At 43.5% G+C, this 72089-nt stretch overlaps 1 pseudogene; it reads left to right on the top strand.

Annotated features, from left to right (window-relative positions):
* Positions 1-38085: 38085 nt before the first annotated feature.
* LOC117526574 lies at positions 38086-38801 on the top strand (annotated as a pseudogene).
* Positions 38802-72089: the final 33288 nt, after the last annotated feature.

Genomic DNA, 72089 nt, shown 5'->3' with positions numbered 1-72089 from the left:
CAGCACTACATTCATACAACGCAAACCTCAGCCAATACTAGTTTCCAATTCCACAAATTCTTACCTCGGAAAAAAAATTTCATGGTCAAAGTCCTGTTAGAAGTGGCTTTTCATAAGCTAAAATAAAATAAAAATATAGATCAAAAGCACTTTTCAATGTGAAAATCAAATACCCACTAAATCCGCAATATGGATCAGATGCGGATCAAAGTTATATTCATTTAGAGTGCCATTTGCACCTCAATGTCACAAATAAGAGTGATTGAGGCACTTATGATTGAGACAACATTTCAACATTAAGTGTAAATGTCCAAAAAATCCACACTCCAGATCAGATCTGGATCAGACTTTGACAGGCGATAGCAAGTGTCAGTCTGCACTTGCTGGTGACCTGCCATGAACTGCGTACGTGAGGGAAGGAGGGATGATTTTATTTCATCTCATTCATGTAATTTCATGAATTCCTTGTTTACTTCCATGTGTATGGTTCATGAACAAAAAGGAACGGAAGGATGTTAATTCTTGTATACTCTGCTCTTTATAACAGGAATGAAATATTTTAACAGATAAGAAGAATTCCATTTGTTTCCTCAGTTCCAACACAGATGCCATCCCAGCATCAAGTCAGTCAATTAAACTTTAATATCAGTAACATGATTGTTCATTGTTTTGTTCTTAAACATTCTCTTTGCTTTATGAACATTACATAATTTAATTGCTCCCACTGCTGTGACAGGGTGATGTGGTACCACACCTCCCATCATGGCTGCACTGTGTTCATGTACATGCACACGATTGTGCACAAAACTGCCCACATTCTCAGTGGTTGTACGGCATCCGTACACGGCTGTCCAACGATCTGTTCTTCCTGACTGCTGCTTCAATTTTTCGAGTGTCACCCATTCAGCCTGTTTTGGCCTGATTCATCCAACTTTATGTTATGTGTGAAGGGGCCCTAAAGGGTAAGGAGTTTTCCTGACTTTGCCCTTTGCTCTATGACCTTGAAAATTGAATCAGTTCTTGCCTATCAGAAATGAATCTTAAGTAAAAATGTCTTAAAGATATGTCAAACATTGTGGGCTCCAGGCTGTCCACAAAAACAGACAAACAAGGGTGAAAACAATCTCCTTCAACTTTGTTGTAGGAGGTACAGAGTGTCCCAATAAAAGTGCCACAAAAATAAAGCCATACAGAATCTATACACACAGAAATACAAGATACATATCTGCCATAAGTCATCTTGAAGCATATCTCAGGGATTTTTTTTTTATCTCTACTGCTCTTTTCTAATTTCACCTCAATTTCTAAGAGTTTTGGCACTCACAAGATGTGCTCAATATGCGCACTGCTCCCCTGGTTTGGCCAGATGCCCCATTATTAAGGGCCCCTTCACACATAGTATAAATGTGGCCAAATTGTGCACGAATCAGGAGCCGTATGCAATTCGTGTAAAATCAGAGCTGCCTCCAATGCCTAGTACAGCTGTCGCTCTAACTATTTGCGCACACCAACAGCTGAAAGACAGAGTGTGCCCTGTGAGAGCCCATTTGATCCCTCTCGCGGCAGGTGTCGGTCAAATTCCAGGTGACACACATGAACATCTAACACTGCTTGCTTGACACTTAGAAAATGTGTGACCATTCATGCTGTTAGCAAGAAAACAGCGAGCATACGATCACTTTCAAGCTGGCTGTGAAATTTGTGTAAGTGACCCCACGAGTGTGGTGTTGCAAAACAGCAACACACGTGGCATGCCAGAGTGTCGGCTCCCTCCGCAACACGTGCCGTGCATGTGAATCACGCGTGTTACGCTCCCCTACATCCACCTGCCACACATGTGGCATGCTGGGGGGGCGCACCTGCATGAACTGCTGATATGGATGTACAGATTGAGCGGCCAGCCATGTCAGAGCAGACACAGCACAGCGAGCTGCCTCCCAGCTGCTGACCAGAGACTCACTGACAGCTGCAAATGACGGGCTTAGTGCACATGACGCGTAACATTGAAAACACAGAGACCTGGCCCCAGGGGTTGGGCCTCGCCTCTTGTCTGGGGGCTGGGCCCCACCCTCGTGTGACTCGGTGGTCCCTACCTTGTGCTTTGGATTCAGTTGCGGTGGCTCCTTTGCTCCCCGTCTTTGCAGCCGCTCCCTCCCACCCTCGGGGGCCGTGGCCCGGGTGGTGTGGTTCTGGGGCTCCCCCTATTGGTGGGCCCATGCCAGCACCCTGTATGCTTCCCTTGGGTTTGGGGCAGCTCCCTGTGACCCGGTGGGGTGGGGGTTTTAGTCGGGGGTGCGTTCTGGCGCCGTCAGGCCGCTCCCCTGTTGGTTTGCTGTGCTGTCCGGTGGCTGCGGGGGCTGCCTTTCCTGGGCCCCGTGCCCTTCTGCTGCCCCTTTTCTCCTGGCTCCCCCTGGGGCTCTGCATCCTGGACCCACTTCCGTCGTCGCTCGGGGCCGACCACGTGGCTTCTGATGTGCCGGAGTGGTCCATGTCATATGGTAAGGTTCTGTACTCTTGTCTTGGCCCAACACACCAACCACAGCAGTGATCGGCTATTTAGCTGTGATCTGGGTTTCTGTGTGGATGGTTGCGCGTTTGTGGCCGTCACCACAATTCGGTTTTTGGGTGCTCTTAAGGGGATTAACACTATGGTGTTCTAGATTAGGGTATGGATGCTCACTAATTAGACAACAGACTGTTGCTGTCACTGTTTGTCATGGTATGTCATATGGTTGGGGCCCCATCTCCTCGGTGTCTCACACCACAGTTATTGTCTTCACCACTTGTCTCTCATTCTTGTCTGTCTTTGTGTTGTTTTGGTGGTCGGCCCTTCCTGATAGAAGCTGTCGGTTGGCTTTTGAGTAGGATGTTGTAGGCTGATTGGGAAGGGCGGATGGGGGTCACACACACACCACATTCACTCATGCACTACATACCTTTTGTCTTGCAAGAATAAGTTACATATATGCGTATTAATGTTCATAAATGGTTCTGCCAGTGTGCATTTACCATTACTATATATGCAGACAGGGAAAAAAAAGAAAAAGAAAACAGAGAGCACAGCCAGGACAGATATATTAATTAAGTATTAAGTACAACACTACCTACATACACAATTACATAAACAACTAAAAAGAAATGATCACATAGCACAGATACAGTGTGACACAGTGGCTGCACTGGATAGATGGGGTGTGGTCACCGACTGCAGCAGCTGTTGAGATCTCTCATTCTGGATGTCACAGCGAGGGAACACATACTGTGTTTGGACGGACATGACCATTCAACACGGTCATGCCACGTGTGTCTGCTTGATGTCCTCATGTGGACATACACGCGCATATTGACAGGCTGCCCCAGGTGAAAGGACCGTCAGACATAACATGCAAAGGGCAATCTGAATGTCACATCACCCATGTGAGCTCTGCTCCACGTAACGCGGTCTGCCCTACGGCACGCCGTCCACAGGACACGTGATTCGGCCCAGACACGCGTGGGGCCGGCTGTATGCGCCGGGATCAACAGATGTGGACATGAGGGGGGGCACTGGTTCATTCATGTCATATTTAATCCTATTTGAGTGTGCTTGTGTCTGTATTATGGAGTTCATTTTGCACCCACCATGACAATATGAAGATAAAATAATCATTCAAACATAAAACATGGTTCCTTACATAAGGTGTATGTAAATGTATGACCACAACCATACATGGAAACATAAAATTTGCTTTTTGTTTGAAATTAAATCCCATCAGAAAGGGACAGATGAATGGATGAGAACCCCATTTGTGAAATGTTGCAGTTTTTTTTTTTTTTTTTTACTAAATCAAAACAACAATTTAACACATCATATTTCTGCATTAAGTACTTATCCAACCCTGTCAGGAAATCAGGATATATGCTGTTGCAAATTCACTGCAATAAATCAAGTAAACTTCTGTCTTTAGAAAGTTTGTCTGGTGGTTGGCTCTCACTGCGGTATTGTATCACTTCCTGTTCCGGAGCACAGCGGTGTTTTTCTGTATGTTAGCTGTTTAATCTGTGCAGTTAGATTGATCTAGTTATCTAGATTACGATTTGTTTCCCAGTGTAATCTTTACGTGCGTTAACTAAAGCACTCCTTCTGCTGAATCACCTCTAAATTATTTACACATTATTCACTTTGCGTGTTTTTAGGAATCCGCTAGCTTAGCGTAGCTACTAGCTCTTAGCCGATTTAGCATGGCGGCTTCTCCTGTCTCTCCCGCACTTTTCTGCTCTGGGTGTGAAATGTTTAGTTATTCCTCGGCCTCCTTTAGCAGTAACGGTACTTGTAATAAGTGTAGCTTATTCGTAGCTTTGGAGGCCAGGCTGGGCAAATTGGAGACTCGGCTCCGCACCGTGGAAAATTCTACAGCTAGCCAGGCCCCTGTAGTCGGTGCGGACCAAGGTAGCTTAGCCGCCGTTAGTTACCCCCTGGCAGATCCCGAGCAGCCGGGAAAGCAGGCTGACTGGGTGACTGTGAGGAGGAAGCGTAGCCCTAAACAGAAGCCCCGTGTACACCGCCAACCCGTTCACATCTCTAACCGTTTTTCCCCACTCGACGACACACCCGCCGAGGATCAAACTCTGGTTATTGGCGACTCTGTTTTGCGAAATGTGAAGTTAGCGACACCAGCAACCATGGTCAATTGTCTTCCGGGGGCCAGAGCAGGCGACATTGAAGGAAATTTGAAACTGCTGGCTAAGGTTAAGCGTAAATTTGGTAAGATTGTAATTCACATCGGCAGTAATGACACCCGGTTACGCCAATCAGAGGTCACTAAAATTAACATTAAATCGGTGTGTAACTTTACAAAAACAATGTCGGACTCTGTAGTTTTCTCTGGGCCCCTCCCCAATCAGACCGGGAGTGACATGTTTAGCCGCATGTTCTCCTTGAATTGCTGGCTGTCTGAGTGGTGTCCAAAAAATGAGGTGGGCTTCATAGATAATTGGCAAAGCTTCTGGGGAAAACTTGGTCTTGTTAGGAGAGACGCCATCCATCCCACTTTGGATGGAGCAGCTCTCATTTCTAGAAATCTGGCCAATTTTCTTAAATCCTCCAAACCATGACTATCCAGGGTTGGGACCAGGAAGCAGAGTTGTAGTCTTACACACCTCTCTGCAGCTTCTCTCCCCCTGCCATCCCCTCATTACCCCATCCCCGTAGAGACAGTGCCTGCTCCCAGACTACCAATAACCAGCAAAAATCTATTTAAGCATAAAAATTCAAAAAGAAAAAATATAGCACCTTCAACTGCACCACAGACTAAAACAGTTAAATGTGGTCTATTAAACATTAGGTCTCTCTCTTTTAAGTCCCTGTTGGTAAATTATATAATTGATCAACATATTGATTTATTCTGCCTTAAAGAAACCTGGTTACAGCAGGATGAATATGTTAGTTTAAATGAGTCAACACCCCCGAGTCACACTAACTGTCAGAATGCTCGTAGCACGGGCCGGGGCGGAGGATTAGCAGCAATCTTCCATTCCAGCTTATTAATTAATCAAAAACCCAGACAGAGCTTTAATTCATTTGAAAGCTTGACTCTTAGTCTTGTCCATCCAAATTGGAAGTCCCAAAAAACAGTTTTATTTGTTATTATCTATCATCCACCTGGTCGTTACTGTGAGTTTCTCTGTGAATTTTCAGACCTTTTGTCCGACTTAGTGCTTAGCTCAGATAAGATAATTATAGTGGGCGATTTTAACATCCACACAGATGCTGAGAATGACAGCCTCAACACTGCATTTAATCTATTATTAGACTCTATTGGCTTTGCTCAAAAAGTAAATGAGTCCACCCACCACTTTAATCATATCTTAGATCTTGTTCTGACTTATGGTATGGAAATAGAAGACTTAACAGTATTCCCTGAAAACTCCCTTCTGTCTGATCATTTCTTAATAACATTTACATTTACTCTGATGGACTACCCAGCAGTGGGGAATAAGTTTCATTACACTAGAAGTCTTTCAGAAAGCGCTGTAACTAGGTTTAAGGATATGATTCCTTCTTTATGTTCTCTAATGCCATATACCAACACAGTGCAGAGTAGCTACCTAAACTCTAAGTGAGATAGAGTATCTCGTCAATAGTTTTACATCCTCATTGAAGACAACTTTGGATGCTGTAGCTCCTCTAAAAAAGAGAGCTTTAAATCAGAAGTGCCTGACTCCGTGGTATAACTCACAAACTCGTAGCTTAAAGCAGATAACCCGTAAGTTGGAGAGGAAATGGTGTCTCACTAATTTAGAAGATCTTCACTTAGCCTGGAAAAAGAGTCTGTTGCTCTATAAAAAAGCCCTCCGTAAAGCTAGGACATCTTTCTACTCATCACTAATTGAAGAAAATAAGAACAACCCCAGGTTTCTTTTCAGCACTGTAGCCAGGCTGACAAAGAGTCAGAGCTCTATTGAGCTGAGTATTCCATTAACTTTAACTAGTAATGACTTCATGACTTTCTTTGCTAACAAAATTTTAACTATTAGAGAAAAAATTACTCATAACCATCCCAAAGACGTATCGTTATCTTTGGCTGCTTTCAGTGATGCCGGTATTTGGTTAGACTCTTTTTCTCCGATTGTTCTGTCTGAGTTATTTTCATTAGTTACTTCATCCAAACCATCAACATGTTTATTAGACCCCATTCCTACCAGGCTGCTCAAGGAAGCCCTACCATTATTTAATGCTTCAATCTTAAATATGATCAATCTATCTTTGTTAGTTGGCTATGTACCAAAGGCTTTTAAGGTGGCAGTAATTAAACCATTACTTAAAAAGCCATCACTTGACCCAGCTATCTTAGCTAATTATAGGCCAATCTCCAACCTTCCTTTTCTCTCAAAAATTCTTGAAAGGGTAGTTGTAAAACAGCTAACTGATCATCTGCAGAGGAATGGTCTATTTGAAGAGTTTCAGTCAGGTTTTAGAATTCATCATAGTACAGAAACAGCATTAGTGAAGGTTACAAATGATCTTATGGCCTCGGACAGTGGAGTCATCTCTGTGCTTGTTCTGTTAGACCTCAGTGCTGCTTTTGATACTGTTGACCATAAAATTTTATTACAGAGATTAGAGCATGCCATAGGTATTAAAGGCACTGCGCTGCGGTGGTTTGAATCACATTTGTCTAATAGATTACAATTTGTTCATGTAAATGGGGAATCTTCTTCACAGACTAAAGTTAATTATGGAGTTCCACAAGGTTCTGTGCTAGGACCAATTTTATTCACTTTATACATGCTTCCCTTAGGCAGTATTATTAGACGGTATTGCTTACATTTTCATTGTTACGCAGATGATACCCAGCTTTATCTATCCATGAAGCCAGAGGACACACACCAATTAGCTAAACTGCAGGATTGTCTTACAGACATAAAGACATTGATGACCTCTAATTTCCTGCTTTTAAACTCAGATAAAACTAAAGTTATTGTACTTGGCCCCACAAATCTTAGAAACACGGTGTCTAACCAGATCCTTACTCTGGATGGCATTACCCTGACCTCTAGTAATACTGTGAGAAATCTTGTAGTTCCTAGGGTTTGTAAGAGTAGAATGGGAGGCAGAGCCTTCAGCTTTCAGGCTCCTCTCCTGTGGAACCAGCTCCCAATTCAGATCAGGGAGACAGACACCCTCTCTACTTTTAAGATTAGGCTTAAAACTTTCCTTTTTGCTAAAGCTTATAGTTAGGGCTGGATCAGGTGACCCTGAACCATCCCTTAGTTATGCTGCTATAGATGTAGACTGCTGGGGGGTTCCCATGATGCACTGTTTCTTTCTCTTTTTGCTCTGTATGCACCACTCTGCATTTAATCATTAGTGATCGATCTCTGCTCCCCTCCACAGCATGTCTTTTTCCTGGTTCTCTCCCTCAGCCCCAACCAGTCCCTGCAGAAAACTGCCCCTCCCTGAGCCTGGTTCTGCTGGAGGTTTCTTCCTGTTAAAAGGGAGTTTTTCCTTCCCACTGTAGCCAAGTGCTTGCTCACAGGGGGTCGTTTTGACCGTTGGGGTTTTACATAATTATTGTATGGCCTTGCCTTACAATATAAAGCGCCTTGGGGCAACTGTTTGTTGTGATTTGGCGCTATATAAAAAAATTGATTGATTGATTGATTGTGCAAGTAAAACACTAACATGACTTGAAGAAAGGAAAAAAAAAAAAAAAAAACTTCTCACTCTGAGTAGTGTGGAGTCCAGAGAGTCTATAACAAGCAGTCGACTAAAAGATTTTCACTCCTCTGACAGCACAGACTGTCAGAATGGAAGTGAAAAGATGTCGAATGTAAGCGCACAAAGAGAATGTATTATTAAAATAGTTATCTGTACAGTGGGGTCAAGGAAATACTTTCATGAAGGGAAGCGAGAACATTATGATTGTTCTTTTTTTCTTTAGCTTCATTTAATACATAAATATCCTCTCCCATGCAGATGTCAAAATCATAATTTCATAAAAGGATCCCAAAAACATACAATATGAAGAATTTACAAACATTTTCAACACAATTATATATATATATATATATATATATATATATATATATATATATATATATATATATATAATATATATATATATATATATATATATATATATGTGATATACTCGTATATAGGGTGTCTATATATATAGGGTGTCTCAAAAAAGTACCCCAAAGTACTCTGAAATATGAATACCAGGAAATGATTTTACTGGGAAATGAATTTGAATTTATTCAGTGATGCGCGCGCACACACACACACACACTTAACAACAAAGAAAAAAGACATCTCTCATTAAACAAAAAAAAAAAAGAAATCCAGATTTCCAGTTTTGTGCAGCCAAAGGTGTGTAGGCTGAAACAAAAACTTATAAACACCCACCCCTTTTACCATTTGCGATATACACATATATACAGTACATATATATCAATTGATTCCAAAATCAGTTGCTTTCAAAATACTGTCAAATTTGCGACTAATAATAGTAATACTAATAACTATAGTAATGATAATCAACCACAATAATATTGTATAATTTCTTTATATTGATATTTAAACTGATCAATATTTGGACATTGCTTGAGTTCCTCCGTCAGGTTATTCCATATTTTAGGGTCACAAATGTAGATACAGAAACCTTTCCTGGCCATCCGAACGCCATCAATTTTAAAATAATACAAGCCCGAGATTATATTTTCCCTCTCTCTTTGTGAAAAGTCTTTAATTCTAAATGGCAGTTGCTTGTTTTTCACTTTATACATTAACTGAACAGTCTTAAATGCAATCATATCATGGAGTTTTAATATTTTATATTTAATGAACAATCGAGTGGTGTGGTCTCAATAACCTGCATTATGAATTGTTCTTAATGCTCTTTTTTGAAGAATGAATAATGGTTGCTATGTAGTTTTATAATTGTTGCCCCAAACTTCAGCACAGTAAATTAAAGAAGGTGCAACCAATGAACAATGAAGAGTATGCAGTGTTTTGCAATCAAGAACATGCTTTGTTTTATTTAATACTGCAGTACTTTTTGATACTTTCTTTTGAATATGTTGAATATGGGCTTTCTAATTAATTCTTTCAACAATAATAACACCTAACAACTTATTCTATTTGACACGTTCTATGTTTACCCCTTAAATATTTAACTGAATTTGTATGTCTTTTTTATAATTTCCAAATAATATTATTTTAGTTTTAGACAAATTTAGTGATACTTTGTTAATATCAAACCATCTCTTAAACTTTATCATTTCAGTTCCTAAGTCCAGTAATAATTGTTGCAGATTTTCTCCTGAACAAAACAGGTTTGTGTCATCTGCAAAGAGCACTGCTTTAAACACATCCAAAACTTTACATAACTTTTTGATGTATAAAATAAATTATTTTGGTCCCAGCACAGAACCCTGGGGAAGCCCACAAATGATGTCCAGATATGAAGAACAGTAGTCTCCAAGTTTAGCAAACTGCATCCGGTTTTGTAAGTAACTTTTAATCCAGTTCAGAGCCACCCCTCTGAACCCATGCAGTTCCATCTGTTCTAATAATATGTTGTGATCAATTGTGTCCAAAGCCTTTCTTAGGTCAATAAATAAACCTATCACGATTTCCCTTTGGTCCACATGTTTATTGATCTCTTCTATTGAATCGAGCAATACCAGTACAGTGTATCTGTTCGCTCGAAAACCATATTAACTTTCATCAAGCAAGTTGTGTCTTTCTATAAATTTATCCAGTCTGCTATTGTTAATCTTTTCCAATATCTTTTAAAATTGTAACAGAGACACAGGCATGTAATTAGTAAAAATATGGCATCTCTTTTGCCACTTTCGTACCATTTGGAACAATTCCAGTTTGAAATGATTCATTAAAAATATATGATAATGGTTTTGCAAATTCAGTAATTATTTGCTTTACTAAGGACATATGTACATCGTTAGGTCAGTTGACTTTTTACTTTTACATGTACTAACTACATTAATAATTTCCCCTTCATCTACTGGGCCAAGAAACTGTGTGTGGATTTCTGTCAATTAAATGATGATTTTCCCATGGGCTGTGTGGAATTTCAGCTGCAAGATCTTGGCCAAAATTACCAAAACTACTCAATACTTGGTTCATGTTATATTCATCTTTGTTGTTATAAGTAAAGTATGTCTGGTAGTTATTTGATTTAAGTTTATTTGCTATAATACTATTCAGTTTTTTCATGTTTCCTTTATGTTTTATTATCATTTAGTATCTTTTCAAAGTATGATTATTTTTTTTTACAATTCTGCATAATAGTTATTTTATTTTATAGTCTTTATATTTAATCTCTGCCTGTATAGCATATTTTTCTTCTTACAAGCCTTTTGAAGACCTTTTGTTATCCATGTGTAAGCTTTATATTTATTATTTTTAATATACTTTAAAATTGGACAAATTTGTTGTATATATTGAGAAATATGTTTTCAAATTCCAAATATGCAAAATTAGCATCTTGCTTTTCGTAAATGGGACTCCAATCCTGTCAAAGCATGTTTCTCAATGTTCAATTGCAAGAAATTTAGGGATTCTGTCGTCTACAGTCCATAATATAATCAGAAGATTCAGAGAATTGGGAGAACTTTCTACATGTAAGCAGCAAGCCTGAAAACCAACACTGAATGCCCATGACCTTCGATCCCTCAGGCGGCACTGCATTAAAAACCGACATCATTGTGTAAAGGATCTTACCGCGTGGGCTCAAGAACAGTTCAGACAACCACTGTCAGTTAACACAGTTCGTCGCTACATCTACAAGTGCAAGTTAAAACTCTACCATGCAAAGCAAAAGCCAAACATCAACAACATCCAGAAGCGCCATCACCTTTTCTGAGCCTAAACTCATTTGAAATAGACAGACGCAAAGTGGAAAAGTATGCTGTGGTCTGATGAGTCCACATCCTCCGGAGAAAAGAGTAAAATGACCATACAGATTGGTACCAGCGCAAAGTTCAAAGACCTCCCGGATTGGGAGGTCCAATCTTTTCTCTTCTACCTGTAAAGTCCACAGAGAGTCAAATGACCCTAAGATCCCCCGTGGAGAGCTACTTCTGTTATGTAAACAAGGAAGTCTCAGAACACCTCAGGGGAGGGGCTGACTTGGCTAGCCACATTCTTGTGTTTGCATATTTGCTGTCTGTGTGCCTGATTAGCTGAAAGGGCTGCTGATTTGTGCTTAGGTGGATAAATAACTTTACCCCTGTGGGAGAGATGAAATTTTGTTTTCTGAATTGCGAAATGCGACAGGTATACTTGTGGCAAATGCAGAAAAGACCTTCCATGGCAGTGTGGGGACTGTTAGTCATTGTGAGTGACTGTGACCTGTACCTATTGTATATATTTTGGTTTTCTGGTGTGTGTTTTTGGCACATTTTGGTACATTTCAATAAAATCCAGAAAACAGTTTTCTTTTGGTGTGTTTTTGGTACATTTCAATACCATTTGACTCTCCTGTGGGCCTTAGAGGTAGATTGGTCATTTGAGTCCTTGGCCTTGTGAGTGAAGTCGTACTTCAAGCAAGAATGGGAAAGAATTCCACCTTCAAAGCTTCAACAATTAGTGTCCTCAGTTCCCAAATTGTTATTGAGTGTTGTTAGAAGGAAAGGCTCCCCCTCAAACTGCCACCTTATCGTGGTGGGGGAGTTTGCATTCCCAGATGATCCTAGGAGCTACATTGTCGGGGGCTTCGTGCCCCTGGTAGGGTCTCCCATGGCAAACAGGTCCTAGGTGACAGGCCAGAGTAAGAGCAGTTCAAAAGCTCCCATGACTGACACGAAATCAAGGACCGAGAGGCCACCCAGTATGGCGGAGCTGGGGCCCCACCCTGGAGCCAGGCCTGGGGTTGGGGCTCGCGGGCGAGAGCCTGGTGGTTAGGCCTTAGCCCATGGGGCCCGGCCGGGCTCAGCCTGAAAGAGCGATGTGGGCCTGCCCTCCTGTGGGCTCACCACCTGCAGAGGGGGCTATGGGGGTCGGGTGCAGAGAGGACTGTGTGGCAGTCGAGGACGGGTGGCCAGACGGCCCGGTCCGCACTCACAGCCTATGGCTGTGGGGAAGTGGAATGTCACTTCGCTGGTGGGGAAGGAGCCTGAGCTTGTGCGGGAAGTTGAGAGGTACCAACTAGAGATAGTCAGGCTCACCACCTTCGCGCCCCAGGTTAGTAGTTGATCCAGGCAAAATTAAGTTACTTTTTAGTAGGGTTCAAAAAAATAAGTGTGCTGGCCCAGATGGCATCTCAGCTTTTCTTTTAAAGACTTTTGCAGAGGAGCTCACACCAGCCTGGTGCCTGGTTTTCCAGCAGTCTGTCGATCAGCACACAGTTCCTTTACTCTGGAAAAAGTCAATTATTGTTCCAGTCCCCAAAAAACCCTGCCCAACGATTAACATTGATTTTAGACCGGTAGCTTTAACTTCTGTTATGAAATGTTTAGAAAAATATATGGTGTCTATTTTAAAGTCAGAGATCAATTCAGATCTAGATCCCTTGCAGTTTGCGTATAGGAGAGGGCGGGGTACAGATGATGCCATTAATGGCATCACCCACCTGTCACTAAAACACCTTGAAGACCCAAAGGCTTACGCACATCTTATTTATTGATTTTAGTTCTGCTTTTAACACGTTACAGCCTCATTTACCGATTCAAAAATTAATTCACCTGTCAGTAAACCCTGTAATTATAAAATGGTTTTATTCTTTTTTTAACAGATAGAATTCAAAATGTCAGTTAATAACATTATCTCTGATTTTAAAACATCAGTACTGGCGTACCTCAGGGTTGTGTCAGTTCGCCTGTCCTTTTTACTCTCTATACTAATGATTGCATTAGCCACTTTCATGGAAATCATGTTTAAGTTTTCTGATAATACTGCCATCCTCAGTCTGCTTCATAAAGATTCAGATCCATCACTGTACTTAAAGAAGGTGCAGTTTTTTTGTCCACTGGTGTGATGCTAATTTTCTTACCATAAATGTAAAGAAAACTAAGGAGATGATAATTAACCCTCGTTCTATTGGTGATCATACCCCTCTGGTAATCCATGATGAAGAAATCAATCAGGTCTGCTTTTACAGGTATCTAGGCGTTTACTTAGATAACCAGTTCAGCTGGGAAACATGTCAACTTATGCTCTTGTTTACAGCAGAGGTTATATTTTCTGCGCAGACTCCGAGTGTTTGGGGTTGATCAGAACATCTTGTTTTTGTTTTATCAGGCTGTTTTGGAAAGCATTATCCAGTATGGGATGTCATCTTCGTACGGTAATCTCTCTCTCTCTAGTTAAAATCTAGGCTTGCTCATCTGGTGAAGACTGCTATGAAAGTTGTAGGGAGGATGGGAAACTCTGCCATGCAGTCCATGTATGAACGGTCTGTTCTCAAGCACAGCGAGCTTTGTCAGATCCTTCCCACATCCTCTATCCTGAGTATGAACTCCTACCATCTGATAGGTGATACAGAGTCCCTCAGTGCAAATTGAATCGCTTTAAAAACTCATTTGTGCCCACGTCAATTAGAGTCTTAAATATGGTTCCTGGGATAGGTAGTAGGATTGTGCGTTAATGACATGGTGGCATTATTATTTTAGTGTTATTTATTCACTGTCAGTATTTTTCCTTAACCATATGTGGGAGATGGCTGTGCAATAGGGGTATGTGTTTTTAGGGATATGTGCAATATGCATGAATTATTTATGTGAGACTGCTGTGTAATAGGGGTATGTGCAATTTGGATATGTGTATTAGGAATGTGCAATATGTATGATTGATGTGTGTATTAAGTTATGTAATATGTATGAGTCATGTAATTATGTTATGGCAGTTTTACTTTTTACTTGTGCAGCTCTTGGAGTCCAAGACAAATTTCCCGGAAGGGACAATAAGTGTATCGTATCGTATTTCTTGGAGTCTCTGGGAGGGGTACTAGATAGTGCTCCGACCGAGGACTCCATTGTTGTCCTGGGGGACTTCAATGGCCATGTGGGCGGTGACAATGAGAACTCGAGGGGTATGATTGGGAAGCACGGCCTCCCTGATCTGAACCAGAGTGGTGTTCAGTTGTTGGACTTCTGTGCTAGTCAGTTTGTCCATCATAACACCATCTTTGAGCACAGGAGTGTCCATAAGTGCACGTAGCATCAGGACACCCTGAGCCGGAGGTCGATGATCGACTGTAGTCGTATCATCTGACCTTCGGCCACGTGTCTCGGACACTCGGGTGAAGAGAGGGGCTGAGCTTTTGACCGATCACCACCCGGGGGTGAGTTGGATCCGCTGGGAGGGGAGGAAGCCGGTCAGACGTGGCAGGCCCAAACGTATCGTGAGGGTCTGCTGGGAATGACTGGCAGAACCCTCTGTCAGCGAGGTCTTCAACTCTCACCTCTGGGAGAGCTTCTCCCAGATGCCGGGGAGGTTGGAGACATGGAGTCCGAGTGGACCATGTTCTCCACCTCCATTCACGATGCGGCTGCCTGCAGCTGTAGTCGCAACGTCTCTGGTGCCTGTCGCGGCAGCAATCCCTGAACCAGGTGGTGGACGCCGGAAGTAAGGGATGCTGTCAAGTTGAAGGAGGAGTCCTAGTTGTCTTTGTTTGTAGATCGGACCCCGGAGGCAGCTGACAGGTACCGGCAGGCCAAATGTGCTGCAGCCTGTGCGGTCGCAGAGGCAAAAACTCAGGTCTGGGAGGAGTTCGGAGAGGCCATGGAAGAGGATTATCGGTCGGCCTCAAAGAAATTCTGGCAAACCGTCCAATGCCTCAGGAGGCAGACACAGCTCTCTGCCAACAATGTCTATAGTGCGGGTGGGGAGCTGTTGACCCTGACTGGGGATGTTGTTGGGCAGTGAAAGAAATACTTTGAGGATCTCCTCAATCCCATCATCACATCTTCCAAAGAGGAAGCAGAGACTGGGGACTTAGACGGACTCGTCCGTCACCCAGGCCGAAGTCACCGAGGTGGTTAGAATTCGACCGATAGTCAAACCGCGAATTCAGAGAAGCAGTGTGGTTTTCATCCTGGTCGCGGCACACTGGACCAGCTCTACACCCTCCATCAGGTGCTCGAGGGTTCATGGGAGTTCACCCAACCAGTCCACATGTGCTTTGTGGATCTGGAGGTGTTTGACCATGTCCCTGAAGGCACCTGTGGGGGGTGCTCCGGGAGTACGGGGTCCAGGGTCCTTTGCAAAGGGCTATTCAGTCCCTGTACGACTGCAGCAGGAGCTTGTTTTGCATTGCAGGTAGTAAGTCAAACCTGTTTCCAGTGCACGTTGGCCTCCACCAGGTCACCGGTTCTGTTCATTACCTTTATGGACAGAATTTCTAGGGGCAGCAAGGGTATAGAGGGTGTCCGGTTTGGGAACCACAGAATCTCATCTCTGCTGTTTCGGATGATGTGGTCCTGTTGGCTTCGTCAAACCAGGACCTTCAGCATGCACTGGGGCGGTTTGCAGCTGAGTGTGAAGCGTCCGGGATAAAGATCAGCACCTCCAAATCCGAGGCCATGGTTCTCGACCGGAAAAAGATCCCTTGCCCTCTTCAGGTCAGTGGGGTGTCCTTGCCTCAAGTGGAGGAGTTTAAGTATCTCGGGGTCTTGTTCACGAGTGAGGGACAGATGGAGCCTGAGATTGATAGATGGATCGGTGCAGCGTCTGCACTGATGCAGTCGCTATATCGGACCGTCGTGGTGAAGAGAGAGCTGAGCAGGGGGGCAAAGCTCTCGATTTACCGATCAATCTATGTTCCAACCCTCACCTATGGTCATGAGATTTGGCTCATGACCGAAAGAACAAGATCGCTAGTACAAGCGGCCAAAATGAGTTTCCTCTGCAGGGTGGCTGGGCGCTCCCTTAGAGATAAGGTGAAGAGCTCTGTCACTCGGGAGGAGCTCGGAGTCGAGCCCCTGCTCCTCCACGTCGAAAGGAGCCAGCTGAGGTAGCTCAGGCATCTTTTCCAGATGCCCCCTGGACGCCTCGCTGGAGATGTGTTCCGGGCACGTCCCATTGGGAGGAGGCCCCGGGGAAGACCCAGATCACACTGGAGGGACTACATCTCAGCTGGCTTGGGAAAGCCTCGGGGTTCCACCGGAGGAGCTGGGGTAGGTGTGTGTGGACCGTGAGGTCTGGGCAGCTTTGCTTGAGCTGCTGCCCCCGCGACCCGACGTATGATAAGCGGAAAAGATGGATGGATGGATGCATATAAGGAAAGGTGATGTAACAATGGTAAACATACCACTGTCCCAGCTTTTTTGAAACATGTTGCAGGCATACATTTCAAAATGAATAAATATTTGCACAAAAACAAAGTTTATCAGTTTGAACATTAAATATCTTGTCTTTGTGGTGTATTCAACTGAATATAGATTGAAGAGGATTTGCAAATCATTGTATTCTGTTTGTTTACATTTTACAGAATGTCCCAACTTCATTGTAATAAGCGAAGTACGCAATGCATCTGTGTCCACACAAAGACAGAAAGAAGAAGAAATGTGGTCGTAAACCTTCATTCATTCTACATAATTTCACCACAGAAAAGAAAGATCAAGACGGACAGAAAAGACTAAAATTGTAAGTTTCTTGCACACATTTATTTTGTCAATATCCTGAAACTGTGCCACCGTTTTCGTGCATCGGCTTATGACTAATGTCGTGCCATGAATGATGTGGCATGTAAAATTGACACTTTCTACTCCCCCTCTAGCTGCCACCTTATCATGGTGGGGGACTTTGCGTACCCGGATTATCCTAGGAGCTATGTTGTCGGGGGCTTTGTGCCCCTTGTAGGGTCTCCCAAGGCAAACAGGTCCTAGGTGACGGGTCAGACTAAGGGCAGTTCAGAACCTACATGACCAGTAAAAAAATCAAGGACCGAGACGTCACCCAGTATGGCAGATCTGGGGCCCTACCCTGAAGCCAGGCCTGGGGTTGGGGCTCGCACTTGAATGCCTGGTGGTCAGACCTTAGCCCATGGGGCCCGGCCGGGCTCAGCCCGAAAGAGTAATGTGGGCCCACCCTCCTGTGGGTTCACCACCTGCAGAGGGGGCTATGGGGGTCGGGAGCAGAGAGGATTGCGTGGCGGTCAAGGGTGGGTGGCCCGGTGGCCTGGTCCATGATCACAGCCCCTGGCTGTTGGGATGTGGAATGTCACCTCGCTGGGGGGGGGAAGGAGCCTGAGCTTGTGCGGGAGGTTGAGAGATACCGACTAGAGATAGTCGGGCTCACCTCCACGCACAGCTTGGGCTCTGGTACTCAACTCCTGGAGAGGGGCTGGACGCTTCATTTTTCTGGCGTTTTGCATTGGGAGAGGCGGAGAGCTGGGGTCGCGTTGCTTATTGCTCCCCAGCTCAGTCGTCATGTGTTGGAGTTCACTCCAGTGAACGAGAGGGTCGCCTCCCTACGCCTTTGGGTTGGGGATAGGTCTCTCACCGCTGTCTCGGCCTATGGCCGAGCAGCGGTGCAGAGTACCTGACCTTCCTGGAGTCCCTGGGAGGGGTACTAGATAGCGCTCTGATTGAGGACTCCATTGTTCTCCTGGTGGATTTCAATACACACGTGGGCGGCAACAGTGAGACCTGGAGGTGGGTGATCGGGAAGCACGACCTCCCCGATCTGAACCCGAGTGGTGTTCAGTTGTTGGACTTCTGTGCTAGTCACAGTTTGTCCATCACGAACACCATGTTCGAGCACAAGGGTGTCCATAAGTGGATGTGGCACCAGGACACCCTGAGCCGGAGGTCAATGATCGACTTTGGAGTCGTATCATCTGACCTTCGGCCATGTGTCTTGGACACTCGAGTGAAGAGAGGGTCATAGCTTTCGACTGATCACCACCTGGTGGTGAGTTGGATCCGCTGGGAGGGGAGGAAGCCGGTCAGACCTGGCAGGCCCAAACGTATCGTGAGGGTCTGCTGGGAACGACTGACAGAACCCTCTGTCAGAGAGGTCTTCAACTCCCACCTCCGGAAGAGCTTCTCCCAGATCCCGTGGGATGTTGGAGACATGGAGTCCGAGTGGACCATGTTCTCCACCTCCATTGTCAATGCAGCTGCTCGTAGCTGTGGTTGCAAGGTCTCTGGTGCTTGTCGCGGTGGCAATCCCCGAACCCGGTGGTGGACGCCGGAAGTAATGGGTGCCGTCAAGCTGAAGAAGGAGTCCTACTTATCTTTGTTGGTAGGTGGGACCCCGGAGGCAGCTGACAGGTACCGGCAGGCCAAGCGTGCCAAAGCCCGTGTGGTCGCAGAGGCAAAAACTCGGGTCTGGGAGGAGTTCGGGGAGGCCATGGAGGAGGACTATCGGTCAGCCTTGAAGAGATTCTGGCAAACCGTCCGGCACCTCGGGAGGCGGAAGCAGCTCTCCACCAGCACTGTTTACGGTGCGGTTGGGGAGCTGTTGACCCTGACTGGGGATGTTGTCGGGCGGGGGAAGGAATGCTTCGAGGATCTCCTCAATCCCATCGTCACGTCTTCCAAAGAGGAAGCAGAGACTGGGCACTCAGGGGTGGACTCATCCATTACCCAGGTCGAAGTCACCGAGGAGGTTAGAAAGCTCCTCGGTGACAAGGCTCCTGGGGTGGATGAAATCTGTCCTGAGTACCTTAAATCTCTGGATGTTGTGGGACTGTCTTGGCTGACACACCTCTGCAACATAGCGTGGCATTCGGGGACAGTGCCTCTGGATTGGCAGACTGGGGTGGTGGTCCCTCTGTTTAAGAAGGGGGACCGGAGGGTGTGTTCCAACTATAGGGGGAATCACACTCCTCAGCCTCCCCGGTAAGGTCCATTCCAGAGTACTGGAGAGGAGAATTTGACCGATGGTCGAAGCTCAGATTCAGGAGGAGCAGTGTGGTTTTCGCCCTGGTCGCGGCACACTGGACCAGCTCTACACGCTCCATCGGGTGCTCGAGGGTTCATGGGAGTTCGCCCAACCAGTCCACATGTGTTTTGTGGATCTGGAGAAGGCGTTCGACCATGTCCCTCGGGGCACCCTGTGGGGGGTGCTCCGGGAGTATGGGGTCTGGGGTCATTTGCTAAGGGCTATCCGGTCCCTGTACAACCGCAGCAGGAGCTTGGTTCGCATTGCCAGTAGTAAGTCAAACCTGTTTCCTGTGCACGTTGGCCTCCACCAGGGCTGCCCTTTGTCACCAGTTCTGTTCATTATTTTTATGGACAGAATTGCACAGCCAGGTTGTAGAGGGGGTCTGGTTTGGGAACCACAGAATCTCGTCTCTGCTGTTTGCGGACGATGTGGTTCTGTTGGCTTTGTCAAATCAGGACCTTCAGTGTGCACTGGGGCGGTTGGCAGCCAAGTGTGAGGCATCCAGGATGAAAATCAGCACCTCCAAATCCTAGGCCATGGTTCTCAACCGGAAAAAGGTGCTTTGCCCTCTTCAGGTCGGTGGAGTGTCCTTGCCTCAAGTGGAGGAGTTTAAGTATCTCGGGGTCTTGTTCACGAGTGAGGGACAGATGGAGTGTGAGATCGATAGACGGATCGGTGCAGCATCTGCAGTGATGCGGTCGCTGTATCGGACCATCGTGGTGAAGAGAGCTGAGTATGGGGGCAAAGCTGTCGATTTACCGATTGATCTACGTTCCAATCCTCACCTATGGTCATGAGATTTGGCTCATGACCGAAAGAACGAGATTGAGAGTACAAGTGACTGAGATGAGTTTCCTCCGCAGGGTGGCTGGGTGCTCCCTTAGAGATAGTGTGGGGAGCTCGGCCACTCGGGAGGAGCTCTCAGTCAAGCTGCAGCTCCTGCACATCGAAATGAGTCAGTTGAGGTGGCTCGGGCATCTTTTCCAGATGCCCCCTGGACGCCTCGCTGGAGAGGTGTTCCGGGCAAGTCCCATTGGGCGGAGGCCCCGGGGAAGACCCAGGACATGCTGGAGGGACTACATCTCATGGCTGGCTTGGGAACGCCTTGGGGTTCCCCCGGAGGAGCTGGGGGAGGTGTGTGTGGATCAGGAGGTCTTGCTGGCTTTGCTAGATCTGCTGCCCCCGCAACCCGACTCCGTATAAAGCGGAAGAAAATGGATGGATGGATGAATGGATTGTCATGTTCTATGAACAAACTGCATGCATGCACATATTGTATGTCTGTCAACTTATCAAAACAAATGTGACACCAAAGAGATTATATGTGAGACTCACCGTCATTGTCATTATGAAGTCGGCGGAGTAGTGATTTCTCATCGCTGCTTAGCAAATATTCTGCAATATCCACGGTTTCAGTCTCCGGACTTCGTCTAACCATCTGTCAGTTGCCTTCAAGGGGTCAGAAATTTGTTTGTCTCCAACTATCAACAAGGACCGTTCATTTTCGACAGCAGTGTGCTCTTCCTCCTTTGTTGGCACTAACGGTACTTTCTGTACAGATGCAGCACACGCAAGCACAACCAGCTCTTCTGTCCACTGCCGTACGTAGTCCTGGTTGTAACAGGTAATCCGGAGCTTACAAAAACGCTTTAAATCGTCAACTTTCCAGCAGTTGAAATGATCCAAATCACAGCATTCCTCACTGCTTTCTGCCGCCATAGCTTGTGGGTTGATTGTCGAAAACTTTAGCCTACCCATAATGCACCTCGCAGCCTGAGATGCGCACTTTGCTTATTGAGGTGGCACAGTCATGAAATGACATGAATGAGAAGCAGTGTGCTCTGATCATGTCCATATCTACTGGTCCAGTTAGTCCAGTCACCCCGCGCACATGTTCTGCCTGACACGTGTCTTGTGGACGGCGCACCGCAGCACAGACACTGCATCATGCCGAACAGAGCTCACGTGGGTGAGGTGACGGTTAGATCACCCACTGTGTGTTCTGATCTGATGGTCCGTTTTAACCTGTGTCCTCTCCATGCGCATGCTCACTCGCTGCAGCTTGTCGCCATGGCGATATACATATGCTTTTATGTCCACGTAAGTACAGCAATCAAACTCACATAGCTCACAGTGGACAGTTGTTAGTCTATGTCTGTCCAAACAGTAGGTGTTGTCTAGCTGGAATGTCCAGAATGACAGATCACTGCTTATTGTCATAGCCACACCTCCTGTCAGTTCAGTGCACACACCAAATCCTCACTCATGGGGAACTTAGACAAATATCTCTGCGAGTACGACAGTGATTGTCTGCAGTCTGTTATTGTGCCAAGAGTGCGACTGGCCACAGATTTTCTAAGTGCCATGCGAGCAGTTTTAAATGTTCGTGCTTGTCACCTGGAATTTGGTTGACATCTGCCGCGAGAGGCTTCAAGATTTTAAACAAAGTCAATTTCCCAGCATAAGAAAGCAATCATAGGTCTGCTGTATCAGTTGTCAATGTTTATCAGAGGTGCAACTTTTGTACTTAGTTTGCCTAAATGTAGAGATGTTTAATCATTGCTTTTTTTTTTTTTTTTTTTTTTTTAAGTATTTTTGTGAATTGTTAGTTTGAGTTCCTTATTTCCATCTAATGCAGCATGTGTTTTGAATCTTGTGCATATGCATTTTCAAGATGTCTTCAAAATCTTGCATAGCAAACTATATTTGCCATGGCATCCTCCCCACACATTTACCAGCTTGAAATTAATTTTGCACAACACTATAGACAAACTTACTTTATAAACTACATATAAAAAGTAAATTTTGTAAATTCAGTAAAAAAACTAAAGGGAATACATCTTTAATGCTTTTAAAAGTATAATTTGAATATGGAAAGCAAATTACGTCACCAAAAAGCACTTGCAGTAGTTGTCGTCACACTAGTAATGTTGCAAATGGGAGTGTTGGACTTACATTGTTGATGACTGAAGATACTTCTGGGATTTGTGAGAATAAATGTGGAATTTTCAAGCGCTACTTCATACACACCAAATCTGCATTACTACAACCATTCATGCATTCAGATGGGTGGAATCCTCTGCAAAGCTGAGCTGACATTTCAATTAGCATGTCTGTCCTTGGGGCACACAGGAAACCTTGTAATCTACACCTAATTGGTGTAGTGTCAGTTAACTAACCCAAGTACTTGCACACAATGAAGAAAACATTTTCAATGTCATGTACATCTTTTGAAGTTAGGTACAACATGTGCAGATGCTTACAGAATCCATTGTTAATTTAATTTTCCACTTTTAACAGAATTGACTCTTGACATTTGAGGCTGGAATATCTTAAAAGGCAGGACTGTGTAATCACTTGACTCAGTGTCATGCATGAGAAAACCATGTTTTCACAAAGTGACCAGTCTTCCAAAACATTACCTTACCAAAATTACGACGCCTATGAAAAGCTTCAATAAACAGTCCCCCATGAATTAAATATACTTGAACCATTCAGGGCAACCCCAGTTCAACCTGAAATTATTAGACATTTTAATGAAACCTGTCCAGATTCAGAAGATGTTCCGACACCAACAAGATTCTCCCTACAGGTAACAGCCCTATCAACCTAGAATCTAACCAGCTACAGTTGTGCTCAGAGCTTTATATACCCTGACATTTTTTTTGGGCCATTTTTTCCATAGAATATGAATATTGGTTAAGGTTTGATTGCAGAGTTCAATTGCAACCCAAAAATGCAGGTAGCATAGACACAAAGGATTATATCAACCAAGGTGATTTATTGTGACATAGTTCCAAAATAAAGGCGCAAAAGGTGTTTAACAGTCCCAACAATACATACAGTGCAACAAAAATACAATGGAGGCTGCAAAGTGAAAAATTAAAAACCAGGGCCAGAAATGCAAAAAGTAAAAAAAAAAAAAAAAAAAAAAAAAAAAAAAAAAAAACACCAAACACACCAGAAACAGTACTTTCACATAAGGATATACAGGAACCTGGGGGAGGAGGTTACACTGGAGATGTACACAATGAACCGGCAATGACTGACAAACAAGGAAGTGCTTAAAAAAAAACTGATGAAGGAACAGGTGTTGAATCAGGGGAAGGAGGAGCATCAAGTGCACAGGAGGAGTTGACTGAACAAAATGGAGGATGGTGAGTGATGGGGTCAAAAGTCATGTGATAAATAAAAGGTGATTAGAACTAAGACAGAATCTGCAGGTGAGTAGAACATAAAATATACAGAAAAGCAAAACCAGGAGCAAAGGTGCACTTAAGGTAACTTCAGCAAACAAGCTATTTAATAAAAATCACGATGAAAACTAAACCAGAATGAAGTACATAACCAAAACTAGAGATGAACTCAAACCCGTGAGGGAGTGTAACAGAAAACAAACAGGACATGAGAACAGCACACAAAACCACTGCAAATAAACGCTCAAAGTGCACTAACAGGGGCAAATCCCAACAGTAACCCCCCCGCCCAAACACCAGGCCCGACGGCACAAAACAACCCCCCCAAAACTGAACGGGGAAAAAACGCAACAAAACCGGAACCGAAAGCAAACAAAACCCCAAAGACAGAAACCAGCACAACACCCAGAACCCACAGAGAACCCGACCAGGGTGGGCAGGAGGCAGGAACCACCGTGACCTACCCTAGGCAAACCAACATGACCATTATTTGACTGTGCATTGAACAAGTCATGCCCCAACAGTGGCCAGAACCTAGAATTAACAGACCATGACTGGTTTTGCGACCAGCCCGCGCCGACAGTGGAAGTGCAAGCCAACTGGGCAGACGTCCAAAGTCCCAGATCACGTCAGGTGGACGACCCTGCAGCTGCCAGAAGGTCTGAGTCAGGTCCGGTGGGCACCCGGGTGGCCAGCAGGAGACCAAGTCCATACTCCTCGACCAATTGAGTGCCCAGCCAGGGCAGACGGCAGAAGCCAGCAGTCGACCGAAGTCTCCCAAGCCTTCTGGAGGATGGCCACACCACCAGTTGGAATAGAAGACTAAGTCAGGTGGGCGAGTATGCGAACCATCAGGGTCCATGGTGGAGACGAAGGTGGAGCCATGCAGCTCTACAGGATCCATGGCAGAAGCCGACTCAAAACTATGCGAGCCACTGGGGTCCATGGTGGAGATGGGGTTGGAGCCATGCAGCCCTCGAGGGTCCACAGCAGAAACTGAATCAAGACTGTCCGACCCTCCAGGGTCCAAATTGGCATCAGGTGGGTGGCTGGGGTCTCTCGATGAGCAGGCCAACTCACTGCATTGGAACTTGGCCACCGGTAGATTGTCGGATGGTGCACTGAAACATAACTGACAACTGTTAGAAGTCTCCACACCCACCCCAGAACCATGAGTAGGCTCACCATCAATGCACGTGAGGGCCTCCTGGACAGGCCCCAGGGGATCATCATCATCCATGGGCGGACTGCTAGACATCACTGTGGGCTCCACTTTGGCTGGTCAAATGGCTTTACAAGAGCCCAGAGTTGTTGCAGGCGAGCGATGACCCCAACCATCAGGGACCAGAGGAGAGCCAGAAGTGGGAGCACCAGGGCCAAGGAGCTCAACTGCTGGAGCTGAGAGGCGGCTGCGCCACTCATGGATGCATCAACATCTGCCGAATAAGGAGCAGACTGCACCCCACTGAAGATTTCTCCGGGAGTCGAGGTACTTGGCTCCATGAAGGCGTCATCTGGCACAGCAAATGGTGGGTCTGTGGGGTTCCCAGAGTTCCCGAGCCCAGTGGCGGATGGCTCCATAAGAGCACAAACACCTCTGGTGTCTAGTTCAGCCAGGATTATGTTCAACAGATTGCAGGATAGCGTCTTGCTTTAAAGGATTAGTGTAATCTAAATAATCCAAATACAAGTCCCTGATCTGGAAAAATACCTCGGCAGTGTTACGAAGATCCAGAGCCTCGGAGTCCTCCACTGGATACAATAAGCAGTCCCCCTCCACATCTGACAAAAAGTCATCCTCAGAATCTGAGCAGGTGAAATCAAACCTAGGCTTTGAGGAAATAGCCGGCATATGCATCTCCGGATCCCAAACCCAATCCGGAAGCTTGTCTGCCTCAAAGAGAGAATCCAAGTCAAAGAGCAGGAAAATACTCAAATACCTAGGGATTACCCTCCACCAAGTCCCAGGCTTTATCCAAAAAAAGTCATCTTTTCTTGGGGGGGGGGGGGGGGGGTGTATGGTGGAAGCAGTCAAACAAACAAGTCAGTCTGGAGAACATTGATCTAAGAGCCTGTCGATCTAAAGTAGCAGATAGGCCCCTTTTAGAAAATGGTTGACTTTCCAGGAAGGAGGAACTGGAGGGCTGCCTATGGCTGTCCACAATAGCATGTTCCCTTCCTTGTGACCACAAATAATTTCCTGGGTCCCCATCCCATTCGGGAAGCTGCTTTTGGTCAAACAGACCCTCCAAGAAAAAAGTTCTGGGAAGAGGTCAAAAGCCACCCATTAGAATCTTATAAATCCCAGGTTTGATTCAAAAAGTCTGGGAGTGTCACAACAGTGATAAGTAAGTCCCTTCGGCTGCTCCCTTGTTTGCACTTGGGGTCGCCACAGCAAATCCAAGGTGGCTCTGCATGTTGAATTGGCACAAGTTTTACGCCGGATGCCCTTCCTGACGCAACTCCACATTACATGGAGAAATGTGGCAGGGGTGGGATTTGAACCCGGAACCTTCTGAACTGAAACCAAGCACATTAACCACTTGGCCACCACAACAGTGATAACAAGTGAAAATGAGTCAAAATTTCTCTCCAAAGGCTTTAAAAGCCCCCAAGGCTGGAAAGCTGCCTGCAGGGTTGCTGATTGGCCGGTTTATTCTGTTAAGGTTTGATTGCAGAGTTTAAGTGCAACCCAAAAATGCAGGCAGCTTGGACATAAACAATTATATCAACCAAGGTGATTTATTGTGACATAGTTCCAAAAAAAGGTGCAAAAGGGTGTTTAACAGTCCCAAAAATATTCCATACATACAGTGCAGTGAAAATACAATGGAGGCTGCAAAGTGAAAAATCAAAAACTGGAGAAAACACCAGTACTTACACACAAGGATATACAGAAACCTGGGCGAGGAGCTTACACTGGAGACATACACAATGAACCAGCAAAGACTGACAACCAAGGAAGTGCTTAAATAACCAAACATGAAGGAACAGGTGTGTTGAATAAGGGGAGGGAGGAGGAGCAAGTGCACAGGAGGAGTTGACTGAACAAAATGGAGGATGGTGAGTGATGGGGTCAAAGGTCATGTGATAACTAATAAAAGGTGATCAGAACTAAAACAGAATCTGCAGGTGAGTAGAACATAAAATATACAGAAAAGCAAAACCGGGAGCAAAGGTGCACATAAGGTAACTACAGAAAGTGTGAAAATAAAATGATTCACAAAATCACACTGAAAAGCAAAGGTGCACTTAAGGTAACTGCAGAAAACTGAGAAAATAAGAAAACAAGCAATTTACAAAAATCACAATGAAAACTAAGCAACAACCAGAATGAAGTACATAACCAAAACTAGAGAGGAACTCAAACCCATGAGGGAGTGTGACAGAAAACTAAAACAGGACATGAGAGCAGCACACAAAACCATTGCAAATAAACACTCAAAGTGCACTAACAGGGGCAAATCCCAACAATATTAACACAAAACTAATGCCCTTTTTTTTTAGCATTATACAACAAATATCTGTAATAATATGTGTTGTTGTGTGGTTAACTCTCTGAACAGTTCTAAGAAGTATGTACAATGGTCACGTAAAGATTTGTGTCAAGATTACCAAGATCTGAATCAAGTAAAATTATCATGTAATGTAATTTTTGATGCTAAAGGTGTTTGCAGTGGTTCTCTGCAGCTTCATGACATTAGAAAATTCAAGATATGACTTTAATTGGAAGTGCTTGTTAGAATGAGTCACTTAGCACCTTTTAATAACTCTTGATAATCATGATGACAGCATGTATCAGCACATAAGCTACACATGCACAGATGTGTGAAAATTGTTCAGCTGTTAAGAGACAACTGGGATACTTAATGGGCTTATGTTATCAGTGGAGTTTCCAATAAAGCGGTGGTGTTGCCACCCGTAAAGGTAATTCATGTCCCCTGAACTCGCCTCAAGTTAAAAGGGGACAGAGCTTTTGCAGTCGCTGGTCCCCGACTGTGGAACCATCTGCCTCCTGATATCAGAGATGCCGCATCTATTACTGTTTTTAAATCCAAGCTCAAGACACACCTTTTTACACTAGCATTCCCTACTAATTAACTGCTAACTGGTTATGCCATGTTTTTGTCATGTCAATGATTGTTGTGTTTGTATCTTGCTGGTAATGTTGTAATCAGTTGTTTTGTTTCTTTATATTTCCTGCCTATTTACTTATTTATTTTTAACTATGTACAGCACTTTGGTCAGTGTAAACTGTGTTTAAATGTGCTTTAGAAATAAATTTTACTTACTTTTACAAGAACGTTCAATTCAGTCCAATTCAATCCAATTCAGTCCAATTCAGAACACTTAATTGCCATGAATATAAAGGTCCCTGGCTGAGTGCTGTTATTTTGGAGTTTCCCAAGTAATTAAATGAGAGATCTACATCAATGCAATGTTGTGTAACAGAAACAGAAATCCGTTTATGCATAAACAGAAATCTTTGGGCACACTTTCGCCGCTTTTTGTGTTTTCAGGGTTTTCTGGGAACATTTGGCAGAAGAACCTATCCAAGGATAAAAATGGAAGCATTTTGCATCTGGCTGGTACAGAAATCTATGGAATCAGCAGATATGTATCGACAGGCAAGAAGGACTGCAGCGTCAAAGGTTACTGAGGCAAAAACTCCAGTGTGTGAGTTTGAAAAGGCCATGGAGAATGACTTTCAGTTGGCCTCAAAACAGTTCTGGCAAACCATCAGACTCAGGAAAAGAAGACAGTTCTTAACACAAACTGTTTTCAGCAAGGTTGGAGACTGCTTTGCAGTGGAAGGAACATTTTGAGGATCTCATTAACCCTACTGACATGCACTCCTTAGAGGAACCAGGGCAGAACACTCAGAGACCTCTGCCAGGGAGATGGCACAAGACATATAAAGACTAAAAAAAAAAACAGCACAGGTTATCAGATGTGGACACCTTGGGATACTGAAATCTGTAGATACTGTTGACTTGCCTTGGTTGACATAGATGGCAGTGTTCTATGGATTTTGACCCAAAATGCACGGAACACCCCCAGCTAATGGATGGGAGTGTAAATAGAATCCAACTATCACATGGTCGCCATTTAGGGCACTGAATCACACTTTACAAACAGAATTTTCAGTTTTGCAAATGCCTTTTTTGACAAATAAAAAACAAATAACATATTTACAAATGCACATTTATTTGTAAAAAAAAAAAAAAAAAACACACACGTTACAGTAAGTTTTTTTTTCTTTACAAATAAATAAACAGCCAACCAGTGATGAAAAGGGCTCATTTTCCCATAATGTCTTTTGGCATCTGTGAGTTCTAATGCTCAAACCTTCAAAATTAGTGCATTAATTTAAAAATAAAAGATATTTGTGATATTTTCACTTTGTAAAAATGACAAAGTTAATGTTAATATCAATAAACCATCTGGAATTAGTTTGATTTTTAAATCAAACCATAAGTCAAACCTGCTTCCCTTTTTATGCCTTTTGCCACACGTCCGGGGCAGTGTATGTTGAATCAATCAATCAATCAATTTTTTTATATAGCGCCAAATCACAACAAACAGTTGCCACAAGGCGCTTTATATTGTAAGGCAAGGCCATACAATAATTATGTAAAACCCCAACGGTCAAAACGACCCCCTGTGAGCAAGCACTTGGCTACAGTGGGAAGGAAAAACTCCCTTTTAACAGGAAGAAACCTCCAGCAGAACCAGGCTCAGGGAGGGGCAGTCTTCTGCTGGGACTGGTTGGGGCTGAGGGAGAGAACCAGGAAAAAGACATGCTGTGGAGGGGAGCAGAGATCGATCACTAATAATTAAATGCAGAGTGGTGCATACAGAGCAAAAAGAGAAAGAAACAGTGCATCATGGGAAGCCCCCAGCAGTCTACGTCTATAGCAGCATAACTGCTATAGAATGTACATATGAATGTACATGTCTCTTCCTTACAGCATTGGGTAGAGTGGGTTTGTGATTGCCTTTGATTCTACTCACAAGCATCTGCGGTGCTTAAACTCAAAACCGGCTTGTAAGTAGCTGATAGTGTACTGGAGTCAATACTAAATACAATTTTTTTTCAGTTTATAATTATAAAAGTTAACTTTGTGGTTAGCGGCAATGGTGGGCACAGCTAACCAAAAAGTTAGCTTTGATACCATTAATCTGCTAACTGAAAATTTAACTTTTATAAAGCCAAACTGATAAATCCCTAAAAAATTAGCGGAAGTTACACATAAAAGCTACACCGATAACTTTCAGTATTGACTTCAGTACATGGCAGCTACTGTCACAACAAGTCAGCGATTCTGTCTCAGATCGACCTTCTCTCAGCAAAAGAGACCTGGTGATCAAAGAGAAAGGAGAGAGGAAAAAAAATAATTTTTCTTCACACCATACAGACTTGCCTGTCATTTCACTGGAGTCTTGCACAGGCAGACAGTTTTGTCAGTACATAATGCTCACAAATGTGAAGAAATTTGATATTTTTTGAAAGAGTTATGAATTTTTTTTTAATTTGTTCAGTGTCAAAGATTTTTCCTGACTTTGCCCTTTGACCTATGACCTTGATAATTGAATCAGTTCTTGCCTGTCAGGATATTAATCTTCAGTAAAAATGTCAGAATGATATAGGAAAAATTGTGGGTTCCAGGCTGTTTACAAACCAACAAACAAACAAACAGACAGATGAAATAAACAAATGGGGCGATAACATAACCTCCTTCAATTTCATTGGCAGAGGTAATGATAAGAGGTAAGAAAAACTTCCTCCCTTTTCTCTTTTATTTTTTGGTGCTGTGTCACATGATTGCCCTCCTGAATGAATCACGTTTGTACAAGAGGCTCATCCAGACATGTCACTGTGTGGACAAGTGGGTTTTGAATCTTGATTCCTGTAGTTGTGAGGCAACAGTACAACCACTGTACTCCAGATCTTTGTGTGATCACATGTGCAGGGATAATTTTGGGAATTGGCGGGATTATACGACTGATGTAGTAATGTTACTAGGGAACAACTTGGAGGTAATGAAGCCCTTTTTTTCCAAGCAGTGCAAGCACATCATCTTTAAATGAAATCAGTTCTGCATACTGAGAGGTGTGTGTAGGTGGGGGACACTGAAATACTGGCAATAAAACTGGACTCAGAAAATCATACTTGCAGACATTGCAGACGTGGGAAAAATTTGGGTTATCTCACTGGGTGATCTACTATTTCTTTTGGCTGCTCCCCTTAGGGGTTGCCACAGTAGATCACCCATCTACATTCATCCTGTCCTCTGCATCTTTCTTTGTTACATCAACCACTTTGTCCTCCCTCTTACTCCTCCTGTCTGGTGGCGCCATTCTCAGCATCCTTCTCTCCATATTCCTTTGGCCCATCCTCTGCACATATTCAAATCATCACATTCTTGCATCTCTGATGTTGTCTCAAACTGCCCCATCTCTGCTGTCTCTCTGATATGTTCATTCCTAATCCTGTCCATCCTCATCACTCCCAAAGAAAAGTAAAGCATCTTCAGCTGTGCCACATCCAGCTCTGTTTGCTGTCTTTTTATTGCCGCCACTGCCTCTAAGCCATATCACATAGCTGGTTGAACTACCATGTTGTAAAGATTCTGTTTCACTCTCACAGGCATCCTTCCATCATGAATCACTCCTGCCACTTTTGTCCATCCTACATGCACTATCTTCACCTCTTCTCCACAACAGTCTTCATTCTTCTGGATAGATGACTTGAAGTATTTAAATTCATTGACCTTCACCACCTCTACTTCTTGAAACTGCACTATTCCATCATGCTCTGCCCCATTCACACACATGTGCTCCATCTTGCTCCTTCTGATTTCATTCCCCTTCTCTCCAGAGCATATCTCCATCTCTTAAGGCTTGTCTCACCCTGCTCTCTATTCTCACTGCACATGTGTTGACTTTGTTTGTCAACCTGCCCATCACTACTGCAAACAAAAAAGTGCAAAGAGCTGATTCTCTATGTAATCCCCACACAGGAAAAGCTTTATTATTTTTAGCATTCATTCACTACCTTAGCAGTTAGAAGATTAGTGGTTGCAAAACTGTAAATGTCATTCTCCTCACAGTATCAGATGCATGTGAAGTGTGATGCTTTTGGGCAGTGGTGACACCTCATCACCTAATAACCCTGTCACACTAAATGACAAATCAGCCTGAATGCCGGCCAAATAAAAATTTGATGAACATTCAGGTAAAGTTGAGATGCATTTGACAACCTCAGACAGCAGTTTGAGTGCAATCCAAATAGTTAGGCATTGTCATGCGGCAACCCTGAATGCACATGCTTTTTACTGTCGAGGTGCGTTCGTGGTGGAAAAAGGTTAAACGCAGTCGAAGTGCAGTTTGACTGCATTCTGACTGCAGTCTAAGCATTCAATACAGCAGCCCGACAGCATTCAAAACAATCTTAACAGGGTTGGCCAACAAACCGCAATGGACAGCCAATACAAATGAGCTGGAATGCACCTGAGTGCTCCCAGAATGCCCCAAGTGGGGGCCAGATGTAACATGGATGCCATCCGAATGTCCCAAGTGGCTTCCCCAGTGCAACACAAATGGGACCCAAGTGGCCCCCCAACACAATACGAATGAGAGCCGAATGTCCAGAGTGACCCCCAAATGCAACACAAATGTGACCTGAATGTACTGTGTGGCCCCCAAAGCAAAGTGAATGAGGCTGAAATGTCCCGACTGGGCTTTGATCGTGGTCAGACTACATTGACTGCAACACCACCGGATAGTATAAGAAGGCTACTGCACAACCTATGTCTGCATTGATGACCACATGATCCATTGCCATGCAAGAGAGAAAGAGAGAGAGAGAGAGAGAGAGACAGAGAGAGAGTGAAAACACCAGCAAATTGGATCCAAACAATGTTGCCATGCCAGGAAAAAGAAAACTGCCAAGACCATGCACATCATCACGGTCCACGGCTATGGATGGGGCCGATGCGCTGCAGGTCAGGAAGGCCCAGCTGAGCCATCCTGTCTCACACCAGGGAGTAGCACCACCACCACCACCACAGGGAGAAGCTCTGTCAACACCAACCCCTCAAATATTGTCGGCACCCACAGCCATCTAAGTCCTGGAGCCAGCACCAGACCACTCTGGCAGCACCAACACCGAGAGCCCTCCTGGTGAGCCAGCCACCCGTCTGCTCAAGTGGAATGTGTGTTGGTCATGGCCGAGTTCACTGAGAACCGGGAGCAGGAGCTGGAAATGGTGGCTTGACTCTCGGCCCCTGAGCAAAATTGCCTCCTGAACAAGAAACAGCCAAACTATGTCAGGTAGGCATTGAAGGATGCACTGTGGGAAGAGAAGCACTGATCAACTGAAGAAGTGGTATGCAAACATGACAAAGAGGTTTGGGAACTCAAGCTGACCCCATCTGGCGCAAGATCACAGGAGCTGGCCACGAGGGATCGCTGGATCCTGCGCCACTTTGAGTTTCCCAGGCCTCAGAACAAGAAGAGGGTCACCGCCAGTGTAAGTATGTTATCATAGTACTACTGTCTGTAGTCTGGGGATGATGACTCAGTTGCAATGGGTGGGTTTCAGGTACATTCCAGTTCTTCATGATGCATTCCCGTTGGGTCGTTACATGATCAACACACACTCAGTGCACATTCCGGGGGTGTTCTGAGCTCCATTCATACAGGATTCGGACCGACTTCCGAATCCTGAGCAGGGTTCCACTCGCTCTTTGCAGCCAGAATGCGGAAGTCGATAGCGTAGTCAGCCATACGGAAATGGCCTTGCTTCAGCCTCAACAGTTCCCGTGCTGCCTCGCGTCCAGGAGAAGGGTGCTGGAAAACCTGCTGCAGGGATTTGGTAAAGGCTGCCAGGGAGGAGCAGGATGGTGAGTCTCGGCTCCATTCAGCCGTAGCCCATGCTGCCGCCCGACCGGTAAGGTGAGTGATGACAAATGCTATCTTCGACCGATCGGTCGGAAACATTGGTGCCATCAACTCAAAGTGTAGTTCACATTGTGTAATAAAGGGTTTAACATCCCCTGACTCACCAGAAAAAGGTTCGGATTGCGACAGTTGATTGCAGACCTCTGGTACAGGAATGGGAGCCAGTGGGGCAGCTGACGCTCCCGGAAGTGCTGATGTTGCAGGAATCGTTTGGGTCGTAGCCTGATGTTTTACAGCAATTAGCAGCTGCTCCATCTGAGCACTTACTGAGTCCATGAATGTATCTTGTCTCTTCGCTAGCACACTGAGACCAGAATTCAGAGCAGTGAGTTGATCCTCCTGTTGCGCTAATTGTTGGCTGTGATGGCGAACCGCCCGCTGGAACGACTCTGCGTCTGCTGCATCCATCATTGGCCAGTTCGATCTATCAGGCTGAAAAGGCAGGACAGGCCGGACAGGCACAATAAGCACGGCAAGAAAACTAGAACGGAGCTCGTAAGAAGGCACTAGGCACATCGAACTGGAAAAGGACAGATTCAAACCGAGCGGCTTATAAAGCACCCAAGTGATTAATCGAAACACAGAACAGGTGTGTAGGGAAACACCCAGAACCGGGGCGTGGCCAGACGGACGGAGACACCCACCACCAAGAACCGAGAGAAAAAGGCAAGAGACAACAGGACAGAGTAAACCCAAGCAGAAAAAGAGACAAACCAAGCACCAAAACCACCCCACGACCCTGACATCTGACCCTGTCCCTGAGTATAAGCTCAGATATAAAAAGGAGAAATCTCATTTCTGCTTGTGTGCCTTAATTGAGAGAGTGACGTCAACTCAGAACATGGAGCCATTTTGGTTCCAACTGCGCTGAACTACTGAATGAACCTTTAATGTTTTCAACATTTTTTTAAAATCATTTAACAACATACAGCAACACATCCAGCGACAGGTGCTATCAAAATAAATATAAAAATAGTTAAGCTATCAAATTTACATAAATTTACAATTTATGATGATTTATTTAATTAATTTAAACCCGGATTTATGCAGCTACAGCTCTGTCACTCCATGTCATGCAATGACGTGCGTGACAGTGTTCTCTGTCTCTGGATTATTTTTTATTCTGGACCCTTAACAGGCTTTTCCTTCTACAGTGATCACCTCCAAATCAAATGGAAGCTGTACATTTTCCTCTTTTACTGACTGTGCTGTAAATGTGCGGACTTTTCTGATCCATTTTTAATCATCATGTGCACTGTAGAAACTGTTATAATATGATGGCAGATGCAGTAAAAGCAGATAAGTATCAAATCACAGCCTTTTGTGTCTGATTTAACAGGTACACGTCCCGGCTGCAGGTCCGAGTCTGAACACAGTGTGCAAAAAATAAGCGGTCAGGCTTTTAATCAGAAATGACTCCGGTCTCACTTTGCTCAAATTGGCAAGTGTCAGAGCGCTGAACATTAATTTGTATCTCTGTTACTGTGCATGTCCAGACTGCTCTCTGTTTTTCGTGGAAATATACGAGGTCTGTTAGAAAAGTATCCGACCTTTTTATTTTTTTCAAAAACCTGATGGATTTGAATCACATGTGCTTGCATGAGCCAACCTTGAACCTTCGTGTGCATGCATGATTTTTTTCACGCCTGTCGATTGCGTCATTTCCTGGTAAGCAGCCATTGTATGAGGTGTGTGTCGTGCGCTCGGCGTTTTTTCATTCCAAGGAAAAAGACGGAACAACTGGAGCAGCGCGACTGCATCAAATTTTGCCAGAAACTGGGTGACAGCCAGGTGGAAACCATTCGGATTTTTCAGACGGCTTTTGGTGATGATCCTATGGGCATCACACAGATTAAGGAGCGGTACAACCGGTTTAAAGACGGCCGCACAACAGTGGAGAGCAAACCGCACTCCAGTCGGCCATCAACATGCTGAAATGACCAGATCATTTCCAAAGTGAACGCTGTGGTGATGTGGGACCTTCGTGTGACTATCTGAAAAATTGTGGAAGAGGTGGACATCAGCACTTTTTTCGGTGGCTGAAAAGCCACCGAAAGACGTCTGAATCTTCCGAATGGTGGAAGAGGTGGGCATCATTTTTCGGAGTCCAGCATGTCCTGTGAGACTTCAACGCGGTGGCGCTTTTGCTCCGTCAGCAGCTTTGTGCTGAAGCCATCGGCACCCATCCATCCTCCCTTCAATACAGTGCAGTCGTCCTGTTCCCTTTGCAGAAGAGCACCCCCACAGTATGATGTTTCCACCCCCATGCTTCACAGTTGGGATGGTTTTCTTGGGGTTGTTCTCATCCTCTAAACATGGTAAGTGGAGTTGATTCCGAAAAGCTCTATTCTGGTCTTATCTGACCACATGACCTTCTCCCTTGCCTCCTCTGGATCATCCAGATGGTCACTGATGAACTTCAAACGGGCCTGGACATGTGCTGGCTTGAGCTGGGGGACCTTGCTGCCCTGCAGGATTTTAAACCATGACAGCATCATGTGTTACATGTGTGTTCACATGTTGTCATGTGAATCATCCTTACCCCACCAAGTGAGATCTTGCATGGAATCCCAGACCAAGGGAGATTGACAGTCATCTTGTGTTTCTTCCACTTTCTAATAAATAATCATAACAGTTGTTGTCTTCTACCAAGCTGCTTGCCTGTTGTCCCGTAGTCCATCCCAGCCTTGTGCAGGTCTACAGTTTTGTCCCTTGTGTCCTTAGACAGCTCTTTGGTTTTGGTGATGGTGCACAGGTTGGTGTGTGATTGATTGAGTGTGTGAGCAGGTGTGTTTTATACAGTTAACAAGTTCAAACAGGTGCAATTAATATAGGTAAAGAGTGCAGATTAAGAGGGCTTCTTAAAGAAAAATTAACAGGTCTGTGTGAGCCAGAACTCTTGCTGGTTGGTAGGGGATCAAATACTTATTTGCAGCAGTAACATACAAATAAATTATTAAAAAATCATACATTGTGATTTCTGGACATTTTTTTTTAAGATTATGTCTCTCACAGTGGGCATGCACCTAAGATGAAAATTTCAGACTGCTCCATGATTTCTAAGTGGGAGAACTTGCAAACTTGCATGGTGTTCAAATACTTATTTTCCTCACTGTATAAACCTGGGTTTGATTCCTGATCATGCTACAAGGTGTCATTGAACAAGACACTTCATCTGCATTGTCTCAGTCCTTCCAACTGTAAATGTACAACCTGAGCATTCGCAACCACAAATGGCACAGGAGACTGATGTGATTCCATTTGGCTGGGGAAGTAACCTGAGTTGGACTGGTATCTTGTCAAGGGGGAGTGGTAAGTAGAGTGTGACCCACTTAGCACTGCTGAATCCAGGGAGGTACCCCGGCACCAATGGATCTCTGTTTGATTTACTTCTCTTATAAGATACAGAACAGAAAAAAGAAAAAAAAAAACTGTTTAATGTGCTGCTTTCATGAATATGTTTGAATGATAGTTTGAGTCATTAAGTGGCATCAGAAAACATTTGCACACTGCTTGAAAACAGCAAAACCCGGTTCATAAAAGAGTGAAGTGGTGGAGTTTACAAGACACTGATGGGAAAAAAAGAAGTTGAATAAATAAACATGAGTAAACAATTTAATATTTAACATTTTGGCTGTCAATTTTGAGATACTGTTTGACAATTTGACAATTATGACTTAGGAAATACCATCTTTCTGAAAGCCTGCACCTCACAATTGAGGTGACAGATTTTTAATTAATAGCCAGAGTGACAGAATGAGTGGGAGAGAAAAGAGCACAAAGGTGTCTTCATAATAACAAAAAGTAAAGAGAAACAAGTTTTAACTTTTCTCCTGCCTGGCAATGAAAAAATGAGGTAAAAGTTATGTATGAGCCAAAATCTGTGAAGTAAAACCTTTATAGAGATAAAAATGTAACTGTATCACTGAGAAAAGAAACAAAATCTAATTTAAAGATTTTCCTCACTATTGTCTCAAAAACACTGATGTTTTTTTTGCTTAGTTTTTTTGCAAGAGCAGCAGCAAAATTAATAGTCACGGTGCCTTTTTAGATTTCCAACAGGGTTCTGCTAAACAGCGCTGTAGGGAAAAATGTCATTCTTTATCACAACAGCACAGAAAGATGACTTTGCAAAATTCAAATTAAATATTTTTTGCAAACCTGGGCAAAACATCACACCTTTAAAATTATGCACCCTGTTTTTTTTTTTGTTTTTTTTTATGTAAACAACCACTGGGTTGTGATAATATGCTTAACTCTAAGTGTCATAAATTGTTAATGTGAGGAACTTTTCACCAGCTTGATGAAGAACCCCATTAATTTGTTTGCAGAAGGAAATGAGAAGGGAGCTGTGCAGTGAAAGCAACCAAAGAGAAGGCAAAATAATGATCAAAAATGGGTTTCATTTCACCAGATCCAGGAGCCTGAGGAGACAGGGCCAAAGTGAGAAGTGAGTCGGTTGAAATAATTAATTGTGAAGAAATAATTATTACTCCAAGGTGAGGCAAAGGGGATCAAGGAGAAGAATCTTGCAGAAAACCTTTCATTCCATGCATGATACTAAACACAAACACAAACAAACATGAAAGCACTAATCTTTCTAGCTCCTAGAAAAAAAGGTCTTGAACCTATCCCTGGGAGATCAAAACTCCCCGTGCTCCCTCTACACCACTTTCTAGTAAAATAAGCTAAATTAAGCTTTTGGGCTCATACCCCAAAAATGTTGGCCATTCCTTCTTTTACTAATGAATCCTACAGTCCTATTCCTTTTCCTACTAAATTTAGGCCTAGGTACTACTATTACCTTTGCTAGTTCCCACTGATTACTTGCCTGAATGGGTTTAGAACTAAGTACACTAGCCATTATCCCACTTATAATTCAACAACACCATCCCCGCGCAACTGAAGCATCCATTAAATATTTCTTAGTTCAAGCACTTGCCTCTGCCCTATTACTATTTTCCAGCACATCAAACGCCTGACTGACAGGCCAATGATATATTAACGAAATAAATCACCCATTATTTAACTCTATTATAGTTCTAGCTCTCTCCTTAAAAATAGGACTAGCACCCCTTCATGCTTGACTCCCAGAAGTCCTCCAAGGCTTAAACCTAACTACAGGATTAATCCTTTCTACATGACAAAAACTTGCCCCACTAATTCTTCTTCTTCAAATTCCACAAATTAACAATACCTTACTAATAACCCTAGCCCTTCTATCCATATTAGTGGGTGGCTGAGGCGGCCTCAACCAAACACAATTACGTAAAATTATAGCCTATTCCTCCATCTGTTAAAGTTTTGTTGGTGGAATTCTTTCCCATTCTTGCTTGATGTACGACTTCAGTTGTTCAACAGTCCGGGGTCTCCGTTGTCGTATTTTGCGCTTCATAATGTGCCACACATTTTCAATGGGTGACAGGTCTGGACTGCAGGCACGCGAGTCTAGTACCCACACTATTTTACTACAAAGCCACGCTGTTGTAACACGTGCATATTGGCATTGTCTTGCTGAAATTATCAGGGACGTCCCTGAACATGCTATGCATTTTTTGGTGTAAGTGATGACTGTCACGTAGGTTTTGTGTAAGTCACAACATCTTTGAAAAAGATGTTGCTTGTATGACAGCATGTGTTGCTCCAAAACCTCAATGTACCTTTCAGCATTGATGGTGCCATCACAGATGTGCAAGTTGCCCATGCCATGGGCACTAACACACCCCCATACCTTCACAGATGCTGGCCTTTGAACTTTGCGCTGGTAACAATCTGGAAGGTCTTTTTCCTCTTTTGTACAGAGAACACAACGTCCATGATTTCCAAAAACAATTTGAAATATGGACTCATCAGACCACAGCACACTTTTCCACTTTGCATCTGTCCATTTCAAATGAGCTCGGGCCCAGAGAAGGTGGCAGCGTTTCTGGATGTTTTTGATGTATGGCTTTCGCTTTGCATGGTAGAGTTTTAACTTGCACTTGTAGATGTAACGACAAACTGTGTTAAATAACAATGTTTTTCTGAAGTGCTCCTGAGCCCACGTGGGAAGCTCCTTTACATGATGATGTCAGTTTTTAATGCAGTGCTGCCTGAGGGATCAAAGGTCACGACAATCACTGTTGGTTTTCGTCTTTTCTGCTTACGTGTAGAAAGTTCTCCAGATTCTCTGAATCCTCTGCTTACATTATGGACTGTAGATTATGGAATCCCTAAATTCCTTGCAATTGAAAATTGGGAAACATTGTTCTTAAACTGTTGGAATATTTTTTCATGCAGTTGTTCACAAAGTGGTGATCCTCACCCCATCTTTGCTTGTGAATAGCTGAGCCTTTTGGGTATGCTCCTTTTATACCCAATCATGACACTCACCCGTTACCCTGTTCACCTGTGGAATGTTCTAAATAGCTGTTCTTTGAGCATTCATCAACTTTCCCACTCTTTTGTTGCCCCTTTCGTTCACACCTGTTCTCGTCATTGCTTCCATCATTTGAGTCCATCACCTGACCGATCCAGTGCGATCTGGACTTCTAACTATAGCATTTCATCCCAATTGCAAGTAATATAAACAACACATATGTTGAGTTTGTTCCTTTTACCTTTGTTAAATTGCATTTATGAATAGAAATGCAACTTGTTTTTGTTCACTTTTGAAAATAAAATGTAAGAAAATAAGGAAAGGCATCAAAAAACAGGTCTGATCTGATATGTGTGCCCACACTGACATGGTCTTATCCATATTGACTGATATAGTAATAGCTATGCCCAGGAAAAACATAGAGACAGCGAACTGTGCCTGTTTCTGTCTGAAATGCTTATGTGAAGCACAGCCTGCACTGACGAATCAGATAACTAATAGGCACTTTATTTCCTCGTTGTCGTTTCCTCGTTTATTATTGTCCTCCATTATTTTTGACCATTTTCTTTTTCCACTTATTCCAGCTCTGCAGGTAGGCACCTCAAGTTAACTTCCGTCTCTCCAGAACTACATCATTATTGTTCGTGTCATGCTGCGAATGATGCAGAGGACACTTTGAAATCTGATTTGATTGATCTGATTGCCAGAGTATGACTCATATGTCCTGGGCAAGCCGGACATAAGTTGTAGGTAAGTTATGTAATTGTTGACACACGTTTCTTGTTATTTACTCATACACTGATATACAGTATGTCCATCAATGCTGGCCATTGATTGGCTGAAACCTGCAGTCCTCATTCAAATAGACTGTTTCATTCATACACGGAGTAAATATAAAGTCTTTCCTGTTTGATTTAGTGAGATTCGTCATCACAGTCTGATGAACACATATCCACATAAAGCCTCCTGATTTTGGAAAATGTATGAACATACTTGTATAATAAATGTTATTGTGCTGTTTTGCACCTGTCTTAACGTAACCCTGAGTTGTTATTTAATTTTGTTTTAGCACTCTGGGGTCAGTCTGAACTGGGAGCGAAGAGCTGGATGTACTTGTTATTATTACACTGATAGCACGACTTTGTTTTTGTAGCCACTAACGACTGGGAGTGAAGCATGCTGGGATCATTCTGAACTGGGAGTGAAGAACTGCTTTTATTATGTCTTTGTAATAGAGAAAATAACTTTCAGATGCCTGTTGATTAAAGAAATTATGTGCGCCAGGGAGGTTGAGTTGGCCACTCACCCTCCCTTCGCGGACACACTAGAAAAGAGGGAGTAGAACCATGCTTCAACAGAGTCTGCTGCGGGTTAACATACAAACGCCCAGCCGGTTGACAGGCGCACTCTGCTGAAGGTGTTGGCTCTCCACCTTAAAGGCGTCACGGTAAGAGAAAAATGCGCTGCAACCACTTGTGTTTGATGTAACTGCTTTTGTGGGGAATAAATATACGCCTTTTTATTCTAGCAAAATGCAGTCTGTGTGATCATTTCTGTGTGCCGATCTGACCGAACCTTGTGTTTCAAAACATTTTTGGCGTTGTCGGCAGGATACGGTTACGCTCAGACTACACACAGAAATGTCTTGCTTTAGATTGGGAAAGAGAGATGCGGAGGTGGCATCTCAGCAGGAGTCTTGCTTTAGATTGGGAAAGAGAGAGGCGGAGGTGGCATCTCAGCAGGAAGAAGTGGTCCCGGGGTGGGATGGGATCACTTTTAAGGAAATAGGCCAGCTTCTACGGCGACGTGGGGGACGCCCTGGGCCGTGGACTGGAGCGATTCCCACCGCGACTCCGCCAGTTTTATGTGAAATGTTAAAACGGGTGGAGGTTAAAGAGAAAGCTCCGTTGGGAGGTATTCATGAAATGATGTGGATTTGTGCAGAAGCCTGGAAAGAGCGGGTTTTAACTTTAGATACAGTCCGCTCATCAGAATGTGCTAAATCACAAAAGGTGACAAGATTAGAACAACAAGTGAAGCAATTGGAAATTCAAGCCGAAGAAATAGACGGTGTACCAACTTCCTTCTTGGCTGAAAAATGTAAACAAAAAGGATTGAAAGTGACTTGTGTGTCAGGGATGCGCCCTGATATGTTTGAATTGGCCTCATTGCTGAAAGAAATTGTGCAGGGAGAAAAGAAAGGAGTGAAACCTAGTGCCCCTCCCCTACAGGAGGAGGAGGAGGAGGACTCTGATGATGATCAGCTGCAAATAGCTGCAGTCCGGAAAGGAAAGAAAGACAAAAAGAAGGGGAAAAAATAAAGAAAGGCGTTCTTGGAGCTTTGACCCTTGCGAGGAAGATTAGGATGATGGTCAAACTCTTGTGGCCCGCCGAGAATTAAACAATGGTTCACAAGTGATATTAGACCCCATGTGTGATTGGAAATATTTTGGAAAAAATCAGTTCAAGTCACCTCGGCTTTAGTGGACACAGGAGCGGAGGCCTCATTGATTCATGGAAATCCAGAGAAAATGAAGGGACCTATAGTTCCCTTAACTGGATTAGGCGGACAATTGGTGTATGGAAAAAATATATCGATACCGCTTAAAATTGGAAATATGCCAATTAAAGTGTACACTGTAATAGTGACTCCAATTAATGAATGGATAATTGGCATGGATATTTTAGCTGGAATGACTTTGCATTTAGAACAGGTTAAATTTCAATTTGGGATAGCAAACGTAAGAATGATTCTGGTGGGAAAAGTAAAAATGAAACCTTTTCCCATTCCAGAGGCTACATGTGTGATTAATCAGAAACAATATCGTATTCCTGGAGGACAAGCAGAAATTACTGCAACCATAAAAGACTACTTGGAGGCAGGAGTTTTGAAACCAGTGACAACAAAATGGAATAATCCATTGTGGCCAGTCCGTAAATCGGATGGTACATGGAGAATGACTGTAGACTTTAGAGGTCTAAATAAACATACACCGGCTTTGACTTCAGCTGTACCTGATGCTGTGAGTATAATTGAACGAGTGCAACATCATAGTGGTACATGGTATGCTGTTATAGATTTGGCCAATGCATTCTTTACCATACCAATCCCAGAGGATAGGATGGAACAGTTTGCATTTACGTGGGAAGGACGGCAATATACATTCACAAGATTGCCACAAGGATATTTACACAGTCCCACTATTTGTCATAGAGTGGTGGCGGAGCATTTGGAACAGTTCCAGGTTCCAATGAGAATGATGATCTCACATTACATTGATGACATTATGCTTCAAGGAGATACAGAAGCAGAAGTAGTGGAATATCTACCGAAATTAGTGACTCATATGAAATCATTTGGCTGGGAAATTAATCCAGCAAAGATCCAGGGACCAGCTCAAACAGTGAAATTCTTAGGAATAGTTTGGAATAAAGGAGAGAGGGAAATCACACAAAAAAGCTAAAGAGAAAATAGCTAACTTTCCAGTACCTCACAGTAAGACAGATGCACAACGATATATTGGTTTATTTGGATTTTGGAGACATCATATTCCACATTTAGGACAGATTTTGCAGCCTCTGTATCGATGCACTAGAAAGAAAGAAGAGTTTGTATGGGGAGAGGAACAACAATGCTCATTTGATATGGCAAAGGAAGCCATACAGCAGGCTGTGTCCTTAGGAAAAATGCAATCAGGACCAGTAGAACTTCAAGTGTCTGCTCTAAATGATTATGCTAATTGGAGCTTATGGCAAAAACAAAACAGGGTACGCAAACCTTTAGGATTCTGGTCGAGAAAACTCCCAGATGCAGGTATGCGTTATACACCTTTTGAAAAACAGCTTTTAGCATGTTATTGGGCGTTGATTGAAACTGAATCACAAACGGTGGGACATGAAGTAATGATGAGGACACAGATACCTATTCTCTCATGGGTGATGAGTAATCCCACCACTCACTGAATAGGGACAGCTCAGGAGGCTAGTGTGATAAAATGGAAATGGTATGTGTCAGAGCGTGTAAAACCAGGTGAAAAAGGGGTGTCATTGCTGCATGAACAAGTAGCTGATGCTCCTGAGGAAGATGAGGAACCTTTTGAAGTTCAACCATTGGAGGAATCTCCTGTTAAAGCAGGAAAAAGGTGGGATGATTTGTCAGATGATGAGAAAAGTCGAGCATGGTTCACTGATGGTTCCTGTCAATATCAAGCAGGAAAAAGGCGATGGAAAGCAGGAGCTTTTAATCCACAATTAGGTCAGTCTCTGGAAGAATTAGGAGAAGGAAAAAGCAGTCAGTGGGCGGAGTTGAAGGCCGTGCATATGGTGGTCATGCAGGGAGGACCACAGGGCCTCCATATTTATACAGATTCATGGTCAGTGACCCAAGGACTACTTACCTGGATGCCTATGTGGCATGCCACTAATTGGAAAATACATTCTAAAGAAGTTTGGGGAAGAGAATTGTGGGAAGACATTTGGGAAAAGGCTAAAACAATTCCTATTACTGTGATGCATGTAGATGCACACACTAATGGACAAGACTCAGAAGCTTTATATAATAAAGCTGCAGATCAATTATTAAAAGTAATGATTGAATTAAGACAATCCAGCCCAGGATTGGCTAGATGGGCTCATGTCAAAGCAGGACATTGGGGGGTTCAAGGTACCCTAAAATGGGCCAGAGATCGAGGTATTGATCTAAAATTGGATGATGTGAAAACAGCAATCACTGAGTGTGAACAATGTCAACACCACCGGAAGGGTGTACCTCAACATTTGCATGGGCAGTTAAATCGTGGAAAAAGTCCTGGTCAAATTTGGCAGTTAGATTTTATTGGACCACTGCCCATGTCTAAGGGATGTAGACATGCATGCACTGCTGTAGATACATTTTCTGGGGTCTTGGTAGTGCATCCATGTAAATTTGCAAATCAAATGGCCACACTTAAGTGTTTGAAAATAATACAGCAGTATTATGGTTTGCCAGTACAGATTCAAACTGATAATGGCACTCACTTTACAGGAAATAAGTGAAAGAGTGGGCCAAAGAACATCATGTTGAATGGATTTATCATATTCCCTATTACCCGCAAGCGGCGGGGTTAATAGAGCGAATGAACGGGCTTCTTAAAGAGACCCTACGGAAGCTGTCAAAAGATCGCACTATGCGACATTGGAAACAGGACTTGACTACTGCTGTGGATCAGCTGAACAATCGACCTTTAGGGTCCGGATCCACACCATTGATAAGGATGATTTCAGGAGAAATGATAGAGCATACTACAGAAAGCATCAAAATGTGGAAAATTGATCCACAAGCGGAATTAAGGACATTGACAACCGTTCAGGGCTAGGTTTACAGTGTCCAAAAGGGACATATGGGCATGTCCTGCCACGTAGTGGTCTATCACTCAAAGGGCTAACTATTCAAGCCGGAGTGATAGATGCAGATTATCAAGGTGAGATTGGAGTGGTTTGTAGATTGTTTGGAGAACAACCCCTGATATTGAACAAAGGGGACAAAATTGCTCAATTAATCATTAAACCTTGTGAAATGGGGTTGGTACAGGAAATACCAAAACCCGTAGTAATAACTACACGAGGAACACAAGGTTTTGGTTCCTCAGATCAAGCAGGTGCCAAAGTTTGGGTGAAACAACCTAACGGACCGCCTAAGGCGGCAGAAATTATAGCTCAAGGGAATGATGCAACTGTTAGTATACTCTATCAGGGTGAAGAAAAATGGGTAAATGTGCCTGTATCAAAGTGTTATGTAAGAGAAGACTAATCGTTGTCATTCTACCCGTAGTTACACTTGTGTTGTCTAGGCTTGATGTCCTGGTGGGAGTTGCTGATCGGGCAATCGAGGACCACAAGAGGCGGGCGTCGCTATGGCAACCAGTGGAAGCCCCGGGATTGGAGGTGTCGGCTGCTGGGTCATACTCCTCCTTGTAGGTGGTGCCATGGTCTCCAGCTGCTGGGGATGATGGAAGGAAACGAACTTGAAGAGATATCATTGTTCCAAACAGGATGGAAGAACTCCGCCAACAACAGAACGCAAGATGATTACACCTGCACCAGTAATTGCAAACTATGGCGATGTGTGAACTGTTTTGCCAGACACCATATACCAGTATTTACTATGGGATGTAATGTCACTCTTAATGCTAGAGTGAACATGTGTGTTTTTAATATGACAAGTAAATCGTGTAGTAATGTCAATGGAACCACCTGGACTATTAAACCGTGGAGTAAAGTAATGATCAGTAATAGTACTGAAATTAAAGGGAGGAGATCATTCCTGTACATGCTGTGGGTACTACCAACAGAGGCTAAGGCAACACAAACCCAGGTTGCCCCTTTAATTGATACTTGTACTCATTTGGCACAGGCCACAATAAAAACGAAGGTATATTGGCAAGTTACCTTTCCAAAAATTCCAATTTGCAGAAGACGTCGAAGGGCGTGGTATGACACTCTATTAGGAGGAACAGGAACTGTCCTGGGGGTGTCGAATACAGTAGATAATGAGGTAACCAGAACAATGTTATCAAACACTGGGAAATACTCGTCCCAAGTAGTTCATCAGGTTGGAGAGTGGATGCCCACAGCATTGGTAGGACAAGTACAAAATACTAATTTGTGGCAAAAGAATTTCAAATGGCAATTGGCATTATGGAATGAAACATTTAATGTCTTCCAAAATTTATCTCATATGGGAAATTGGACAGCATGTGCTATACAAACTCTTCATGCTGAAGCTCAAAGAGAAAGATTTCAGCGTATAGTTACAACGGGGAACTATCATGATTGGAGAAAGATTTGGAATATATGGTTAAAGTTACATCCAGAATTTAACAGTCTGTACTGGACATTGGACCCAGTACAATGTGACACAACCAAAGGTTGTTTGTAAATATCAAGTGTTACCTGTGATAACGGCTAATGGTTATTGGTTCTTGCATATGGATGGAGAGTGGTTAGAACCAAAAACTAATACAACTTTTGATACCAAAATGTGTGACAAAACAGATAAAGGTATGGCCTGTGTGCTGCAAACGGGATATGCCAATCCATGTCTAACCGACTCAGAGGTCGTACTTTGTGACTGGACTAGGGAAACACCAAGAGAAATGTTGTGGCAGATCGGCCCACATGCTCTGTGTGTTGCAACAATGAGAAACAATTCACAAGTACCTTCGGTTCCGTTTACTGGCTGCCTGAACAATGTGCATTTATGGCATTGGGGAGACCGGACGTATCGTTTGACTAATTATTCTGTATCAAGTCGGCTGACTTCGGTACAATGGGATGTATTGCATTCCCCATGGAGTCTTTCCCTGGAGCGTTTCAAATGTGCATTGGAACAATCTACGGAAATTCAGCAATTAATAGAGTCACATACGTCCAACATCTCCAGTCTCATGGTGTCTACATTGATAGCTAGTGACCGGGTAAAACATGTTGCAAAATTAGTACAGCAAGCATCAGCACATCATTGGTGGGATATCTTTTCAGGGATGTCTGTCACTGCCAGGAGTACCTTAGTGCCACCTTTGATAATATTAATTATAGCAATATGTGTGATGACATGTATCTATGTTATACGTTTAAGGCGAGAGGTGGAATGGGTAATATTTCAACGAATGAGATGAAATTAACTTTGTTAATTCATGATCCTTTTGGAGTAAACCAATATAATGTTACATTAGACCCCACAACATCGGGTTTTGTATATGAGTATATTGTTTGGAACAGGTATAATCACGACTATATTACTCAAAATTTTGTTTGTGAATCACTAGAAGAAATGTGGGAAATGCTATGGCAGGACATAATCGTTGGAATAGGCTGGAGCCCAGCCTTACCTGAATCTGTTGGTGGTTACATGAATTGACTGGTGCAAAACACCAAGAGTGGAATGTATAATAAATGTTATTGTGCTGTTTTGCACCTGTCTTAACGTAACCCTGAGTTGTTATTTAATTTTGTTTTAGCACTCTGGGGTCTGTCTGAACTGGGAGCGAAGAGCTGGATGTACTTGTTATTATTACACTGATAGCACGACTTTGTTTTTGTAGCCACTAACGACTGGGAGTGAAGCATGCTGGGATCATTCTGAACTGGGAGTGAAGCATGCTGGGATCATTCTGAACTGGGAGTGAAGAACTGCTTTTATTATGTCTTTGTAATAGAGAAAATAACTTTCAGATGCCTGTTGATTAAAGAAATTATGTGCGCCAGGGAGGTTGAGTTGGCCACTCACCCTCCCTTCGCGGACACACTAGAAAAGAGGGAGTAGAACCATGCTTCAACAGAGTCTGCTGCGGGTTAACGTACGAACGCCCAGCCGGTTGACAGGCGCACTCTGCTGAAGGTGTTGGCTCTCCACCTTAAAGGCGTCACGGTAAGAGAAAAATGCGCTGCAACCACTTGTGTTTGATGTAACTGCTTTTGTGGGGAATAAATATACGCCTTTTTATTCTAGCAAAATGCAGTCTGTGTGATCATTTCTGTGTGCCGATCTGACCGAACCTTGTGTTTCAAAACAATACTTTAATTCCTTGTTGAGACTGGAAATGTAGCATTTTAAAGCAATCACTTGACAGGCCCCTCCCCATGTGATCAGACCTCACTTTCCAGCCCCCATGTGATCAGATCTGTACATACATATAAGCATTTTATGCAAGTGCGCCCCCCCCCCCCCCCCCAACTCTGGCACGCCAGATGGGGGCATGACATGCACACACGTGCAAGACACATGCACCACATGTGTTTGGCTTTTTGCGACTTCAGTCGTGGGCCTCTTAGACAAATTTCACATCCAGCTTGACAGTGATTGTCTGCTGACTGTGTTCATGATGGTAGCGCAAATGGCCACACATTTTCTTAGTGCCAAATGAGTAGTGTTAGATGTTCATATGTGTCATCTGGAATTTGGCCGACACCTACCGTAAGAGGGTTCAATGGACTTACAGCGCACACTCTGTCTTTCAGCCACTGGTGTGCACAAATATTTGTAGCAACAGGTGTACAAGGCGTTGGAAGGAGCTACGAATTTACACGTTTTGCATCCGATTCCTGCTTCATGTGTACTTCATGTGCAATTTGACTAGTATCATCAGAGGGAGTTGTTCCTCAACAATGTTGCCTGTGTACTTGCTCTAGGGGTTGGTATGGTTAGACCTTGCCTGTGTGAAGTGCCCTGAGGCAGCTTTGGTGTTGATTTGACGCTATATAGATTAAATAAATTGAATTGGACATGATGTGTGGTACACTCTGGACAGGTTGCTAGTCTAAGACAGTGTAGGTGAAATGCATTGTTCAAGGACACAGCTCTACATATATTGTGTGTATATTGTTCCCACTGAGCTACTTGCTCTCTTCTTTCTGTGACCTTGACCTTTAAACCACAGTTTCTACAAATAAAATCACTTTATATATATATATATATATATATATATATATATCATAATGACAACAGAAACTGCCCAAATGACCCTGATCAAAACTATACATACCCCCGTTCTTAGTACTGTGCATTGCCTCCTTTTACATCAATGACAGCCCGGAGTCTTTTGTGGTAGATGTGGTTTAGGATCTCGGATGGTGAGGCTGTGACTGAATATGTCTTGAACTCTATTTACATCAATTACAAAGAAATACAAACAGTATAGCACTCTATGGTAAATGTGCATGGAGTAGATTTTTGAAGTAGTTTTGTCAAAAATCAAGGAAAGCATGGTCTGAAAAATACCTTTTTTTAAATATCTCAACAACCAAGAAGTCTCATTGGATGATTTAATACATATATGAATAAATAAATATTTGATTGATTGGTATGACTAAATTCATAATGAAGTCACACAAATGTCATATATTTAAGTCATACAAATGTCAAATCATTTCACTTATATGTATATTAACTTCAGCATTTATATAAAATGTGCAAAAATGCTAAAACTACTGATATCACAGAAACATTAGCAGCTTACTTCATCATTGTAATGTCTAATAGGAGTATTGAACAATGAAAATTTTAATTTGTTGAAATACAATAAGTTTTTCTTTCACAGTTTGTTTTGTTTTTACTGCAAGATTTTTAGCTAGTCAAAGAGGTAAGCTGAATTGCAATCAATTTATTCATAAGGATTGTGACTAAATTATGAAAATGTGATTTAACAGGATAAGGTGTGTAAGTTAAAATCAAGCAACATGATAAGGTCTTTGAGCGTGGTTCCCCACCCCCTCACAGAATAAAAAGCTATAGCATTTTGTGAATTTCTGAAAATTAAGACAAACTGCTTCGTCTGGTAAATAGTACAAAATACTACTAAACTTAATTGCTGCAGCAAAGCTTCACTCCCAACCGAGGTCATGCCTATTCATTTTATGTCTTAAAAACACCGGCTATTTAATCATTAATTGCCATATTTCTGAGATGTGAAGTGTCTCATTCTGGCCCAGTATCATATCCAGATTTCTATTAAAGCAGTAATTTTACAAATTATTTCATTGTAAAATAAATAAACAAACAAAAAAGTGAAGTGGTGTTCTCAAGGCTAGGGAAGCAGGGTTGTGAAGTTCAATTCAGGAAAATGGGAAAAAATCATTAAAGCACCCTTGCGACAGGCCCTTAATCCCGACGGTGTTCCCCTGTGCATTTGAGCGCATCGTGCAAGTGTGAAAGAATGAATGTGAGGCATCACTGTAAGGTACTTTTGTACATCCATGTCAGATGAAAAAGCTCAGTTCACTTACCTTTTAATGGACATCTGTGAGGACTTCGAGTGTTTTTTTTGTAATGAATCAATGTTCACAGTGTCTGTTATGACAAAAAAGAAAATGACTGAAAGATATAAAAGCCTCAGAGTAAAACTTAAAATTTTGAGCTCATTCTTCGTTTATCAGTCTGACATGAAAATTTGAACTGAATACTTCCTTTGGGCATCACTCACTAGTGGAAAAGTCTGAAGGACAAATTCAATTACACACAGCAGCCATCATCTTGGCCTTCATTTAACTGTCATCATACAGTTTCACAGGGGAAGTTGAAACATTTCACCTCTGCTGATTGATGGCTGGTAGTCGGGTGACTGGAATTGCTGTTCTCACCTCAGTTATAAAACAAGCCACCTCAGCAGATAGTAATTGCTCTGTGCTCTAAGGTTCATCAAAGCATTAAGTTACTGGCTTGATTAAAGTTATCAGTCATACAGAGGGATAACTACTCTGAAAGGATCCCTTCACATTTTTAGTGTGCAAGGAGTTTTGGCAAGGACGTCACTGATGCTCAACCATGAGCTCATAGGATTACAGGAGAATTCAAGGAAATGGCAGCCCAGGTGGGGGTGGGGAGTGGAACTCACAGTGTGTGAGGGGGATGGCTGGAGAGTGCCCTGGTGCCATTTGGCAGTGCTGTAGCTGTGGGCCTCGGGCGCACTGAGGAATCTCCCTGGATAGGAGCCTGCAATATGGGGATTGGTACATGGCGGGGAGCTGAGTGGGGGTGGCGCTGTTACCCTGTGGTCTCTAGTAGGGCTGGGGAGCAGTGGTGGTTCTCAGGTTGGCTGTAGGGGTGTGGAGGGGTTGGTATGCAATGGGACTACTTGGGCCTGCCTGCTGGGCAGCATAGAGTGCCTCTAGGGCAGATTGAAGGCAGTGTATGCCTGGTTCAGGTGGCTGAATTGGTCTATTGGTTCTATTTTTATATGTTTTAGGGGTTATCTATTCACTCAGGACAAAAAATAATGTACTACACACATCATTTAGAAATGGAATGTTCAAAAAATAGTTTTTCATGTCTCGTTGGCAGACAAGTCTCCAGAATCAGTGGATGGCTACTGACAGGCCAGAAGGACTGCAACCTCAGTGGTTCAATTCAATTCAGTTTATTTATATACAGTGCCTTGCAAAAGTATTCAGCCCCTTGGTATTTCATGCATTTCATTTGTTTCTGGCATTTCAAATACAAAAAGTAGATCAGGCTTCTCAGTATAAAAATTTATAAAATTATCATCCTTAGACTCAAACTGAAAGTAAATCTGTTCAACTTAATGTAAATTAATTAAAAATATAAAAGCCAAGGTGATGGGTTGCATAAGTAATCAGCCCCTTTGGTATAATACCTGTAAATAATCAGTTTAATTGCCAGTTTTCTTCAGACAAGTCAGGGGATGGATACATGAACTTTTCCAAGTCATTGAATGTCTTGAACCTTATTTACATCAGTTTTGAAGAAATACAAACAGTATGGCACTCTATGGTGAATCTGTGTGGAGTAGACAGTTCTCAAAAACTGAGTGACTGTGCAAGAAGGAGAAGAGTAAGGAAAGCCACTAAGACACCCAGACAACCCAGAAGAAGTTACAGGCTTCTGTGGCTGTAATTGGAGAAATTGTGAATAGTGCATGTTATGCATTTTGTATCCCCACTTATACAGCTTCATGATGAAGTGGCATAGAGGAGGGTTTTATTAAAAAAAGACCTGAAAGTTCAGCTACAATCAGCCAATCTGGTTCATCAGATGTTAACCTGATGGAGCTTGAGAGTTGCTACAAAGAGGAATGGACAAAACCGCCTAAAGATAGGTGTGTCAAGTTTGTGGCATCAATGAGATTCATCATTGACTTGAGGTTGTAATTGCTGTCAAAGATGCATCAACAAAGTACTGAGCAAAGGGTGTGAATACTTATGGATGAGTGATTTCTTTTTATTTTTATTATTTATAATAAATTGGCAAAAACTTTAAAAAAATCGATATAATTGTGGGATGTTTACTCTTTTTTGGACTAAGGATGTAACATAAAATGTGGAAAAACTAAAGCGCTGTGATTACTCTCCAGATGCATGGTATTTTACCCACTGTCGATGTACAAAGAAGCATCTCATTTGTTCCTTTGGGACCCCATCTTATAATGAATGGCTCCACTCACCTCTCCATTCCACTGTGACTACTGCACCTATCTTGGTGCTAAGGTTTTATAATTTTAAGGAAGAGCTCCACATGACCATTTCCAGTAAGCTGAGGACATCATGGGAAAAATCATTTCAGGCCAGTACAAACACACTACTTGTACCAGAGTGCCTGTTGCCTTTGCTCCCTGCCCTTGCCGTCAACAAAGTGGGTGTGGCCTGGAGTGGACAGGGTCAGAAAGACCTATGGTTCTGGAAAGCCAAGGCTTAAAAATAGTAAATGGTAAATTGACTGGATTTATATAGCGCTTTTACATCTGCATCAGACTCAAAGTGCTCAAAGTGCTTTAGAATAAGGCCTCACATTCACCCCATGTCAAGGACAATGGTCAATGCTTATTGGCTCTGATGTCATCAGAAGGGGTGGGATCATCTCAAAGTATCAACAGTCTATGCCACACTTGACATCATTGCAGTTTGAGCTCCAACAGCTTCTTTGTCAAGGATTCTCCATCAATAGGCCTTTTTCTTACTCTTCCACATTTGTCATCATTGGAAATCAATGAGGATAAGAGGAACTACAGGAACCTGCATACATGAACTGTTGTTTAAGGATAATGCTAATGCCAGTGTCGCCAACCAAAAGGTCACCCCTAAAAATCGGGCCTCCCTACCTTCACTGCACATGTCATTTCAGACCTCAGCAGCGTCATTTCTGATTGTCACCAGCGATTCATCAATTATCACCTTAAAATTGCACTCCAGTCATCATCTGTCTCAGAGACAGTTATCTGAAGCTTTTGTACAACAATCATTTCAACATAAATTCAGCATTATTTTATAATAAAAGATGGGGGAAGCGATCAGAGCGCCACAGCAGCATATCAGACTCCGATGTCCTAATGCGCCTAAGCCATTGATTGATTATCACCTCATTTCTGCTTAAAACTGACTTTAGAATGATTAAAGAGGCTTTACTTTGTCACCTGATGGTTAATAATCACATTATTTCCTTTGATCACTATGGGTGTAGAGAGTCAGTCTCAGACATGCTGCTATCGTCCCAAATGATGCATGCGGAATGAAGCCAGGGCGGACCAATTTTTAGGGGGGACAATTCAGTCAGTGGCACCAGGATGGAGGGCATCTCTCATGCACAGGTTCTGGTGGTTGATTCAACGATGTGCTGTGAGCCAACAAATATGTACACTCAACAAAAATATAAATGTAACACTTTTGGTTTTGCTCTCATTTTGTATGAGATGAACTCAAAGATCTAAAACTTTTTCCACATACACAATATCACTATTTCCCTCAAATATTGTTCACAAACCAGTCTAAATCTGTGATAGTGAGCACTTCTCCTTTGCTGAGATAATCCATCCCACCTCACAGGTGTGCCATACCAAGATGCTGATTAGACACCATGATTAGTGCACAGGTGTGCCTTAGACTGCCCACAATAAAAGGCCACTCTGAAAGGTGCAGTTTTATCACACAGCACAATGCCACAGATGTCGCAAGATTTGAGGGAGCATGCAATTGGCATGCTGACAGCAGGAATGTCAACCAGAGCTGTTGCTCGTGTATTGAATGTTCATTTCTCTACCATAAGCCGTCTCCAAAGGCGTTTCAGAGAATTAGGCAATTTAGCAGCGCTAACCCGTTTCCAGAGGCTGTATAAAGACTGCAGGCTCATGTGCTTCACGGAGACGTGGTTGGATGAACATGTACCGGACTCTGTTATTAACATGGGCGGCTTCACACTTATCTGTGCGTACTCATTGGCGGAGAGCGGGAAGAAAAGAGGAGGGGGTCGTATTTGTGTGAGAGATGGTGTAAGCTCACGTTCACATGAAGGATCAGATCTGCTCCTTGGACGTGGAGCTACCCGTGGTGAGCATGAGGCCGTACTATCTCCCATGGGAGTTTGGAAGTGTGATTGCGCTCTGTGCGTATATTCCTCCCTCTGCAGATGCCACCGCTGCCTGTGAGCGGATCCACAGTACAGTGACGCGACTGCAGACACAACCCCCCCCCCCCCCCGCGCTCCTCCTCATCACCGGGGACTTTAACCATGCCTCCCTCTCTGCCACCCTCCCCATGTTCACCCAGTACGTCACGTGTAAAACCAGGGACAATAGAATACTGGACCTTTTTTACTCTAATGTGGAGGACGCTTACACCTCCGCTCCCCTCCCCCCGCTCAGACGCTCGGATCACAACCTCGTCTACATGCTCCCCCAATACACATCCAAGGTGAGAAGAGAGCCAGTGCAAAAAGGTCAGTGAAACTGTGGACTGAAGAGGCCACTGAGAGGCTGAGGGACTGTTTCAGAACCACAGACTGGAGCATGTTTCAAAACTCTCACGGTGAAGACATCAACAGCCTGACTCAGTGTGTCACTGACTACATGAACTTCTGTGTAGAGAGCACTGTGCCCACCCAGAGGGTACGGTGCTTTCCCAACAACCACCCCTGGGTGACCCCCGAGCTGAAGGTCCTGATGAACCAGAAGAAGAGGGCTTTCAACTCGTGAGACAGAGAGGAGCAGTGTAGAGTCCAACAGGAACTCCAGTGGAGGATCTGGGCAGCCAAGAAGGAGTATGGAAGGAAAACGGAGGAGCAGCTGGCCCAGAACAACATCAGGGACATGTGGAGAGGCCTCAAGCTGCCTCCGGATTTGGTCAGGGTGCCAGCAGGACTGCAGATGGAGATTCTCGGTTTGCAGAAGAGCTAAACAGTTACTTTAACCATTTTGGCTCCTCCACACCTGCACCCTCCCCCCCACCTGCTCCCGGCTCTCCACACGTCTCCAGCAGCCAGCCCTCCAGTCCCTCTGACCCCCCACCTTCTTCCACGGGTCACCTCCACTGCACCCCGGACTTTGTCCCTGCGCTCCCCGGACTGTATTCAGTACCAGCCCACCTCAGCTCACACCTCAGCTCCCCCCTCCCGCCCCCTTACTGTGACTCCGACTGAGGTGAGAGGCCAGCTCCTGCGGCTGAAGCAGAGGAAAGCAGCAGGACCTGATGGAATCTCCCTGAGGCTGCTGAGGACCTGTGCAGATGAGCTCTGTGAGGTCCTCAGCCACATCTTTAACAAGAGTTTCAGCCTGGGGGTGGTCCCCACCCTGTGGAAGACCTCCTCTGTGGTCCCGGTTCCCAAAACACTGCACACCAAGGAAGCGGCCCACTACAGACCAGTTGCCCTGACCTCCCACCTCATGAAGACCATGGAGCGGCTCATCCTGTCTCACTTCCGCACCATGGTGAGTGACATCCTGGACCCGCTGGAGTTCACCTACAGGCCCAACAACTACAGGCTCACCCACCTGGAGACCGGCGGGATCACTGTGAGAGTCATGTTCTTTGATTTCTCCACTTCTTCTCACACTTGTGTCTCAACACCAGTAAGACGAAGGAGATGGTGATCGACTTCAGGAGGAAACCACCAGCTCACCCACGGGTGAACATCCAGGGGGAGGACATAAAGACTGTGGTCAGTTTCAAATACCTGGGTGTTCACCTCAACAACAAACTGGACTGGACTCACAACACTGACGTCCTGTACAGGAAAGGCCAGAGTCGCCTCCACCTCAAGAGGAGACTGAGATCCTTTGGAGTGAGCAGGCCTCTGCTTAAGACCATCTGTGATTTTGTTGTAGCCTCTGCTCTCCTCTATGCTGTCGTCTGTTGGGCCCCGGGCAGCACAGAGCGGGAGAGAAAGAGACTGAATAAGCTGGTCAGGAGGTCCAGCTCTGTCCTGGGCTGTCCTCTGGACTCTCTGGAGGAGGTGGCTGAGAGGAGTGTGTTAGCAAGTTCAAATCCATCATGGACAACTCCTCTCACCCTCTGCAACGGACTGTAGTGGAGCTGAGCAGCTTCTTTAGTGACAGACTGAGGCACCCTCAGTGCAAGAAGGAACGATACTGCAGGTCGTTCCGCCCTGCTGCTGTCAGACTGTACAATAACACTGTGAAATAACCATATGCAATAATATGTCCACAAATCACGTGCAATATTAATATATCCACAAATCTTGTGCAATAACAACTTGTTTACAAATCCCAGCACAAGTGTCACCTTATCACATCTAAATTCCACTTCACATATAGTAAATAAGATGCTCCTATTTTTTAATTCCAATCATGTTTATATATGCATATACTGTAGTGTTCAGAATAATAGTAGTGCTATGTGACTAAAAAGATTAATCCAGGTTTTGAGTATATTCCTTATTGTTCCATGGGAAACAAGGTATTCTACTATTATTCTGAACACTACTGTATACTTATATATATACGAGGTCTGTTAGAAAAGTATTGGACCTTTTTATCCATCCATCCATCCATTTTCTTCTGCTTTATCCGGAGTCGGGTTGCGGGGACAGCAGCTCAAGCAAAGCTGCCCAGACCTCCCGATCCACACACACCTCCCCCAGCTCCTCCGGGGGAACCCCAAGGCGTTCCTAAGCCAGCCGAGAGATGTAGTCCCTCAAGCGAGTCCTGGGTCTTCCCCGGGGCCTCCTCCCAGTGGGACGTGCCCGGAACACCTCTCCAGCGAGGCGTCCAGGGGGCATCCGGAAAAGATGCCCGAGCCACCTCAACTGACTCCTTTCGACGTGGAGGAGCAGCGGCACGACTCCGAGCTCCTCCCGAGTGACTGAGCTCCTCACCCTATCTCTAAGGAAGTGCCCAGCCACCCTGCGGAGGAAAATCATCTCGGCCACTTGTACTCGCGATCTTGTTCTTTCAGTCATGAGCCAAATCTCATGACCATAGGTGAGGATCGGAACGTAGATCGATCGTTAAATCGAGAGCTTTGCCCCCCTACTCAGCTCTCTCTTCACCACGACGGTCCGATACAGCGACCGCATCACTGCAGATGCTGCACCGATCCGTCTATTGATCTCACGCTCCATCCGTCCCTCACTCGTGGACAAGACCCTGAGATACTTAAACTCCTCCACTTGAGGCAAGGACACTCCACCGACCTGAAGAGGGCAAAGCACCTTTTTCCGGTCGAGAACCATGGCCTCGGATTTGGAGGTACTGATTTTCATCAAGGACGCTTCACACTCGGCTGTAAACCACCCCAGTGCACGCTGAAGGTCCTGATTTGACGAAGCCAACATAACCACATCGTCCGCAAACAGCAGAGACGAGATTCTGTGGTTCCCAAACCAGACCCCCTCTACACCCTGGCTGCGCCTAGAAATTCTGTCCATAAAAATAATGAACAGAACCGGTGACAAAGGGCAGCCCTGGCGGAGGCCAACGTGCACTGGAAACAGGTTTGACTTACTACCTGCAATGCGAACCAAGCTCCTGCTGTGGTCGTACAGGGAGCGGATAGCCCATGGCAAAGGACCCTGTACTCCCGGAGCACTCCCCACAGGGTGCCCCGAGGGACACGGTCGAACGCCTTCTCCAGATCCACAAAACACATGTGGCCTGGTTGGGCGAACTCCCATGAACCCTCGAGCACCCGATGGAGCGTGTAGAGCTGGTCCAGTATACCGTGACCAGGATGAAAACCACACTGCTCCTCCTGAATCCGAGGTTCAACCATCGGTCGAATTCTCCTCTCCAGTACTCTGGAATAGACCCTACCGGGGAGGCTGAGGAGTGTGATCCCCCTATAGTTAGAACACACCCTCCGGTCCCCCTTCTTAAACAGAGGGACCACCACCCCGGTCTGCCAATCCAGAGGCACTGTCCCCGATCACCACACGATGTTGCAGAGGCATGTCAGCCAAGACAGCCCCACAACATCCAGAGACTTAAGGTACTCAGGACGGATTTCATCCACCTCAGGAGCCTTGCCACCGAGGAGCTTTCTGACCACCTCTGTGACTTCGGCCTGGGTAATGGATGAGTCTGCCTCTGAGTCCCCAGTCTCTGCTTCCTCTTCGGAAGACGTGACGATGGGATTGAGGAGATCCTTGAAGTACTTCTTCCACCACCCGACAACATCCCCAGTCAGGGTCAACAGCTCCCCAACCGCACCGTAAACAGTGCTGGTGGAGAGCTGCTTCCCCTCCTGAGGCGTCGGACGGTTTGCCAGAATCTCTTAGAGGCTGACCGATTGTCCTCCTACATAGCCTCCCCGAACTCCTCCCAGACCCGAGTTTTTCCCTCTGCGACCGCACGGGCTGCGGCACGCTTGGCCTGCCGGTACCTGTCAGCTGCCTTTGGGGTCCCACCTACCAACAAAGATAAGTAGGACTCCTTCTTCAGCTTGACGGCATCCCTTACTTCCGGTGTACACCACCGGGTTCGGGGATTGCCGCCACGACAGGCACCAGAGACCTTGCGACCACAGCTACGAGCAGCCGCATTGACAATGGAGGTGGAGAACATGGTCCACTCAGACTCCATGTCTCCAACCTCCCCCGGGATCTGGGAGAAGCTCTCCCGGAGGTGGGAGTTGAAGACCTCGCTGACAGAGTGTTCTGCTAGTCGTTCCCAGCAGACCCTCACGATACGTTTGGGCCTGCCAGGTCTGACCGGCTTCCTACCCTCCCAGCGGATCCAACTCACTACCAGGTGGTGATCAGTCGACAGCTCTGCCCCTCTCTTCACTCGAGTGTCCGAGACACATGGCCGAAGGTCAGATGATACAACTACAAATTCGATCATCAACCTCCGGCTCAGGGTGTCCTAGTGCCACGTGCACTTATGGACACCCTTGTGCTCGAACATAGTGTTCGTGATGGACAAACTGTGACTAGCACAGAAGTCCAACAACTGAACACCACTTGGGTTCAGATCGGGGAGGCCGTGCTTCCCGATCACCCACTCCAATTCTCACTGTTGCCGCCCACGTGGGCGTTGAAATCCCAAAGGAGAACAATGGAGTCCCCAGTTAGAGCGCTATCTAGTACCCCTCCCAGGGACTCTAGGAAGGTCGGGTACTCTGCACTGCCGCTCGGTCCGTAGGCCAAGACAACAGTAAGAGACCTGTCCCCGACGCGAAGGCGTAGGGATGCGACCATCTCGTTCACCGGAGTGAACTCCAACACTTGGCGACTGAGCTGGGGAGCAATAAGCAATGCGACCCCAGCTCTCCCCCTCTCCCCGTGGGCGACGCCTGGCACCCCTTTTTATTTTTTGCAAAAACTATATGGATTTGAATCATGTGCGCTTGCATCAGCCAAGCTTGAACTTTCGTGCGCATGCGTGAGTTTTTTCATGCCTGTCGGTTGCGTCATTCGCCTGTGGGCAGGCTTTGAGTGAGCACTGGTCCACCCCTCTCGTCGGATTTTCATTGTCAGGAAAATGTCTGAACGACTGGAGCACGCTGCATCACATTTTTCAAGAAACTGTGTGAGACAGCCAGGTGGAAACCATTCGGAAAATTCAGATGGCTTTCGGTGAAAATCCTATGGGCATCACACAGATTAAGGAGCATTACAACTGGATTAAAGACGGCCCACAGCGGCTGAGGGCGCGCCGCGCTTTGAGCGAACATCGACAGGCTGAAATGACCAGATCATTTCCAATTGAAGGCTGTGTTGATCCCGGACGTTATGTGACTACCACAGAAATGGCAGAAAAGGTGGACATCAGCCATTTTTCGTCAGATTCCACTGTTACAGGAGATTTTGTAATGAAAGACGTGCGGAGGCATTCGCGCGTCTGGACGAAGCCGCAATGGCGTTAGGTCTTCCACCATTCAGAAGATTCAGACGGCTTTCGGTGGCTTTTTAGTCGAGTGAGTATCCGAGAAATTGTGGAGAGCTGGGCATGTCACAACATGTCCCGTGAGACTTCCAACACGGACTTGCTTTTGTTCTCTGCCACTCTGGCTTCGTCCCGACACGCAAATGCCTCCGCACGTCTTTCATTACAAAATCTCCTGTAACAATGGAATCTGACGAAAAATGGCTGATGTCCACCTTTTCTGCCATTTCTTCTGGATCACTGGACCATATTTCATGTTTATTGGACTTACTTTTTGAAGATATGCCAGACATCCTGTTATTACTGCTACCTGCACTGGATTTTGCGGCACAATTTTGACATCTTTTGAAGGAAAGATGGGCCTTAATTATTACTGTACATACATACAGTAGTGTTCAGAATAATAGTAGTGCTATGTGACTAAAAAGATTAATCCAGATTTTGAGTGTATTTCTTATTGTTACATGGGAAACAAGGTACCAGTAGATTCAGTAGATTCTCACAATTCCAACAAGACCAAGCATTCTTGATATGCACACTCTTAAGGCTATGACATTGGGCTATTAGTAAAAAAAAGTAGAAAAGGGGGTGTTCACAATAATAGTAGCATCTGCTGTTGATGCTACAAACTCAAAACTGTTATGTTCAAACTGCTTATTTAGCAATCCTGTGAATCACTAAACTAGGATTTAGTTGTATAAGCACAGTTTTTCATGATTTCTTCACATTTGCAAGGGATTAATTTTGTTGGTTTGGAACCAAGATTTTGCTCATTTACTAGTGTGCTTGGGGTCATTGTCTTGTTGAAACACCCATTTCAAGGGCATGTCCTCTTCAGCATAAGGCAACATGACCTCTTCAAGTATTTTGACATATCCAAACTGATCCATGATACCTGGTATGTGATATATAGGCCCAACACCATAGTAGGATAAACATGCCCATATCATGATGCTTGCAACACCATGCTTCACTGTCTTCATTGTGAACTGTGGCTTGAATACACAGTTTGGGGGTCATCTCACAAACTGTCTTCGGCCCTTGGACCCAAAAAGAACAATTTTACTCTCATCAGTCCACAAAATATTCCTCCATTTCTCTTTAGGCCAGTTGATGTGTTCTTTGGCAAATTGTAACCTCTTCTGCACATGTCTTTTATTTAACAGAGGGACTTTGCAGGGGATTCGTGCAAATAAATTAGCTTCACACAGGCGTCTTGTAACTGTCACAGCACTTACAGATAACTCCAGACTGTCTTTGATCATGCTGGAGCTGATCAGTGGGTGAGCCTGTACCATTCTGGTTATTCTTCTATCCATTTTGATGATTGTTTTCTGTTTTCTTCGATGCGTCTCTGTTTTTTTTTTGTCAATTTTAAAGCATTGGAGATCATTGTAGATGAACAGCCTATAATTTTTTGCACCTGCGTATAGGTTTTCCCCTCTCCAATCAACTTTTTAATCAAACTACGCTGTTCTTCTGAACAATGTCTTGAACATCCCATTTTCCTCAGGCTTTCAAAGAGAAAAGCACATTCAACAGGTGCTGGCTTCATCCTTACATAGGGACACCTGATTCACACCTGTTTGTTCCACAAAATTGACTAACTCACTGACTGAATGCCACACTACTATTATTGTGAACACCCCCGTTTCAACTTTTTTTTTACTAATAGCCCAATTTCATAGCCTTAAGAGTGTGCATATCATGAATGCTTGGTCTTGTTGGATTTGTGAGAATCTACTGGTACCTTGTTTCCCATGTTACAATAAGAAATATACTCAAAACCTGGATTAATCTTTTTAGTCACATAGCACTACTATTATTCTCAACACTACTGTACATAAAACAATGAAATTTGTCCTCGGCATTTAACCCATCCTAATTACAGTTAGACACAATCCAACTATGAGGAGAAGTGGGCAGCCACAGTCTGGCACCTGGGGACCAACTCCAGATGTAAAGATGCTGTGTTGGTCAGGGGCAGAGAAAGGCAGACCATAAGTAAGCATGTTTTTTGATTGTGGCAAGAAACTGGAGTACCCATAGGAAATCCATGCAGACACAGGAAGAACATGCAAACTCCACACAGAAATGGCGGAAAGTGATCCCACAACCTTCTTATTTTGAGGCATCAGTGCTAACTACCATGTCACCCATTGCGCTATCATGGTCATCTTAATAACATGACCCCTTGAGTGTCTTTGGATTGCATGTGCAACTCAGTGCAAATCAGAATCATGACAAAGGCAGAAGTTGAAAAATTAGGTTTCACATATATTGCAATTTTGTGCAAAAATGAAAAAGGTAGAAAATGGGCATCGCCCACTGTAGAAGAGTCAGTACTGTTCACTACCAACTGTTTGATTGTTGACTGATTGTTGTGATTCAAAATATGGGAGTTTCAAGTCAAAATGCATTTTTCTTTTTTATATTGACCCCTGCAGGTGAATAAATGTAATTCTTGGTAGTTCAGCGACATGACCAGATCTTTATCATCCCTAAAACTTTCAGCTTTATAAGGTGTATGTGTGGGTCAAGCCCATTTTGAAAGTATTAGTCTTTTTAAAATTAAAAATAATAACAAAGATGGACAAATGGTTAAAAACAAAGCAGTTAACCACTGTTTTTTGTGTGTAAGGGAGAATATTTCTCTCAACCTTTGTGGTATTGGATGGAATATTTAGAAAGAAATTAATTAATTTTTAACATGATTTTCATATTTTGAAAAATATAGAGTGACAGACTTCAAAATAAACCATAGGTATGTGTATCACAGCTTTGTCTTTACTTACTCAATATGTGGGAAAAACAATCTTGGCTCTGTTGGACAAACAAGTGGTTTTTGGTGATTTTTCATTTTTAATGTTAAGGGGGACATATTTTTTGAGTGTTAAGGGCAGAATTAGTCATGCCCACATTATGCAATCATCACCAAATTCTAGGATTCAACTCCTACATGAGCCAGAGTCTCACAAACTGGTCCCAGTTGTTTAAAGGTAATCTGGTCAGATTTTGGATAATGGATTGGATCAATTTTTGAAAATGGGTTGTTCAAAACCAAAAATGGATTCTGAGATCAGATTAGACCACATAATCCAGTCTTGGTTTTAATCTGGATCAAACCATCAGTTTGTGTTGTTCAAAACTTTTTATGAGGATTGAGATAACTCTGATTAAAAATAAATAAATAAATAAATAAATACAAAATCAGGATTAATTTGATCCCAACAGTTTGGTGGATTCAGGGTGGATTTCAGGAACAAAATGTGATTTAAATTACATTCTAAGTGGTGAGATGGAAACTCATTTCAGATGAGTATTCGGTACGGCTAAAGCACTTTTGATGAGTACGAGCATGATACGAGTAAAACTCATCAATATCTGTGCTTGTGCTGAAGGAAAATTCTCATTGGCTAACTGACTATCTTCACGCTCTGTGATTGGCCAGTCACACACAGCACCCGCCCCATCTACACAGACACATCTCTCTGCAGCTCCTCTCAGGATCTCTGTCTGTGCTTGGCTTGAATCTACCTCATGTTGCTCTCTCAGTACTCCATAAGTTTTCTTCAGCTCGCCTCTATTTTGGTTTGTATGATATTTAAAGTTACTTGGTGGTTTCGTATCATACGCGGTGCATTCTTCAAGATAGAGCTGAAACGGCTCATGTCGCGTTGGCACTGCCTCCACTCCGGTCATTTTTTAAATTAATTAATTAATTAATTTTTAACCGTTTGCTTGCTTTTCGTTTGGTTGGTTGGTATAAAGTCAGTTGGAAAACTTTGGTCCTACTGAATGCAGTGCTGTTGAGAATACAGTGAACAAGGCTGACATATTATTTCCCTGTTTGCCATCAGTGGAATTACAGATAATCTGTGTCTGCTACATTTAAGATGCGTGGAATTTAATAAACGTAAACACAATAACGTCTATAAACCCAGAGAATATATTCACAAGAGTTATAGGCACTAGAGTTTAATGCTTTTGTCCGTAGAGCCTGATAAGAGTGTTTCAAATGCATTTGAACGTACTGAGATACCATAATGCACCTGGACACAGCATGTCCACACTAAAACCTTAAAAATTAGTGCATTACTTTAAAACTAAAACATATATCTGATATTTTCACTTTATAAAACCTCAGATGTGACGTTAACTTAAATAACTTGTCCAAAATTAGTTTGGTTAAAATTTGAACCATAAGTTAAAAATGTATGCCTCTGGATGACTTGGGTGATATTGCCCGCATATCAGTATGGGGTTAAAAGAAATTAGTTTTTTTTTTTTTTTTGGTGACCAGTTCTCCTTTGCAGGCAGAGGATAGAACAGTTTCCTCTAGAAGCAGCTCTCCTCTGTTTTGCAGAGAGTGGAACTACACATCTGCTGCGAAACATTTAACAGGTAGGTGCTCAACTGATTTTAAATTTTATAAATGTTTATAGGTGTTCAGCTTTATTTACCACATAATCAGTCTAAAAAGTATCAGACAAAAATTTATCGCAAGATAATTAGTCCGATAATGGTTTTTAAAGTTATCTAAAAAGATCTGATAATGAAAACATTATCTTTGATAATTATCGGTTATCAGATTATTAGAACTGTGCCCACCACTGTATATAAATATATATTTAAACACACACACACACCTGATAATTTTCATGATTTTCCTTTATAAATCATTGGTTGTTTGGATCATAAATTTCAGTTACATGTATCATATAGCAGACAAACACACTGACATTGGAGAAGTGAAATGAAGTTTCTAGTATTTACAGAAAGTGTGCAATAATTATTTAACCAAAATTAGTCAGGTGCATAAATTTGGGCATCGTTGTCATTTTATTGATTTGAATACATTTAGCACTAATAATTGGAACATGTTTGGTTTGGTAAGCTCATTGATCCTTGACCTCCTTACACAGGTGAATTCAATCATGACAAATGTTTCTTCTCTTTGCATCTCTTCTAATGAGTAGCAACATGGGAGCCTCTAAGCAACTCTCAAATAACCTGAAAACAAAGATTGTTCAACATCATGGTTTAAGGGAAGGATACAAAAATCTATCTCAGAGATTTCAACTGTTCAGTTTCCACTGTGAGGAACATAGTGAGGAAATGAAAGACCACAGGCACAGTACTAGTTAAGGCCCGAAGTGGCAGGCCAAGAAAAATCTCAAATAAGCTGAAGCGAAGGATGGTGAGAACAGTCATAGTCAACCCACAGACCTACTACAAAGACCTACAACTTAATCTTGCTGCAGACAGAGTCTGTAATGCAGAGGAAGCCTTTCCTGCATACACACTACAAACAGAGTCACATGAGGTTAGAGCCTATCCCAGCAGTCACAGAGCATGAGGCGGGGTAAACACTGGACAGAATGCCAGTCTGTCACAGGGCCACATATAGACAAACAAACACATCCACACCCGCACACACACCTACAGACAATTTAAAGTTTCCAATCCACCTAACCTGCATGTCTTTGGATGTGGGAGGAGCACCCAGAGAGAATCAACGCAAACACAGGAAGAACACGCACACTCCACACAGAAAGGCCACAAGTGAGAATAAAACCCATGACCTTCTCGCTGTGAGGCAACAGTGCTAACCACGAAGCTGCAGTGTTCTGCCAGTGTGTATATATATATATATATATATATATATATATATATATATATATATATATATATATATATATATATATATATATATATATATATATATATATATATATATATATATATGGTCCACTCCTCCATACAGATCTTCTCTAGATCTTTCACGTTTGGAGTTTCAGCTCCGTCCAAAGATTTTCTATTAAGTTCAGGTCTGGAGACTGGCAAGGCCACTCAAGGACCTTGAAATGCTTCTTACAGAGCTCCTCTGTAGTTGCCCTAGCTGTGTGTTTGGGGTCATTGTCAATTACCCTTTCAAATTCTTGAAAGGGTAGTTGTAAAACAGCTAACTGATCATCTGCAGAGGAATGGTCTATTTGAAGAGTTTCAGTCAGGGTTCAGAATTCATCATAGTACAGAAACAGCATTAGTGAAGGTTACAAATGATCTTCTTATGGCCTCAGACAGTGGACTCATCTCTGTGCTTGTTCTGTTAGACCTCAGTGCTGCTTTTGATACTGTTGACCATAAAATTTTATTACAGAGATTAGAGCATGCCATAGGTATTAAAGGCACTGCGCTGCGGTGGTTTGAATCATATTTATCTAATAGATTACAATTTGTTCATGTAAATGGGGAATCTTCTTCACAGACTAAGGTTAATTATGGAGTTCCACAAGGTTCTGTGCTAGGACCAATTTTATTCACTTTATACATGATTCCCTTAGGCAGTATTATTAGACAGCATTGCTTAAATTTTCATTGTTACGCAGATGATACTCAGCTTTATCTATCCATGAAGCCAGAGGACACACACCAATTAGCTAAACTGCAGGATTGTCTTACAGACATAAAGACATGGATGACCTCTAATTTCCTGCTTTTAAACTCAGATAAAACTGAAGTTATTGTACTTGGCCCCACAAATCTTAGAAACATGGTGTCTAACCAGATCCTTACTCTGGATGGCATTACCTTGACCTCTAGTAATACTGTGAGAAATCTTGGAGTCATTTTTGATCAGGATATGTCATTCAATGCGCATATTAAACAAATATGTTGGACTGCTTTTTTGCATTTGCGCAATATCTCTAAAATTAGAAAGGTCTTGTCTCAGAGTGATGCTGAAAAACTAATTCATGCATTTATTTCCTCTAGGCTGGACTATTGTAATTCATTATTATCAGGTTGTCCTAAAGGTTCCCTGAAAAGCCTTCAGTTAATTCAAAATGCTGCAGCTAGAGTACTGACAGGGACTAGAAGGAGAGAGCATATCTCACCCATAGTGGCCTCTCTTCATTGGCTTCCTGTTAATTCTAGAATAGAATTTAAAATTCTTCTTCTTACTTATAAGGTTTTGAATAATCAGGTCCCATCTTATCTTAGGGACCTCATAGTACCATATCACCCCAATAGAGCGCTTCGCTCTCAGACTGCAGGCTTACTTGTAGTTCCTAGGGTTTGTAAGAGTAGAATGGGAGGCAGAGCCTTCAGCTTTCAGGCTCCTCTCCTCTGGAACCAGCTCCCAATTCGGATCAGGGAGACAGACACCCTCTCTACTTTTAAAATTAGGCTTAAAACTTTCCTTTTTGCTAAAGCTTATAGTTAGGGCTGGATCAGGTGACCCTGAACCATCCCTTAGTTATGCTGCTATAGACTTAGACTGCTGGGGGGTTCCCATGATGCACTGAGTGTTTCTTTCTCTTTTTGCTCTGTATGCACCACTCTGCATTTAATCATTAGTGATTGATCTCTGCTCCCCTCCATAGCATGTCTTTTTCCTGGTTCTCTCCCTCAGCCCCAACCAGTCCCAGCAGAAGACTGCCCATCCCTGAGCCTGGCTCTGCTGGAGGTTTCTTCCTGTTAAAAGGGAGTTTTTCCTTCCCACTGTCGCCAAGTGCTTGCTCACAGGGGGTCATTTTGACAGTTGGGGTTTTTCTGTCATTATTGTATGGCTTTGCCTTGCAATATGAAGCGCCTTGGGGCAACTGTTTGTTGTGATTTGGCGCTATATAAATGAAATTGATTTGATTTGATTGTCATGCTGGAAGACCCAGCCATGACCCATCTTCAATGCTCTTACTGAGGGAAGGAGGTTGTTTGCCAAAATCTCGCAATACATGACCCCATCCATCCTCCCTTCAATACGGTGCAGTCGTCCTGTCCCCTTTGCAGAAGAGCACCCCCAGAGTATGATGTTTCCACCCCCATGCTTCATGGTTGGGATGGTTTACTTGGGGTTGTTCTCATCCTCTAAACATGGAAAGTGGAGTTGATTACAAGAAGCTCTATTCTAGTCTCATCTGATCACATGACCTTCTCCCATGCCTCCTCTGGATCATCCAGATGGTCACTGGTGAACTTCAAACGCGCCTGGACATGTGCTGGCTTGAGCAGGGGGACCTTGTTGCCCTGCAGGATTTTAAACCATGACAGCATCATGTGTTACTAATGTAATCTTGGTGACTGTGGTCCCAGCTCTCTTCAGGTCATTGACCAGGTCCTCCTGTGTAGTTCTGAGCTTTCTCAGAATCATCCTTACCCCACAAAGTGATATCTTGCATGGAAACCCAGACCAAGGGAGATTGACAGTCTTCTTGTGTTTTTTCCACTTTCTAATAAATAATCATAACAGTTGTTGTCTTCTACCAAGCTGCTTGCCTGTTGTCCTGTAGTCCATCCCAGCCTTGTGCAGGTCTACAGTTTTGTCCCTGGTGTCCTTAGACAGCTCTTTGGTCTTGGCTATGGTGGACAGGTTGGAGTGTGATTGATTGTGTGTGTCAACAGGTGTCTTTTATACAGGTAAGTTCAAACAGGTGCAATTTATACAGGTATTGAGTGCAGAATAAGAGTGTTGTGTGGGCCGTTGAAGAGGAGGTACTGCTGGCTCACCACCAGAGGGCACCCTGCCTGATAGCAGGTTTCAGGCACCAGAGGGCGCAGTGGCCAGGCTAAATCCACCAGGTGCACCGGAAGGTGTCAGCAGCTGTCTGTGTGAGCCAGAATTCTTGCTGTTTGGTAGGTGTTCAAATAGTTATTTGCAGCAGTAACATACAAATAAATTATTAAAAAAATCTTACATTGTGATTTCCGAATTTTTTTCTTTTAGATTATGTCTCTCACAGTGGACATGCACCTAAGATGAAAAATTTCAGACCCCTCCATGATTTCTAAGTGGGAGAACTTGCAAAACCGCAGTGTTCAAATAATAATTTTCCTCACTGTATATGGCCTCCAAAGCTACAAATAAGCTACACTTATTACAAGTACCATTACTGCTAAAGGAGGCCGAGGAATAACTAAACATTTCACACCCAGAGCAGAAAAGTGCGGGAGAGACAAGAGAAGCCACCATGCTAAATCGGCTAAGAGCTAGTAGCTGCGCTAAGCTAGCGGATTCCTAAAAACACATGAAGTGAATAATGTGTAAATAATTTAGAGGTGATTCAGCAGAGGGAGTGCTTTAGTTAAGGCGTGTGAAGATTACACTGTGAAACAAATCGTTATCTAGTTATCTAGATCAATATAACTGCCCAGATTAAACAGCTAACAGATACAGCAAAACACCACTGTGCTCCGGAACAGGAAGTGATACAATACCGCAGTGAGAGCCAACCCAATATATAATATATATATATATATATATATATATATATATATATACACACTGGCTGTGATGTGGTCTCAGCCATTAGAAACAAAGGGAAGAAGACAGCTTGGCAAACTTGGGATATGTTCCCAGAGGCTACCCCAGTATTTTCTAAACTGAGCAAGTACCCTCTGTCCATTGAAGATGCAGACATGGAGATTCTGGAGAAGTTTGTGGTTCTCATGTATGACAGATCTAGCACTGTTGACAGTGTAGATGAACCCAGACTTGACCTGTTTGCCAGGAAGCAGAGGTCGTATGAAGCCATCCCTCCTACCAGTGCAGCTCTGCTTCAACACACCAAACGTGCAGCATACCAGGCAGGATGCATATGGGCTCAGGCAATACTACATCAGCCAGAAGCAGAGAGTCCATCTGATTGGGGCTGGGAGAAAGCAGGTGATGAGTGGAAGGTCTACTGGACAGCCAACTCATCAGTTGCAAAGAGTTGTGAACAACTCACCAAATGTGACTGCAACTCTGGCTGCCGTGGCAGGTGCAAATGCTACAGGCTCGTACTAGCTTGTACAGCTTTGTGCAGTTGCAAATGTGACCTGTAAGCTGTCTCCTGAATGAGCTTATGATTTTTGTATGGGTTTGCTGAGTTAGTCGGCCTAATGTCTTTTGGAAAAGGACACATCTTCTTCCTATCTGGCCTGAAGTTTTTTTTTTTTTTTCAGCTGCAAACCCACAAGCCACATGAAATATATAAATAATATATAAATATATTTTTCTTCCAAAAGGTGCACTAAATCAAATCATTGTCCGGCAAGACTGCCACTCATGGGTGATTCTTTAACTACGGGCACTATTTGCCTTGTAAATGTAATTTCCACCACACCATTGCCTTACAATATAAAGCGCCTTGGGGCAACTGTTTGTTGTGATTTGGCGCTATATACATGTGCTCTGATGTCACTGTTTATCTCCATAGAAACTACCCAAACAATCTTTCATACAAACTGTTTAGGGACATTACAGTGTTGTGGTGGAAATTATGGCAATAGTGTGGGACAACTACATTTTGTTTAAAAAAAAATCACAACAGTTGTATGACATTGAATACCCCAATTATGTTTTGATTATTTTACTGATATTTTATTCTGAGATATTTTAAAACATTAGAAAAAAACGTTTCTTTACCATTCATTTTTATCATTGAAGATCAAAAGTCTGGGTGTGGGACAAGCACAAAACGGCAATATTTGCATATAATGATGCTGAAAAAAGGTGAAAAAGTCATCATAGACTACCAGAACAAATTTCTTAACACACTTTCATTGTAAAGATAACTATAAAAGTGTGAAATTTCCCCTTTTTTCTGTTTTTCATACAATATGATCAAAGGACATAATAAGTGCCCATAGTCTAAGAATCACCCTCATACAGTGCATATTTACCAGCTTGTAACTGCAAAATTGAGCCAGTGTCACAATGATGCACATCTGGATCAGTTCTATTTTCCCTAGATATCTATAGTCCATCTTTTCATTCATGAATTCTCAAAATATTTCATGACAGGTAGAGATTGCATCTATAGGTATCTCACAACTCTTGCATTCAAAATAATTTAGGATATGTCAACACCATAACGGAACTAAAATTCCAGCCTTATAATATGGAGTTTTCAATGCATTGTTGTGATTTGCTTCTATCTTTTTTATTACCACCATATGTTTGTGCATCATATATAGCAATACAAATCCTAGAACCAAGTTCTCTTACCAGACAAACAAAAAATACATTTTTCTATCGCAAAAGGGATTTTAGAGATTTTTCTCATAGCAAAAGGGTCCCTCGATGGTCATTTTGTTAAATATAATTCATCATAATGAAAAATATATTACTTCTGACTTATTAAATTAACTGTTCTGCAAAGTGGAACAGGAATGGAACACTTGAGTGTGTATTTTTTTATATGTATACCAAAAAATGATGGAAATCTGTACAACTGGTGGCCATCTTGAAAAAATGGTGGCCATAGTGAAATTTTGTGTGGTATCCAAATTTTTCGAAAGAGTTGGTCCTCGTGAGCAAGTGTGCCAAATTTTATATTTCTTTGTATAACTGAAGTATTTTTCTCCTTATCTGCTGCTCTAAAAGGTATAGTTTGGACAATCTGTGACTGAATGTTATGGAGTTATGAGGTAAAAGTAGCAAGAATGGTGACAAAGGTCAGTTTCAGTTTGTACAGAGGTCAGAAGTTAAAGTTGCTCCATTAATTTTGCTCCAGCTGTATTTGTGTTGAATTTGATGCTTGTATCACCATTTGAAGGATTGTTTCAGTTATCTGCTGCACTAATAAGACAACAGAGCATGAATCAGTTGCTGTCTGTTAGGACCCTGTCCCACTGGCATT

This window comes from Thalassophryne amazonica, chromosome 15 (genome assembly GCF_902500255.1).
Source record: "Thalassophryne amazonica chromosome 15, fThaAma1.1, whole genome shotgun sequence".
Classification (NCBI taxonomy): domain Eukaryota; kingdom Metazoa; phylum Chordata; class Actinopteri; order Batrachoidiformes; family Batrachoididae; genus Thalassophryne; species Thalassophryne amazonica.
This window is presented reverse-complemented; position numbering and strand designations above follow the sequence as displayed.